General features: G+C 33.2%; 4 protein-coding genes across 9 annotated transcripts; 3 read left to right on the top strand and 1 right to left on the bottom strand.

Annotated features, from left to right (window-relative positions):
* Positions 1-7,989: 7,989 nt before the first annotated feature.
* Positions 7,990-25,500, bottom strand: LOC130803947 (uncharacterized). Of its 5 annotated transcripts, none has more exons than XM_057668184.1 (4): positions 23,165-25,500; positions 17,308-17,843; positions 11,057-11,148; positions 7,990-8,127 (listed from the first exon to the last, which is right to left on the bottom strand). In XM_057668184.1, the coding sequence occupies exon 1, from the start codon at positions 24,994-24,996 to the stop codon at positions 23,317-23,319; it is 1,680 nt and encodes a 559-aa protein (XP_057524167.1). In that variant the 5' UTR covers positions 24,997-25,500; the 3' UTR covers positions 7,990-8,127; positions 11,057-11,148; positions 17,308-17,843; positions 23,165-23,316. The 5 variants fall into 5 exon arrangements, with proteins under 5 accessions (XP_057524167.1, XP_057524169.1, XP_057524168.1 ...); XM_057668186.1 differs by lacking the exon at positions 7,990-8,127 and adding an exon at positions 9,231-9,398; XM_057668185.1 differs by lacking the exon at positions 7,990-8,127 and adding an exon at positions 9,912-10,037.
* LOC130803948 (LOB domain-containing protein 12-like) lies at positions 7,992-9,283 on the top strand. The gene is made up of 2 exons (XM_057668189.1): positions 7,992-8,153; positions 8,918-9,283. Exons 1-2 carry the CDS (start codon positions 7,992-7,994, stop codon positions 9,281-9,283), a joined length of 528 nt encoding a protein of 175 aa, XP_057524172.1.
* A 3,941-nt stretch (positions 25,501-29,441) lies between the features above and the next one.
* LOC130803668 (uncharacterized) lies at positions 29,442-46,568 on the top strand. 2 transcript variants are annotated; one of them, XM_057667870.1, is made up of 11 exons: positions 29,442-29,825; positions 31,975-32,017; positions 32,331-32,384; positions 33,527-33,590; positions 40,299-40,355; positions 41,637-41,743; positions 41,832-41,870; positions 42,044-42,142; positions 42,233-42,311; positions 42,512-42,559; positions 43,366-46,568. In XM_057667870.1, exons 1-11 carry the CDS (start codon positions 29,632-29,634, stop codon positions 43,395-43,397), a joined length of 816 nt encoding a protein of 271 aa, XP_057523853.1. In that variant the 5' UTR covers positions 29,442-29,631; the 3' UTR covers positions 43,398-46,568. The 2 variants fall into 2 exon arrangements, with proteins under 2 accessions (XP_057523853.1, XP_057523852.1); XM_057667869.1 differs by having other exon boundaries at positions 29,446-29,825; positions 42,044-42,129; positions 43,366-46,561.
* Positions 46,569-49,908: 3,340 nt separating this feature from the next.
* On the top strand, positions 49,909-55,769 carry LOC130804655 (protein trichome birefringence-like 33). Its single transcript, XM_057669177.1, has 6 exons — positions 49,909-50,235; positions 51,744-51,996; positions 53,258-53,432; positions 53,767-53,966; positions 54,187-54,345; positions 54,979-55,769. Exons 1-6 carry the CDS (start codon positions 50,016-50,018, stop codon positions 55,316-55,318), a joined length of 1,347 nt encoding a protein of 448 aa, XP_057525160.1. The 5' UTR covers positions 49,909-50,015; the 3' UTR covers positions 55,319-55,769.
* Positions 55,770-60,948: the final 5,179 nt, after the last annotated feature.

The raw sequence follows: 60,948 nt of genomic DNA, 5'->3' as shown, positions 1-60,948 counted from the left end.
TTTAATTCAATTTCGTTTTATTGGGTTTAACTTATGGCTTTTAATCTTGTTCAATCTTATATAATTAGTAATATAAATTTCACACAAAATAAATTAAAAAGAGTCGAAAAGTCACCATATAATTAAAGTATTATTTTATTTTAATTTTATTTCTTGCATTAGTAAAACCAAATTATTGCTATATTACACAATTTGATTGATAATTGATTATCCAACTATTTCATCTTATCCTTTTCATACTTGTAATGAGTATATGAGATCATTATTTGTCAAATTGAGTTGGGTTTTTGATCTAAATCATCATATTTTAATTAAGTCAAGTATATAAATGATCATGTAATGTTTTTAGAGTATGTAATGATTAATTTAGGTACATGGAACTTCTCTTCATAACTTCCATATATGGGTTGTTTCCATTTCCCTATCACCACAAATTCTTTTCAATGATTAATTTGTATTCAAGTAGTATCCCACCCTCCAACAATGTCACCATCATCATGCTCATTATCCTTTAACCTATCATTTCAATTAGAAATTAGAAAATTATTAAAAAAATTTGAACACATAATAAATATCTTTAATCTTGTGATTTATAATGATAATAATAAGTTTAAATCTATCGCTACATCAAATTAAATACTTCATAATCATATATATATATATATATAGTTAATTTCAAATTATTATTTTAATTATTTACTAATAGTCATAAGCGATAACACGTGATATTGTAAATCACAACATAAGTCTACATATGACCATAGAACACATAGTAAACCATTAACGTCTTACTTGTGCATCGAATGAATCTTTTGGGACATCACTCTTAGACGGTAATTATTCATGTTGCACATCACATGAGATCTAATTCACTCTTATTTGAACAATTCCACTTCAAATATCATCAATGAGCCAATTTTACATGATACTATCTCATTGTAAGATATGCTTATATAAGAAGCTCAAAAAAAAATTATTAAAAATTCAAAATAAATATTTTAATTAATTTAAATGAATTATTTAATCAAATTATAAATTATCATGAGCCCGTTTAAATGAAAATTTGCGACTTAAGTTTGTATCCTTATGTGGGACCAATTAAAACGGACATTTCCACTTGAGATTTACGTGGTGAAGTCGTGGGTCCCTAGTGATTAGCAATGAAAGTAATTTGATATTAGTATATTATTATATTATATTAATATTTATTTAGTATTGTTTGGGAAGGGGAGTAGAAACGAGGTAGTGCTAGTTTTACGCATTCACTTGAATGTTTGTCATAATAATTGAGTTAATTGACTAAAAAAATTCACCTTATTAGGCTTTAATCAAATTGATGGTCAATTAATTAAGGCAATTGAAAATAGAAAATTCACAATTTATCTTATCTGACAATAAAAATCTCACTTTCGATCAATATATAAATATTTCACATTTAAACCATTTATTCATTTAAAATACTTTTTGATCACCTTTTAATGCATCTTTAAACTTATATAGCGGCATTCAAATTCCTTCTTATTATTACAGAACGCATATGCACCAATATTAACAAGAATCACAATATACTTTTAATTAATAAATATTACAAAAAGCTTTAATTATATATTAGTCAAAATATGAGATTTTTAAATTTTAATTTTCCTTATTTAATTTCAGTATGGGAGAAGTTTTCACGATTGAACAAACTAGCAAAAAGAACAGTAAAGAACGATAAGTAGAGGCAAAGAACAATAACAAACGATGGGTGTAAGTTGTAAGCTTTTGGATAGTTGTAGGTTTCTTTCTCTTTGAAGATCCTTTTTGAGCTGAGGGACTCTTTGACCACACTCTCCTATAAAAATATGAGCCGTCATCTCTTTTCTCGCCCCAAACCCTGACTATAATTATCTATAAATAAAATACAAACCTTGACTATAATTATCTATAAATAAAATACACATGAATATGATGATGATAATGAATAAACCGTCAAAAAGAGAACTCATTCTAAGTATTTAATACACAATGAACCAATCACAAGTTTTTGCGGCGGTCAATGTAAAATTCCTGGTCTAGATATATTCAACCTCTTCTTCCTTTTTCCCCTTTCTCGCTATAGTATTAATTAAAAAACTTCTTATATTTATGTTTTTTTTGATTTAGAATATATAATCATAATCATAAATACTATTAATTTTAAAGAAAATGACAAATGGTAAAACTATAAAAATCTTATCTTTTGGAATTATTTAATTAGATGAGAAGCCATATTGACAAAAATTGTTTCTCTATTAAAAATTATATATTTAATGGTAGATTTAAATAAAAAAATCTTTTAAAAATATAATATATGCATGCCTAATTTGGAATATAACATTTGATTTCAAATGTTAGTATATGACTTTAAAAAATTTCAAATATAATATATATTATGTATGCCTCTTTTAAGTGTGAGCCTAATTAATAAGAATTGACTCTACATCAATAGATGTTGTACTTATATAAAAATTTATAGATATTTTTTGATATGTATATAAGAATATATAATTGAACCAAACAAAAGAAAAATAAATTAAATTAATAATAATATGTTATTAATTAACTTGGGAGTGTATAAATAATTTTAAAAATAAAGTCTTTTTAAATCAAAATAAATAGAAAATTTGATTTACATACAAAAATATTTACAGTATACTCAATTAATAGAAAATTATTATTTTATCATTAAAAAATTGTTACTTAATAAGATCTATTAAAATATTGAAAACTCAATATTTTAAAAATGACTTTAAACACATGATCATCAAACTTCATAACTCAAATTACATTTTTTTTTAAATAAAATACTAAAGACTAGATATGGACTTATTATAATACTTGTAGAAATTAGGAATGTAGATGTAAAAATTAATTATGACAATATTTCCATGATCAAATGATATTATGACAAAATTTCTAACTAAAATGGGATTCACTATTTTAAATTACATGAATTGTACAAAAAAATATAACCTTGTAGAAAATTTTCTTATTTTCGGAATTTTCTTTTTAAAATTATCCATTGTTTAAAAATCCAATAAAAATCTAACACAACTTCTATGAAAACTAAATAAAATAAGGTAAATCAGTAGATTTAATAGTGATGATAATTTTGATCTAATATAAATTTCTATTTTTTTGTAGATTTCGACAACTCTTTTCATGTCTACGTTTTATTTATTTGGTTCAAAATGTTTTGATAATAAAAATATTTAGCATTCAAACTAATCCAATATAGCATATAGTATATTATCTATTTGATCTATTTGATGTGTCCATATAAATTCTCAATAGTGTTGATATCTTCTCATTTCGTATGTTTTTTTTTATTTGGAAGTAGGAGGATAGAGAATCTGTACTAGTAAGAGGAAAGAAAATCAATCATTTGTATTAGGCCGTGACAATTCGTCACATAATTTTCACCGTGGCCCACTCGTGTGGACACAGGAGACCCGTGGGCTTGAGCCTACAAATCCACGAGTCAAGAGCGTTGACTTGCACATACACTTGGTGAGGTTCATTATTTCCCAAAACCATATGGTAGTAGGAAGATTAGCTCACCCACTATATGTGCAAGTCAACAACCCACTATTTTATCGATGTGGGATCTTGTCTCACATGTGAAGTATTTCCAACAATCTGTACTAGTAAGAGGAAATAAAATCAATCATCTGTACTAGTAAGAGGAAATAAAATCAATCAATCATATAAATAATGAGAATTAAACGTTTGTCACAAAATTAAAAACAACAATTCTTAACGAGTAGGCTAATTCATAATTATGACTCATTTGGTATATGAAGCTTAATTTTGTTATATACAATTATTAGAAGGATAATTATATAAGTAATTAGTAGAATAAAAAGGATAGTTTGATGGACCATAGGTGAAGGGTAGTTATGTTGCCAACTTAATCAGAAACAATCAAACAAATTTTGAGCAAATTTAGAAATTAAATGAGAAAACCAAAGTGGGGAGGAAAGCAAAAAAAAAAAAAAAAAAAAAAAAAAAGGCTATAAATATATTGACTTAGCCAGACCTACTTGTCTATTTCACTGATGAAACTATTCTTGTATGAGACCGTCTTAATATGAGATAAATTTATAATTAATTAATTTATCACTTTAAAATTGTAAGTGATCGCTTTAACACATTAAATGTATCTAGACCAGCACAGTAGAGATAATCTCACTATCAAATCGTTTTATTTAATAATCTGTGTTTACTAATTGAAAATACGAATGCTTAGATGGATAAATATATATATATATATATATATATATATATATATATATATATATATATATATATATATATATATATATATATATATATATATATATATATATTAATTGTTAGAGTTTGAAACAAAGGTATGAGAAAGGGTTTAATTAAGAGTTACAAATACCAACGAGAAGATGATTAACGAGAAAATGAAGAAAATCATTTAAAATGGTCCGAGTATATGCAACGATGGAGAATTAGTAAACAAATAAAGAAACGAAGATAAAAGATGAAACTCCAGAGACTTATAAATAATATATTATATCATGGAGTTATAACTATCAATTAAAACTTTTGGTTTCTCTTTCTTTGAAGATATAATGATGATATAATGATGATGATGAATTTAAACTTTTGGTTGACTTATAACATCTCCTAGGTTAGGGCTACGACCTAAAACTTTATTAAGCTGATAGTTGTAGGCCTGTAGCTACGAAATTCGTCTTATACTCTAAATAATAGCTAACTAATAATAATTAATGCACAAAATCTCAGAAATGACCGAAATTACAATCTTATAATCTTACCAAAATACTAGCTTATCTTCCCAAGCAAATATTGCGGAAATGCACAAAATATCTTAATTCAATTTGTACAATTAGTTTCTTATAGATAAATCAATTTATAATATATATATATATATATATATATATATATATATATATATATATATATATATATATATATATATATATATATATATATATATATATATATATATATATATATATATATATATATATATATATATATTACGGTCTTAATTAAATGAGCACTTTACTTTTTATATTATTCATTGGCTAACTTATCTCAAGTAGTTATAGGGATCTCGTTAGATTCGTTTAAATATCAAATTTTAATAATAGTACGAAATCAAATATATTAATAATTCAAATACTGCATTTAGTTGTGTGCCCTAATATTGCATTCAAGTAGAATCGGAGGAAATATTTATCATTTATAACATATATTACTTAATATTGATAAAAAAAATATTTGTTAATTTGTAAATATTTGCCTTTAGAATTTTTTGGGGGAAAAATAAATATTATTGCAACCCTTATCATTGAAATTAACATATATATATATATATATATATATATATATATATATATATATATATATATATATATATATATATATATATATATATTTATTTATTTATTTATTTATTTATTTTTTTATTTTCGCGTCACAGTTACAAGTTCAGAATATATCAACGTCAATTTCTGTCATTGCCCTTTGAAAGCTTAGAGAGTTACATACTTTCTAACTCTCCTGTTTGCTAAATAATTGTAATCCATATTTTATTTCAAAATCCATACACAAATACTCTATTTTGTTCAATATTAGAAAATTATAAATTAAAGAAGATGATAATAAATATCCCATCCCTCCTACAAAAAGTATTCCACTTGAATTTTACAATTCCTCCAATGCACTAATATAATATAATTATTAATAATTTTAATTATAAATAATCAAAAGTTATAAAAAATGAATATTAATATAATTTATATTGAGACAAATTAAGTAGAAATTCTATTTGATTATATCTTTGTTAAGAATAAATGTAGATATATTGAAGGATAGTGTCAAAAAACAAAGAAGACATTTTTACTATTTTCATATTTTTAAAGCAACTTTATATTGATATTAAAATGCCCTTCTTTCTTGTTATAAGTTTATAAATATCATTTATAATACAAGAAAAGATTCAAATTTGATTAAAACCAACAAAAATTAATTTAAATGGTACAAAGTAGAGGGGTTTAAAATAGATTTGGCGACCCGACATTCATCCGATCTTGTAATTAAACTTGAATTTGACCCAACTACAAAATGATTTTAAAGCTACTTAAAATTTAATGTAGTCACAATACCTGACTCTGATTCGACTAGAAACATATAACTTCAAATCAACCCGATAATCCAAATGCATGTCTGCAGGGCAAAGTATCAAAATATAAAAGTACCTAAATAATTGAGTAATATAAACAATATTAGCCACAAAATATAAGTTAGAAGGCTTTGTGATCTTATTATTGCTAGTGACTTGGTGAGTAGTGAATATGATAGATGATAGATTATCAGCATTCAGCAGGATGCAAAAAGCATCAGTAGAATATATGGTTGTTAAGTTGTTTAATCAAACAATAATTACTAAATAAATCTTAAGCTAACGATGATATCAGTTTCCAATTACTAGAGCAACCACTTGCTTGTAATTAATTTGCAAAACACAATCCAAATTAGGATTACTTGCTAACTTAAATCGTTAACATGTTTGATTTGTCAAAAATTAAAACAGAAAATAAAATTAAAAAAGTAAATTCGTTAAATTGATTGTTTGTTTTCTAACATTAATAATTAATCAGCTGGTTTTCTGAAACCTACTACTATAATTCATTAAACTTTAATGTTCACTTACTGTATTCTTAACGTCTATTACTATAATCCTTAATGTCTACTTACAATATACTTAATGCCAACCAAAAAAAGTACTTAAAATGCTACTTATAATTTTCTTAATGCCTACCGAGAAACTTAGCCTACTAACCTACTTACCATATTCTTAATGCCTACTTACAATACTTTTAATGTCTACTTACATGTCTTACAATATACTTAATGCCCACCGAGTAAATATCTAAGTACTTACAATATTCTAAATGCCTACTTATAGTATTCTTAATGTCTACTGAGAAACTTATTGTATATATTCCTTTTTGAGCCAGTGCAATTATAGATGGTCTCTCACAAGAATTTGTGTTAATTTTATCAAAAAAAGGTTATTAATAATTTTCTTTTGATACATCTCCTCCACCACCGGTAATAATTATTGTAAATTGAAATGTAACTGAACATGACATATTTACTGTTTCTTCTATTTGTTAAAATTAAATATTGGGTCAGCCCGTATTAAGCTGTCTCACGGTGAGACAACCTTAATGAAGCATTTGACATTTTGATTAGGTTTAAATGCGATGCATTTGTAAGCTAGGAGTAGTACCTAAAAGAGAGCGAGGAACATAAAAATAACATAAAGGGCAGAAATAAAAAAGAATACAAAGAATTTTAGATTTACATATTGAGATGGTAAAATATGAAAAATAATGAAAAAGAAGAATTTATGGGATGACCCTACAACTGTTCTATTAGTTTCTATCACCAATTCAAATTTTTTGAAATTAAAGTTTTAACATTATTGTTGTTATTCGTGATAAATAGAGCAAAATCTTAATAAATCCCTAAATCTCACCCACACCCAAAGAAGGGGGGATATGCCCAGGTTCAAAAGTAATCTCATAGGAAAAAGGTCTCAAAAAATGAGTTCCAAAGACCAAAACCAATACCAGATTATTACCCATTGTTTAATCACCCAACAAAAGGCTAGAAAATTTAGACTATTTCTAAATCCTCCATGACATAGTCACTCCTTTCTTTTCAGACATTTAATATCATAAACAATCCTTAATGATTTTTTAATCATTAAACTTTCTGTAATATTTTTTTTAACAAGTGCACAAAAGCTAACATAAGTTTTACAATTATAAATAGCCACACTCCTTTTCTCATACTTTCCAAGCGGCCATAGGCTTTTGTGTTCTTAGCTTATATATTCCCTTTTTTTCTCCAAAATTGTTTCTCTATTTTGTCCCATATACTACCAATTCCATAACAAAATGGGAGGCAATGGAACTTCACCTTGTGCTTCTTGCAAGTTGCTTCGTCGTAGATGTGCCAAAGACTGCATTTTCGCCCCTTACTTCCCTTCCGATGATCCCCACAAGTTTGCCATCGTCCATAAAGTATTTGGTGCTAGCAATGTCAGCAAAATGTTGCAGGTGAGTAAGAGCAAACATAAGTAGAAAACATCATAATCATAAGTACTAGCTAGCAAGCTGAGCCAAGCTCAAGCTTATATAAGCTTGTACTGGCTCGAGAATCTCCACAAGTGTTAGCTAGCGAGCTGAGCCAAGCTCAAGCTTATATAGGCTCGTACAGGCTCGAGAATCTCCTCAAGTGTTGGCTAGCGAACTGAGCCAAGCTCGAGCTTATTATATAAGCTCGTTCTGAGATAAGTTCAGTTTAAGCTTGAGCTCAGCTCATGTGAATTTGAGCTCAAATCTCACTAAATGAAGTGTTTTATTATGCAAGCCAACCTATTTTAACACATTCACACATCCAAAAAAATATGCCTTAATCACCCTTATATTTATGTTATTTACAAAACCATCTTTTTTAAAAAAACCAATGTATATACTTCCTCCTTTTCAAATTACTTGCGACAGTGGACTATATTACACTATTCACTCATATCCTTTAATTTGTGATTAAATTTTAATGTATAAGTTAAAACATAGTCAAGTAGGATTTTGTTTAATTCGTCTTAATGCAAAAATTATTAATATCAAATTTTTATATTTTTTTATTATACATAATTAGAGATGTTAAAGAATTGAATTAGTGCATTAAACTGCGTAGAAAAGTAAACGTTGCAAGTATATTGGAACAGAGAAAATAATAAATTTCATTTCAAAGTATTCCGATTTTAACGATATTTGTAAAGTTAGTTTGACAGTTATACTTGCATTGCTATGGAAAACAGGAGCTCCCAGTGCAGCAAAGAGCAGATGCAGTAAGTAGTCTAGTGTACGAAGCGAATGCAAGGATGAGGGATCCGGTGTATGGATGTGTAGGGGCCATATCTTTCCTACAAAACCAGGTTTCACAGCTGCAAATGCAACTAGCAGTAGCTCAGGCAGAGATATTATGCATCCAGATGCAGCAAGAGCCAAGTAACATGGCAAACCCAGTACAAAACAACTTTGAGGCAGTAGATGACAAATCTTTCCTCTTCCAGAACAATATCTCCCAACAACAATACTTGAATTTCCCATCTTCTAGTGAACATCATGTAATTCAAGACTCCCTCAAAAGGGAGTCTTTCTTTGGACATGACATGGTTTCATAATTATGACATTGGTATAACAATATGGCATCCATGGTTTGCCCTTTTCTTTTCATACTTTGTACTTGCTCCATTCCAAAATACTTGCAATATTTGCTTTTTTATGCAGTCCAATGCACTAATTCAATCATAAATATAAAAAAATTATAAAAATTTAATATTAATAATCTTTGCAATGAGACGAATCAAACAAGATCTCACTTGACTATGTTTGAACTTATAAATTAAAAATTAATCACAAATTAAGGATGATAAATAAATAGTGTTATTTTCCTAATGTTGCAAGTAATTTGGAATGGAGGAAGTATAACTAAATTGGTTCATGTCATAATTACTTTCTAATCTTGTGCTTAATTATTATTATTATTATTATTATTATTATTAATTCTTCAAGAAAAGAAAGCACTCAAGACATTGAAACAAAGATTGGGCCCTAGAGAGACTACCCTAGAGAAACTACATCAAAATATAAAAGATTTTTCAAGAAAACAATTACTTTTGCAAATAACTTTTTTTCCTCTTCTTCCTTTTTAGTGTCTTTTCTCTTCAAGAAGAGAAAGCACTACACAAGAATTACAACATAGAGAGTCCCACCTATGGAATACCCCAGTAAACTCCATTAAAGGAGAGACATAAGTCAAACTAGAAAGTCTTTTTGTCCAACAGCGTTTTGTTTCTTCTTTTTCTTTTGGGTATTTATTGCCTTACTCTTCTTGTTCTTGTTCTTCGAAATGCAAAGAATAACCTAACAAAATGCCTAAAGACAAGAGCAGATGAAACTTGAATTTTTAAATACAAATCAAAGAGAATAGTGGAAAGATTACATGTACTCCCATCAAGTGTGAAATTTTTTTCACAAGAGTCAACTCAAACATAAGTATATGTAGTTGTAGAATATAATTTATATTTTATATGAATAACTGCTAATACCTTACCAAACCAACGGAAATGGGAAGGTAGACATTCCTAACCTTGAAAATACTGTGCAATAAGTTGCAAATAATATTTGATTACAAACAACCTCTTAATTGTCTATAATAAGAGTATAATTGCGTACGTCAGATGCTTTTAGTGGCATTGGGTAATTAAATGTGTTATCATTGAGCACAACTTCATAAAAAAAACGTCATATCTATAATTTAAAAGATAATATTAGGAGTCTAATATTTTTCACAAAAATATTTTGAGCACAATTTATGAGAACTATAGATGCAAACAGCATACAAAGAAATGATCACCAAAGCTAAAAGCACAAACAAGGCTGCCATGTGACATGGAAATAAAAAAAAAAATGATGGCTGTATTGCGGATAGAGTAAGACTGACAACAGTCATCCTCAAACTGTCTAAATGGAGTTAATTACTTATTGTATAATCAAATAGAGTCATCCTAAATCCTCAAACAATATGCTAAATTGTTTTTATTGATCAATGTTGGAATGTCATTAATGCAAATATCAACAGCAATCTTATATTTCATTAATCTTTTGACTACCCTATTTTCCTTTTACAAAAACTAAGTCAGAGCTTTTACCATACCAATTACTCCTTTGTCTATAGACTTTGTAACAAGTATAGTCTCACTTTATTAAGAGTTGGAGAAAATGCTCTTACTCCATTAAAAGTGTGAAATATGTAAATTAGATGAAAAAATAAGTTAAATGGTGAATAGAAATTGAATAAAGAGTGAGGAGTCACAGCCAAAAATAAAATTGGAGCAAATTTCGTTTGATAGACTAAAAAAAATGTTGCAAATTCAATAGGATGGAAGAAGTACCTATCAACCCTCCAACCACAGTCCATATCTGAGCTCAAGTGCCCTGTGCAGTAGTCCATATACCATTTGAACTATTCCATGATTCCATCTTGCTGTCAAACATATATACCGTTATCTTAACTATCAAAATACATGAATGCATGAGTATGTATGTTATGTTTAACTCAAAATATTTTAAGATAAATGAAAAAAATAAGAAAACCCCATTTCAGGACAAAACAGTATACTAGCCCAAAAAAAACAAAAATAATAAAAAAAAAGATAATCCAAAGTTTTTATTTAAACAACTTTACAAGCAGTTTTAATAAGAAATATTCATGGAGCTTTTTGGCAAAATAAGATAAAACTACTTATATTTCGGGAATTAATTATACCTTGTGTATAAATTGAGAGGAAAATATGCGTGAATTCCTAAAAATTTCAATTCAATCCAAATATATATTTCCTTAAAAAGTTCACTATCACACAAAGAGGTCTTGATGAGCCATAGCAGATTGAATGAAGAAAAACACATTTTGTTTTAAGGGAAGAAAAACAAGTGTTGACAAGGTGAATTACTGTCACATTGATAGTCAAGAAGGCATTCGGCATCAAATTACAAACAAATCAATGACCAAATTTCAAACAAATACTTCCTCCGTTCAAAACTACCGTCATATTGTAGATCATACCAAAATGAGCAACAACACGATTAGAAGGAAGTCGGCCACATATTCAAATGAAAAAAAAAACTCTAGGTGGTGCATTCATGACCCTAGTCCTTTTACAGCACAGTTCTGAAATTTAAGTACATAATAGAAGAAGAAACTAATGTAGCAAAAATTTCAAATATACTTATATCATAAGATGTCTTGATCTAGCAAGTATCAAAGGAAAGAAAATACTAATTATGGATGTTTGGCAATTATCTGTTGGTTGTTGGCTTTTTTTAGTTGGTTTGTTTGACCAGCTGAAAATGTTAGTTGTTTTATTGGCTTTTAAGTTAGCTAAAAAGTCATCTGTTTATGGAGATGTTTGGTAAATTTAAGTAATGGTTGTTGGCTGTTTATTAGAAAAAAAGTGGGTCACAAGCCAAAAGTCAACAAAAAAAAAACTAACTGGAGTAACTTTTTTATTTTGGCTTAAAAGCCAGTTTTTTAGCTAGTCTAAAAGCCATTTACCAAATACCAACCAACAAGTTAAAAGCCAAAATCCAACCAAAAAACCAATGTAAAAACCAAATACCAAACACCCCTAAAATTTTGATACAATAGAGTTCTTGGATTGTTTCACGTGGGAGGCAAGTGTTAGTGCTGAGTTCATGGTATGCAAAATAAAAGAGTTCAGTATATTATCTTATCTCACCAAATATTTAATACATACCATGTTTCTCCAAATCCATCTCTCCTTACTATTATATGTCTTATCAAAAAAGTAATAGTTTTCTAAAAGAGCCAGAAAAGAAAATTAAATAAATGCAGAAGGCAACAAGGACAACAGCTGACTCCAAGATTCTTCCTAGCTGTTTGTTTATTGAAGGAAGCATTTTCCCAAGTCAAACTTCCAAAGTTTTCTACACTCCATTTTAATCAAATCCCCTTTTTGTTTCTGTAGCCCCTCTGATCATAATAAATAGTCATAACTAATACGACCTTTTTGCCTTTAAAAAGATATGTACTTTCATATGTAATCATAAGGTTATATATTCGGGGTAGCAATTTCAGTAACTGTTAGTAGTTTGATGAGGCTAAAATATTATTTTGTAAAGTAACAATTTAAATAGCATTTAGTTGTGTAGGTAAGTGGTTGTTTTTCAGAACATTACAACTTATAGCTTTCAAAATAAAAGATAGTTATTTAAGATGTTTTCAACATTTTCTTTTAACAAATGGTATTCAATATCATAAGTACTACTTTTACCAAACAATATTATTTTTTTACACAGCTAATCTAATCAGACAGTATACCGAAAACTATAACTACATACAACAGTTAAACTACTTTGCGTCGAACAGGCCCACAAGCATTCGATAGTTTAAATAATTTTTATTTTGAAAATTTTGTGACAAAATCACATTACCATAAATAATTTCAAAAAAAATAATGTGATCCACTAATCCTAGTGCAGAAACTATACTAATCTTCTTTGTAATATATAAGCCTCAATTCGAATCCCAGACTACAAAACCAGCTTGATGGTCAGTAAATAATGTGTTTTGTGCATATAGACGCACTGAATTAGCATTTAGACTATAGTCTACGCATAGAAAAGTTAGTTGAGACCAAAACATAAAAAATTATGTCATGACTCTGTGCAGTCCTCAATGTCCTATTAAATATACAACTAAAAGTTTAAAAACATTATGTATCCTTTAAAATGTCAAATTAAAATATACAACTAAAAGTCAAAAACATTTAGCATAAAAATGTCTAATATTTGGATGAATATGATTATCTCAAGGAAATTAAAGAGGGAATTGAAGGAAAGGGATTATATTTATTCTATGTCAACTAAATGTATGTAAAATAGTATGGAGATAGATGCAATTATGAAATCCATAAGAGCATGTCTTTACATTCCTTAGAATGTTTAACACTTAAGAATAAATAGAAATGATTGAGAAAAAAAATAAAAAGAGATAATAATTAAAAATAAGCTTGAGCTAAGTGTTTATAAAATAATGCTAAATCAAATAGTTCACCCTTTCCTTGGAAAAAATACTAAGCAATATAGTATATAAGGATTTAAATATAAGCTATATTTTATATCTTCTTAAAGATTTTTTATACCCAATCTTATAATTATATTAATCTTTTTCATATTTTTATTTTACAAAGTTTATAAAATGTTTAAATTACAACGTTTTTGAAACATTTAATGAACGCATTTTCAAAAACCATATTCAAATCAATCTCTACTCATTTAAAGTTCAATTAATTTTTGTGGTGTTAAGCGCTAACTTCCGGTGGCTATATTCGTTAAAAACACTCTTGAAACATTACAACATGTGACGGCTAATCACAAGCACACTAATTCAAAAATAAAGTCACAAGCACACATTCTACTAACTATCTTGAAATTAAATGATAGAAGATACGACATCCACTTCCCTTGGAATGTGACACATTTGGATGCAATAAAGTATATTGACATAACTAGGAACGGTAGCAAAGGAGTCAAGATTGAGGGGTAACAACAACCATAACAAAATAATTGCAGACTAGTTTGCAAAACAAGACAATTGCTTTGTGCCTTTATTCTTAATTATAAGCATGAACGTGCACAAGGCTCCATTTCAAAAGGACCCCAAAATTTTTGATTCTTTATCTATATTTTTCTAGTTCTAAGTAATTAAATGCAGATATACTATTTTACATTATATTGTGGTAACCGAGTAAATAAGAAACAAGTAATAGAATTGTAATTTAGAAAAGATTTTTTTTTTTTTGGTTGTAAATTTAGAGAGTCTAATTAATATATGTGAAATTGGCATATGAACCTCAAAATTTACAAGATGGCCCCATTTACTGGGTAAATGTTGCGTGCAAATGATCTCTCAAATTCTACTTATATGATAACCACTTGACATTAGGATAAAGACATGCTGCAGTCTACATAACAAGACAAAGAAGGGCATTCCCTTGGCTAAAATCCATCAACCTCAATTTTGCTGCTTTCTGGAAACAAGGATGGGAAGGATACTTGTTTCTCTTTTGAGGGCTCGAGGAAAACAACTGATTCCCAGGAAAAACGGTAGTTTGGTTACTAAAATCGTTTTTCTCCCATGTTTTGGTTTAACTCTTTTCTTTTCTCAACACATCTCCACTTTTCATAACCTATACTCCAATCACTAGCATACTAGACAAACAGCCCTTTTTCCTTTGCTATGAAACGACATTCTTAAGTTATGACTGAATTAAAACTACAGTAAACTATTTAGCACTCAATTCCAGAGAACCAATTTTTTTATTTGACAATGTATGCTACGCAGTAGGACTTGGAAAAATTATATCCGCCGAACACCCAGTTTTAAACCAATCCAAAAATTTGGGTTTTGACTATAATGTTTAAAATAAATAAAATAACCTAAATTTACCGGACCAAAAACTGAGATTGGGCAAACAGACACTTTAGCGAAAAGGAAGCATGACTTTTGACAGACTACTTACTCTATTCAAAATAACTAGTCCCAAACAGGGTATGCTTAATTATCAATTGTAAAATGCTACATCAATCAAGAAACATTGGTAGGGTAGCCTAAGAGAAAGATGAAGATAGTAACTAGTAACTAGTAACTACTACTAACAGTGATTAGAGGGGCTGTTCCTCCACTTGCAAGTTGTAACTGGGTTTTATTGCTATTCAAGCTCTAAAGGAAAAAAACTTCATATTGAATATCTAGTTCAATAGGAAACTTCCTACTCAATTCCATAATTGGTACACCTATATGGCTATATCTAAGCTCAGTTAAGGCTATGTTGAAGGTTATGTATTCCTAAGGGAGCACAACACCAAGTTACCTTTACAGCACATTTGGTTAACAACACTAATTTGGTGGTAATGAAAATGATTTATAGTATAAATTTTCTTGATATATATCAAGTCATTACCATGGTAATGAAAGTTTTATCATAAAAAAGTATTTTTTGGTCACAATTTTTCATTACCACCTAATACCATTTATTCAATTGGTAATGCAATGAAATGAAATTTTGTGAAGAAAATAAGATTGTTGAAGGAGAATAGCATGATCATTAAATTTGTCAAGAGATATTTTTATCAAAACTACGTTAATTTTCTATTATCATTCCCACCATTTAATATCTATTATCAAACGAGCCGTAAATATTATCCTAGCTTCGTATCACAGCATCAAAGCCAGCATAAGAACATTTCACATTCTTTGTCATTCAAAATAAAACACATGTCGTAAGCAAAGTAAATCGGACTCTTCATCCTACATCTAATCCTTGAAACTTTGACATAATGCTTCAAACTTCACTTTAGACTAAAATCATGGACAATTTTTACAAAATTAGCGGACACTAAACACATGCATGACACAAGTGCTCTGAATCTAAGTTACTTATCTATAAGTATGTTGGAGAATCAAGTGATTGAGTCTTAAACAAGGGTGCCACATTTAAAATATGATTACCATAAACCAACTATTTACACTATTCTTAAGATCGTTAGACTTCTAGAGATATAGATTCAATCGCTCACATGAGAAAAAACTGTTTTTGTTTTTCACCTTCTAAATTAATGAAGATGTCTTGCAACCTTGCTCAACAAATCTTGGCTTCCATTAAGTTCTGATTTTCCTATTTAAATGAATTCAAATATTATGTTATATAACAAAAAGTAGGAAAAGAGTTCACGAGGGAAATATGAAACTCCCTCAGTCTTACGTAACTATCACTCATATCACTGTTAACGAATGATCGTTTACAATTAAGCATTCTTAAGTGATTCATCATTGATTTAATCTATATGCTAATTTGATAAAAGACAAAAGCGGATTAGTTGGAAATAGGAAAAATCACACAAAAAATCCACAGAACCCCATCTGGCCATCTCAAATCTTTTTTTGCATTGCATGATAGTGCATTATCAATAAAACGGACCCATCAAAGAATTTCTTATGGTTTCACACTGATGGGATCTCGTACTATTTTGTTAACAGAAAATTCTAAACACCCTTAGGTTGTGTTTGGGAATAGGTATTTCATTTCAAATTGTAAATTTTAATTATGAAATCATAAATAAAGAATTTGAGAATAACAAAATTTTAGAAGTCATTCTCAAATTTTCAACTTTAACTACTTGTGAAACAATGGTAGAATTAGCTTAAATCCAAATTTTAAATTCTTTTTTGATTTGCCAAAAACTAAATTTGAGTCAACTCTAGATTTTCAAATGAATTCATTGTTCTCAAACATAGCATTATATATTTTAAAAAACCATAAATTACCCTTCATATGTCTCATGGAAAATTAGTTCTATAAAACCTTGAAAGTTTGATCCTTTGAGGCATGGCATCGGATAATATTCCATTCGGAAAAAGACAAGGTAGAACACTTTAATTACAGAAAAATAGACATTGTATCAAGAAGACATCATCTCAAATATGTTTTCTTGTCATATACAGAAGCAAAACCAGACTATCTAGTTATGTGTCGCCATAAAGTAGTAAAGCAAATTTGTAACACCTTAACATCCACTTGAGCAATTAAAGGGAAGGAAAGAAAGACAATTACTAGGAGCTAACCTTCAGAATCCAATTAGAAGGATGGAGAATCAACCAGTTGTTGACAAGACCCATCAAAACCAGAAACTTGTACGATAAATTTGAGAGAAGAAACACCATGAGGAATTAGCATACCAGAAACATAAAATGCTTCCACTGGTGCAATTCCACGGAATCCCTGCATTGCTTGAAGCTTTACATCCAGACTTGCATCTGCTTCTGATGTTTTCAACATAAATATTAAAATCTTTCCATTATTTGATCTCCATAGGATGGTAAGGCTAACAGACTTGAATATTTTGAATGTTATATTTTGACTCTCAACTATCCAAGAGGAAGAGACTGGAAATACACATAGGCATGGTAAAGATGTTCTCCTGTAGAATCCACGCATCAGAACACTCTGGTTTGATAACTTGATGTAGTATAACTTTCCTGAACATGCTAAAAAGTAATTCATGGTAAGTAACGTGTCTTCATAAGATGCTAGGAGTAATCTGATACACTCTCGCCTTCAATGGAGGAATTTCAACGATAGAGCCCCCATCTGACTTCACCTGCATATTAATTGATATTTAAATAAAGTTCATATGAAGATATATCTTTATCATACACCAGAACAGACATTTCGTATTATGTACTAGGATTAATGGGCGAGGGGAGAACGCTGAGGAAGTAATTTATTGTGCGCAAAAAACCTCATCAATACATCTCCTGAGTCCTGATACGTAATTATGAAGCAATATTCTGTTCTATTTTGGTAGGACATATAATTTATAGATCCAGATACGAAGATCAGTTGATAAGATTGCAATAGTAATGGGATTTTTACGATATACAAATAAGTTTGAAAACCCAAACAACCACAAAGATTACATTCTGAAAACATAGTCTGATCACAATTCTAAGGTGACCAAAGGCTATAACATGCATTTTATGGTTCTGTTAACATAATAAACTGGTTAACAGAGAATACACCTCTCACTAGCCACTACAATGAATTATTTTCTTGTGCAAGTGCTCCCTGGCAAAAATTAGCTAGTTCTTTTCCAAAATGAACATCCATCAACAACATTCCATTACCCGCGCATCGTCCTTTAACTTCAACAGTGAGGAGCAAGGTCTTATTGCACAAAATACAAAGACAATCAATCCTAATACAGCCTGTGATGGATGCACCAATTTACAAGTATACAGCAGGAAGCAAAGAAGGGAAGCATAGTATTTTAATGAATCTGTTATTAATTCAGTTTTGGTACAAAAAATAGAAAAAATATATCCATTCTTTTTAGTTATAAAAACGCTGAGGTGGAAGGAAGTTTGTTAGGAATGATCATTCTAGAATGGGTGAATACACTTTATATATTGTAAAGGGAAGGGGAGAATCTATCATACTGGAATTGCATCACTGGGTATCTACACATTTGGAGCTACTAAGCAGCTTGAATAGCTCAGGGGAGTACCTTACTCTCCTACTATCATAATACTACAAGCATTCTTCCTTCTTCGTTTCCTTCTTCCATTCTTAATCTCTTCTTCACAGCCTTTCTTTTATTAAATAGTAATACTAAAGTATTACAGTGGTATCAGAGCAATCGATCATGGCTCCATCTCAAGCCAGTTGACTGGAACAGATAGAAGAAAATGTCTAGGAATTGCAACATTCCATATCGACCCTCAAACAATCCCTTGAAGATAGGTTCACTGATATGATAGGCTACAAATAACATGGGTAGTTATAAGAGACATGCTAGTGGAAGCTACTATGCAGTAACTACTCAAACTACGCCTATGGTAGTTACTTAAGGAGTTAGTTAGACTCCTTAATAACTTACTAAGGCTAACCAGGAGGTATGGAAATTGAGATGCAATGGAGATCATGGCAAGGAAGTCACACCAACTTCCAAGGAGGAGTTATGCGAAACTGCAAACCAAAGGTTGGTTGTTGTGTTAGTGTAGTGTTTCCCCTTCCAAGTAATCATGTAGGATCATATTCCAACTCCTTCCTTTGTTTAAATTAGTCAAAAACGAGTTTTGTAACTTCCCACTTGGTGGGCGAATGGGAAGTTAAAAAAGTTGTATTTTTCTTCATTTGTACTAGGATAGTAACAACAAACTAATTTCTTGCTCTAGATTTGTTTTCTATTGATAGCTTAGATGTAATACATTAAGAAGAAAGTGAAGTATGAAATATGAAATCGAACTTTTGTCCAAAAACCTTTGTCTTGTTTATTTTCTTAGATCAGAAAATCAAGCAAGAAAGTTCTTACGCTTAGTGATATAGCAGATCACTTGTGATCTAAGGAGTCTTTGCATTCACTTTGTGGTGTACATGTATCATTGAGAATTCAAAGTTTGCTAACTATCCTTCTTGACACCAATGCCATTTTCTACTTGTGCATACTTGTGGTGAATCTGTCAAATATTCATACTTACATCCATATGTATTAGCATTTTATTTCTATCCCTCTCTACACCATTTCAAAGTGCAAGTTCTCAAAATATCAAAAAGACTACAAAAATCAATTTACAAACGCAACATACACCTATGCATTTTATCGTCATCTACCTTGGTTTATCAAACTTGTATGTGACCTTGGGTCGTCAAACTCACATACAAGAAAAGCTTATACAACAATTCTAAAGCATATTTGATACTTATAACATAATGATAATCATATAATAAATGCATAAAAGATCTAATAGATTTGTTATCATTATGCTAAGCCACAAATATAACGCACATGGCACAATAAGGTATTTGATTTCTGGTTTATCACCAAGTTTTGGTGTGTGTTTTGTATATTATATTTCTGTGTGTTAAAAAAATGTGTGATGGCCACAACATATATACATGAGTTCCTAAAGTAACTGTAAATAACTGCTTTCTATTAATAGCCACATTCTTCCACTACCTGCTACACTCCTAAACTGCCATATGTAAACAAGTAACCGACTAAAGACCATGGTTTAACACTCCCCCTCAAGTTGGGTAGTTGGGTCACCGACACCCAACTTGCGTAAGACTTCTTCAAAGAACTAAGTTCCAACCGCTTTCGTAAGAATGTCTGCTAGCTGATCCTCTGATTTTACATGTGGTAGCCTGATTATTTGGGCTTCTAATTTCTCCTTTATGAAATGTCTGTCCACTTCTACATGTTTCGTGCGATCATGCTGAACTGGATTTTCTGAGATGTTGATAGCCGCTTGATTGTCGCAATATAACTCACAACTCTGTGTAGGGGTGAATCCCAGTTCACTTAATAATTTCCTGAGCCATAGGACCTCGGTGATTCCCTTTGCCACACCTCTGAATTCAGCTTTCGCACTAGACATGGCAACTACCTTTTGCTTCTTACTCCTCCACGTGACTAGATTTCCTCCGACTAAAGTGAAGTAGCCTGATGTTGACTTCCTATCGTCTCTATCTCCTGCCCAATCTGCATCTGTATATGCCACTAGATCAAGGTGACCATTTTTCTGATAAAGTACTCCCTTACCGGGACACCCTTTGAGGTATCTGAGAATCCTATATACTGCGTCCATATGCTGAACCTGAGGCTTGTGCATGAACCGGCTGACTACTCCTACTGCATATGCGATATCTGGCCTTGTGTGAGCTAAGTAGATTAACTTCCCTACCATGCGTTGATACTGCATGCGATCAGCTAACTTTCCCCCTTCAATCATCTGTAGTCCATGGTTCAGCATCATTGGTGTCTCGATAGGCTTGCAATCCAGCATCCCTATTTCAGTTAACAGGTCTAAAACATACTTCCTTTGGGATATGAAAATTCCTTTGTTCGATCTAAGAACTTCAATCCCTAGAAAGTACTTCAGCCTACCTAAGTCTTTCATCTCAAATTCTTGAAACAGTTTCCTTCTCAGAATTTCAATTTCGTCTCTATCATCCCCGGTAATGATCATGTCATCGACATAAATTATCAGGCATGTTGTTCTGCCTCCTCTTCGTTTAAGGAACAAGGTGTGGTCTGAATTACTTTGCTTGTAGCCAAATTTCTTCATTGCAGAGGTAAATCTTCCAAACCACACTCTAGGGGACTGTTTTAACCCATACAATGCCTTCTTCAATCTGCAACCCTCATTCTTTGAGAACCCTGATGTAAACCCTGGTGGGGCTTCCATGTACACTTCCTCCTGTAGCTCTCCATGTAAAAAGGCATTTTTCACATCAAATTGATGGAGAGGCCAGTCTAGGTTTGCTGCAATGCTGAATAGAACTCGGATTGTATCAAGTTTAGCAACCGGAGAGAAAGTTTCTGAGTAATCAACCCCATACGTCTGAGTGTATCCTTTAGCCACCAATCGAGCTTTATACCTTTCAATCGTACCATCTGACTTGTATTTGATCGTGAATACCCATCTACACCCGACGGCTTTCTTTTTATCTGGTAGGATGCATTTTTCCCATGTGCCATTCTTGTTAAGAGCGTTGATTTCTTCCTCCATCGCCTTTCTTCAGTGTGCAGACATTAGAGCTTCTTCGACTGTGGTTGGGCTCGTAGTTGTATCTAAAGCTACCTTGAAGGCTAAGGCACTTTGTGACAAATTTCCTGATCCTGATAGCTTCTCAATCGGATATCTCGAGCGTTGTGCTTCATACTCAGGATCATATCTTCTTGGAGGAACCCCTCTAGTGGACCGAGGAGGTAACATATACGATGTATCATGACCCCTTGCTTCACCTGTGTCTGTGGAAATTTCCTCACTTGTCTCAACTATGTCTGTATCAATATCTTCACTCATTGTATCAACTATCACATTATCCCTGTTAGTGCTTGCTGAAATATCGTTATCAGGAGATGTATGATTATCAAGAGCTATATGACTTACCTGATGGTCAGACAGGACTGGTGGTGGTGGAGGAGTGAACAGAATATCTTGGTGAGGTGACTCTGTAGCATTGTCAGGTGACTCTGTAGTATTGTCAACTTGTTCTTTTGGACCAAGGTTGGGCAACCACGGACTAACTAGCCAACTGAGACTGTCGTCGTCATGATACTTCTCCCCCTGACGGCGAAGATGATGATAGTAAAACTCGTGCTCAATGAACTCGCAATCCATGGTGGTATAAACTCTTCTGGTCGAGGGATCATAGCACCGGTAACCCTTTTGATTGCGACCATATCTAATAAAAACACATTTCAACGCTCTAGGGTCAAATTTATTGAGTACCTTCGCTGGACAATGAACAAATACGGTGCACCCAAAAATACGAGGAGGTAGAATATGCGTGGAGGGTATAGGGAAATGGGTTTGGAGGGTGACAAGAGGTGTATGGTATTGGAGACTCTTAGTGGGAAGTCTATTGGTAAGGTAATTGGCAGTAGCGATGGCTTCCGGCCAAAGATAAGTAGGAACACGAGAGTCAAGCATAGTAGCACGGGTCATCTCAAGGAGTGTACGGTTTTTCCGTTCCGCCACGCCATTTTGCTGGGGTGTGTTAGGACAAGATGTTTGATGTATGAGGCCTTTTTGCTTAAAGAAAAGATCCATGTTAGAGTTGATATATTCTCTACCATTATCAGTTCGGAGCATGCGAGGTTGGGCTTGAAATTGGGTACAGATCATATTATAGAACTCAACGAACACATGAAAAACTTCAGATTTTTGTTTAAGAAAATAAACCCAACTCATGCGTGTACAATCATCAATAAAGATAACAAAGTACGAAAAACCATGTAGTCCTACAACTGGGGCAGGCCCCCACACATCAGAATGAACAAGCATAAAGGGCACATCAACTTTATTCAAGCTATTAGAATACGAATGTTTATGACTCTTTGCAAGGATGCACGTTTCACACTTAAACACAGGTTTCAACCCTACAAAATTAGGAAAAAGTTTTTCTAAATACCCTATAGAAGGATGCCCCAGTCGTCGATGCCACAGTTGCCTTTCCTCTAGTCCGCGAACAAGTGCCGCTTTGCCCTTTTGAATCTCCTCTTCCAAGTAATACAGTCCATCTCTCTCAACACCACGCCCAATGATGTTTCCTGTCTGAGCATCCTACACAATACAACACCCGGGTTTCATAAGAACCGTACAGTTAAGATCTCTCGTAAGTTGACTTACAGACAATAGTTTATGTGACAGGTCAGGTACAAATAAACAATTTTTTAAAGTGAGGTTTTTTGTAAATGAAATAGTTCCGGCTCCTCTCACTTTAATCCCTTCCCCATTTGCGGTTTTAATGATGTCTTTCCTAGGTATGTCATGAGTCAAAAAATCAATCGGGTCAAATGACATTGTATCAGTGGCACCACAATCGAAGATCCAACCCACCTTAAAATAAGATGAAACATTAAAGGAGGATGAAAAATTTTGAGTTGGGAGTATGGCCACACGTGACAGTACACGTGACCCCCTCCCTTCTCTCAACCCTCCTACTGCTCCCTTATTTAAGGGGCTTTGAGGAAGCCCTTCCTCCTCACTCTCCCCTTCTAACCCTAAATGTGCGTCGTTGTCTTCTACTGCTCCCTTATTTTGGCGAGATTGGGAGAGCCATTCTTCCTCTTTTTCCTTTTCTAACCCTAAAATGGCGACGTTGTCTCTTCCTCTGGTACCTTCTTCATCTGCTACGCCGGATCTGAAGGAGAGAGAAACTCTTTCTTTGTTGCTTCTGGTACCTTCTTCATCTGGTTTACTGATGGCTTCTCTGGTACGTTCTCCCTTTTTTTTTCCAGCTTCATCTATGGGTGTATGGCCCTCAGTACTCCACCCCATGGCCACCTGTCCGGTCCGATTTTGCTCCGGAAAACGTGTTGGCTTTCTTTCCCCCCTCCTCTTTGCATCTGGCCACCATTCCGGGTAGCCTACAAGCTTGAAACACTCGTTCTTGGTATGTCTTGTGCCTCCACAGTGGGTGCATTTGAGGTGTGTTCTGTCATCCTCACGTCTGTAGTTCCTTTCCTTCGCCGAGAAAACTCCACCGGAGCCCGATGATTCCATATTTGATGAGGGCTCTGTTTTCATGATGCCACGCCTCAATATTTCTCTTCTTATACTTGCATAAGCCTCCTCCACTGTAGGAAGTGGATCTAAAAGTAGGAGGTCGCGCCTATCCTTGTCGAATGTCTGATGGATTCCTGCCAAGAACTGGTATAATCGATTTTTCTGGATTAGTTGGTTGTAAACAATGATGTCATCTGGGTCTTTCATTGGATTTGGTTGCCTTCTGTCGATTTCTTTCCACAACATGATTAGCTTGCTGTAATAAGTTTCAATTGTGTCGGTTCCCTGTTGCATTTTGTTGGCTTTGACTGTCAGGTCGAATATTTGCAGGCCGTCTCTCCCACTATTGTAGAGAGTTTCAATCCCTTGCCACAAAGCTTTGGCTGTTGGGAAATCGAGATACTGATTCACCAAATCAGAATCTATATTCTCTAAGATCCACGAAATAACAATCGAGTCACGTTTGGTCCACTGGCTGTACGCTGGGTCATTTGTGGAAGGAGGATCGTCTATGATGTGATTGAGACGATCTCGTCCACTGATGGCTAAGTGCATCAGCCTGGACCATTTTGTGTAATTTTGATTCGTTAGTTTCTCTGAGATGTAGAGGGTATGGGTGTTGGTCACGGTTTCAGGGGTTGGTTGATTGGAGTTTAACTGTTTGAACAGTTGCAATAATTGCCCCATTGTGACCGGTTGATCTGGTGCTATGACAGTTCTTGATTCATCTGCCATTTTTGGGTTTAAGGTATGTTAATGGTAAATGATGAAGCTGCAAAAATGACTTAGAATCGTTGCTGCTCTGATACCATGATTTCTGGTTTATCACCAAGTTTTGGTGTGTGTTTTGTATATTATATTTCTGTGTGTTAAAAAAATGTGTGATGGCCACAACATATATACATGAGTTCCTAAAGTAACTGTAAATAACTGCTTTCTATTAATAGCCACATTCTTCCACTACCTGCTACACTCCTAAACTGCCATATGTAAACAAGTAACCGACTAAAGACCATGGTTTAACAGTATTGTTACCCATATTCTAAAGCATTTTCTGTAGATGTTCTTGTGTAATTGGACTCATAAAGAAAAGAAAAAACGGAGATGAGGGAGAAGACACAAATCCAAAATGTAGGAAATTAGACATGATACGCGGAATTTTAAGAAACGTTTTCTTGACATTTAATCCAAGATAACTAGCATATCATAATATGAATTATCAAATAAAAGAATAGAATATCATACCCTCGACGCGTGAGTTCCACAATGTAAACCGAGTATGAACTACACCGAACGAAGATATTAGAATGTCAATCGTCGTCCCTCTAGTGTTCGTCTACAGGTAAAGATGGAAACACCACGTATACTAGTACGGAACAAGAAACTAATTTCTTATTACTTTTTGGGTGTTGATTGTACTATTGTAGAATGTTGCATATAGAATTATTATAGAAAATACAATGCGTAAGTGATTAAAAAAAACTAATGCATTATCTATACATCAAGTTCATTCTTCATATGTCTTTATTCCAAATGACATAATGAAGATGAATGTCTCTTCTTATGTCTTATTTTGTTCCAAATGACATAATGAATATTAATGTGTGTTTTGATTCTCTAAATAAAACATATAATCAAACAATGCAATAAACTAACGTCGTAATACCAAGAAGCATCTTATGTTATTTAGTATAAATTAATCTGATCAATACACATATATGTGACCTTATAGGACCCGATTATAATTGATAGTAAACTAATACTCCTACAATCTAGTAAACATATCAAAGTTGGTTTCTAGTAAAACGCTATGATTACCTAAAAGGATCTAATATATTTTATCTCCATAGTTTGTCCTATATTTAGTATTTACACTTGATCAAAGCACATCCAATTCCTTTACAAAACACACACAACAAACAATGCAAAGCAAGACACGAAACAAGTGTTTTTATGGATACCTTAAAGTACCCTCCTCCTAAATCAAATGATTTATATTTCTTAATGATATTCAACAGTTATACTGGGCACTCACTAACAACACTCTCTCAAAATATTTGGATACAACTTGAATTCACTCTAATGCTTTGTTCTCGCATATAAGTTCATTCTCTCTCTATGCTCATCGGCCAAAATAAGGTTGCTTGCACTAGTCCTCTTGCATTGTCTTCAGACCTTGGGAGCCTCCTTCATAGGCTCAAAGAGTGAAAAACATCAAACCTCGGAGTCCCCAAAGTTGTAGGCATGCAAATAGCCAAAAACGAGGTTCTAATAACAAATGCTCGCCCAAGCAATTGAGTTGCTAGCCGCGCGGGCCCAACTTGTTTGCCGAAGCAAGCTTCCATGCTTCTAGTTACTCCCCTGGTCAACTGAGACGCAATAGAGATGCAATTACATTTTCATCCAATAGTAAATGTTTCACCTATTGATTCGTTTGGTAGAAATTCTGAATCAAAAAACTCAACCCAATGTCAATGATTAAGCTCTAATATGTTTCCCGAGTCCCCACTTATTCAAAGTTCTAATAAGTTAACTTATATTCAGTAACAATAAGTTGCCTATCATTTTCACTACTGAATAATTTCACTTCAATTCAGCACTACTAAGTCCAGATAACATGTTCTTAACGCATAAATGCATTACATTACTGACTACACGGAATCTGTCCATCATCTAACTAAGTTTTACACACACTACACGAATCGACTCGTTCATAAGCATGACATTAAATCAACACTCATCAACCCTAATCAAATGTCAATAATGTCAATGATAAAGTAGCCCAACTGTAAACATAAACAATTAAAGAATCCAAATTACTCCAGTTTGCAAATTGAAATAGAAAAAGATAATGTTTACCTGAACCAGTGACAGTAATGACGGCTACACCTACATTATCATAAATAGAAGTAAAGAGTAAAGGACTTATGGCGGCATGAATCGGTGTACATTGATGAAAACCGCTATGTTTAGAGCTTCAATTACCGGTAGGTTAGGCCAGAGAAATTGGCATCGAAAGTTGCTTTGTTTAGTAAGAATTGCTTTCATCTTCGATCGTCGTCTTCTCCATTGATACCAGTTTTCTGCGTTTGCTGCTCAATGAAATTTGGCAATAAGTATTTTATGGATTTCAATTATGATCGAAGGTTTTTCTATTCATTCTCAAATTTTTTACTTTTAATTAGTTTAAAAATATTGGAGGAATTTAATTTAAATTCAAATTTAAAAATTTTTAATTTGCCAAATAATGAATTTAAGTCAATTTTAAATTTTTAAATGAAATCATCATTCTTAAACATGATAATACTCATATATGGGTGTCCGTGTATATTTTCATTTTTAAAACAAGATTTGGTAGAGTGTCCGTGTATATTCATTTTTTAAAACAAGATTCGCTAAAAGTCTCTTTATTTTGCATTATTGGATTTATCATCTCAACGGTGTAAAATAAATTAGATAAAATGTTTTTTTTTCTTCTGAAATACTTAATGCATCATGATTATTGATTGTATTCATTGTTGAATAGTTTTGATCTTTGTCGCAAATGACACAATTTGATAACTAACAAGTTAAGTACCATATATTTATAATTAACGTGAATTGAAAAATATGCTTTGCAAAAATTACATAAATTGTTCTTGAACGTATTATGGGCACATTTTCCGTCTTTTTATTATAAAACATGCACGGCCTAATATATTGTTGGTGGTTCTTACTTCTTAATAGCTTTAAACATGGGTTAGGCTACAAATGCTCCGGATTTAGATCAAATTCAATCAAATCTTAATTATTGATTTAAATTCATTTATTTTTATAAATAAATTTTATACCTGAATTTAGATCTATTGGGTTTGATGTGTATATGGTCTTAAATAGTTTATAAATAAATCTTAATTTAATTCTTCAAACTTTAACCATCGTAAATTTAGAGATTTATTTATGTCTAAAATATTTCTATGTATCATATATAAGTACAAAATGGGTTCAAATGCTATAAACTGAGTTTAAAATTTAAATGAATTTATAAATAATGAGTTAGATCATGGGTCATGTCTATAGTAGATCTAGGGAGAGTTTAGGTCTTAAAATTTAAATGAGTTTAAATGAGTTAGATCATGGGTCATGTCTATAATGGATCTAGAGAGAGTTTAGGTCTTAAGTGGGGTCTAGAGACTGATTATAAAAAGCGGAGACGTAAATCTTTTTCTAAACTGGGGCCCATATCCAGGTCTATCAGGTCACAAAAATTGAATTAGGACCCTAAATTTAGGGTCAGATTTGAGAATGGTTAAAAAATGTCGAACACATGACCATCCTTAACCATGGCATATCACAAATGTGCTGAACAGGTTATGTCATGTCAAGCTATGTCAAGCCGTGTCCGTGCAATATGCTTATTTTGTGAAACCCACAATTCCACAAAACGACAATGGGGTATAGGCGGACATCCTCCGTTTATCTCATTGAAAAACCTGGTTATCTGCAACAAGTCAAATTAGCTAATGTTAGAGTATATAACATATTTTGGGGCCTCAACCATTAGCTTAAGCTTTTGGTTGAGTTGATTCCTTGACACAAATTAGCTTAATGTTAGACTACCCCGTAAAACTTATTTAGCTCAATAGTTTAATGACACAAAGATTAAAAAATTGATTATAGTGGGTAAGGAGGGTCATGGGCCAAACCCAACTAAACCCGACAGCATATCCATTAATTTTAAACCTAAATTCAGACCCACTGAGTCTGATGGGTTCACGGTTCTAAATTGATTCTAAATGAGTTTTTAATTTAATTATTTATACTTATGCTTTTTTTATATTTAGTAGTTTAATTATTACTAAAATGGCTCAATAGTACATAATTTAAATTGAGTCCAAATAAATATAAAACAATTTTCGTACAAATTTTAAATTGATTTTGAATTACAAAGACTTTATATCCAGACCTAAACTATGTTTTTATTTGACTGAGGCTCAAATCAAAATCTATACTATCTAAAAAAATACTAATCCTAAAATTAAGAACGAATCTTGTGTGAACATACTATAATTTTAGATTCTTGACCATCCCTATTAATAGATTAAGGTGGAGGATAATTAAAAATAAAAGGGAAAACAGTGAAATTATCTCAAAAAATAGAAATAGAAACAAATTATAGACTAAAATAAAAAAAGAGTAAAATGGGGTGGGACGGGTTCCTTTCAAAAAAATAAAAAAAAAACTGAGGTGGAACGGGGTAAGTATATCGGAGAGAAAACCCCCGATTATTCTCAGATTTCGATCACCATAGTTATGGAAACGATTTCAAGAAAATGAAGCACCATTAAAAATTTGTTCATCTTGATTCTAAAAGCTCAACCAAGATTCAAGATGAATATCACTTTGGGTCACAATTTGACAGCAAAGTTCATTCTCTTTCTACTCACGATTTTGATACGAGTCAGCATTAACTCAGTGTCAGCTGCTACTTGCGATTATGATACTCTTGAAGGCAACAAAATATACAGTTACAGTTTGACTTCTCCTATTAAGAATCTTCCTCATGGAATTCTCAGCGAAGATGGGTACGTTTTGATTAATTTTATGATGATTTTTGGTTATAGGTATTGTTAATGACGAACTTAAATCGCGTATTTTGAATTTTCTAAATGTATTAGCTACATTTGCTATCTGGGAAAAGTTTTGATTAATTTGTGATGATTAATTGGGTGTATTAGTTTTTCAATGCGAGAGATTTTGAGCGGAAACATAGCAAAATGAATGGGACGGAGGTCGGAGGGGTATATCTGCATGACTGCTTTTGAAGCTAGTTTTCCCGAGTATGTTGCTCATTGTACATTTCAACAATTCAATATTTCAATCCCGTGACTCCCGGACAACCTGACAACCTTAATGTTGCTAGTAATAAGGTGTGATTGACTATCAGTAGCAAACATGTTTGCAACTTCACATAGATAAGAAGTACCGGTGATTTGATGAATCATTTATAGTCCATTATAATTTGCGATAAGAACTATAGATCTTTGGTCGCATCGAGTATGAAGTGTGAACATGTGTTTCCCATAGTAGAATTATGTAATTGCAATTAACCTAGTTTGTTTCGTTTTCTGATGGGATTTGTGGCTTTTTTTCTGTTCTTGATTTCATTATTGATTCTACTTAATATTTGAAGTTATGTAGAGGTTAGGGTTATTTGTTGGAACTTCGTTTTTCTTGTTAATGATTTATTTGTTGTATTGTCTGTGTCAAAGAGAGTTATTTTATTTTTATTTTTTTTAATTTAGAGTGAAACATTAGAGGCATTGTTTTTGCAATTAGGGCTTGAAGTAGCAGTTGGAATAATAGGGTGATTAGCTTGGTTTGAAGTTTAATTTGTTGAACCTTCCAAGTGCAATGAATGCACTGAACTTAAGAGCCTAACTTTGTTCTCAAAATGATTAGTTGATTACCCAAGCATATTAGTGTAACCTAATTCACTTATTGCCATGTGAATTCACATAAAAGATGTAAATTTTGGATGATTTTTAAAAACTAGGTAGATTGTGAATTCATACATATTCCTCTGTGTGAGGGGGTAGTATGTGTTGTATGGGCCTATTTAATGACTCCTTGGATCCAAAGAGAATGTTCCACAAACTTCTAGTAATTCTCATTCTTGCTAAACAAGCATAACTCCTTTAATGCTTAAGTCACTACCCCTGTAGCAGAAAGAGAAAGAGATATTGTCACTCTAGATTATAGTAATTTCTTGTGACGTGTGTTCAATAATGTATAAAAACGGTTCTGTTATGGATGTGAGGTCATTTATGCAATTCTTAAAGATTATTCATTGCTAGAATCTCCGAAATTTTATAGAGGGAGAGATTAAAGTTAATACGCTTTCCGCTTAGTGTCTTTGTGTATTTCAAAATGATGAAGATTGAATCCTTTTCTGGTGGGTAAAGTGTTGTATTTATAAGTAGACTCCTAAGCCTAGACACCCTAAATGGTTATTAGATTCACTTGGCGTGTGACTTGGAGAACGTGGAGGTGTTGACCTCTTCTTTGGACATGTCATCCTCACATGTGGGTAGTATTTTATGTGCTTTCTTATTAGGTAAAGCCCTTTACCGAGTGGGCTCCCTCTTAGAACTTAGAAGTATAGCTCAAGTTTTGCATTCAATACATATGATTTTGCGGTTGTCTTGCAGTAAGCTTAAAAGCCTTCAGAATATGGTGATATGAGCAGTATTTTGCACTATAGTTCATAAAGTGAATCCGTATACTGAAGCACAACCGAAAGAAGCAATGGAAAGATCATAATATATTTGTGATTCTTTGGGGTGACAAGCCTTCGCAAGATCACAATTTAACAAAATGAAAAATGTTGTACATGCGGTTATACAAAAATCGAAACACCGCAGCAAGGAACATTGTACTTCATGTTTCTTCTTGGAAGAATAGTTTTCTCCTTTTTTTATGTGGCCGCTTGATTGTTGTTATTGGTTTAGACTTTAGTAGCCATTATTTTGCCTCTTTAAGGATCTGTCAAAGATCTGACAATCATATGTCTTTTAGGTTTGTTTAAGTGATATTGTGAGGGTATTTGAGAGGGTGTGGGAAAGAGCGTATTACCCTTGATGGGCTTGATCAATGTCATTCTCTACTGTTCCGCATTTGATTCCCTGGATCAACAGAATCTTTGATGAATTTTATGTCTATTATGATTTTCAGGTTTTACAAAATAGCTGCAAATGATACTATCATCTGGTTTCAGGTTGGCTTTACCAGGTTACACTCTTTGTATACGGTTTTACTACATCTTGATTTCACAAAGTGGCTGAATTTTTTAATACTTTTGATTATTTTATTGTCATTATCAACTGGCTAAACATAAATGTGATTTCCTAAACATAATTGTAACTTTCCAAGGCCTAGAAATGATTTTCAAGCAGGAACTTGACTAGAAATGACTCCTTACTAGCTATGTTAGATCTATGTATCAGAATTATGCTTATTTCAGTTTCTTATCAGATACTGCTTTAGTCTCTTCCTTGCTAAAGTTCATTTTTCCACGTTTTCTTTTGTAGCTTTGTGATGGACTGATCTTCAATCATGACCCTCCAAGATGTGTTGATTGTTGGGTAGGTTATTACTTTCATTTCAGTATTTTGTTTATGTTCTTTGATCCTTATTATGGGAATCTTTACTTTCAAACTGGGATACAACATTATCAATCAATTAATTTGGGAACTTGATGTTCAACACTTCAACTTGAACACTCCTTTATAGTCTCTAGTTAACTGGAGTTGTGTGAAGCTTAGCAACCTTTTCTTCAAAAAAAGGGGTCATTTTACTTGCTAAGATAACTCTTTTAAGGGTCTTGTAAATTCTCTTTCATTTTTTATCAACCTGAAAATGATGATTAATAGGGTTATAATGTTCTTCATTAGCACAAGTTTTGTACTTGATAGTAGTATTACATAAGACATGTTTGATACATAATCACTTTTGTAATTTTTTTGACGGTGATATTTGAGTTTTGAATTTCAATCACTACGATTCATGATTGGGTTCAAACTTGATGAGACATAGTGAAGACGAAAGGAGGCTGAAAATGAGTAGAGGAGTTAGGAGCTGTGGGTCACACGAACGAGAGAGAGAGGGGAGTGGAGTCAAAAGCCTAGAAGTTAATAAAGTTGGTTTTAAACAACACTCTTTAAAAAACACGTGTCATTGACAAAATGAAATAAAGAATAGGTGCCTCCTAATGAAATTCTTTGTACAAACAATAGATTTTTACAAGTGCACGTGGAGGGTTATTTTTGACGAAGATATAGGCACCAGTTGCGTCCATAGGGAAATAAAATTTCCTTTCCAATGCTAACATCATAATTGTGAATTACCTTAAACCCGTGTAATTCTCACATTTAGTATCTTTTTTTCATACACCCGTTTCAAAACAATCTTGTGCAATTCATCACGAATCTTTTTGTTTATTAGATTTGACCTTATAGAACATGGCATGTAGTATGATAAATAAACAGTTGTACTATATGTGGGTGAAACTTTACAGATTACTGACATGGAACACCCACAGTTTATTCACAATTAATATGTGAAGAACACAATGTATTTGAAACCTTTAATCTGTTAGCTAGTGATACTGTTGTCCAGTTGTCTGACTATCTAAATGATGGGAAAAGGCATGTGCTAAAGTCATCATCCACATTTATATACTTTTCTTTTTGTTAGTCTTATATCAGGCATTTCTTTCATTTTTCAGGATTGTGGGGGGCCATCACGTTGCGGAATGGATTGCAGTGCCCTTGTGGCTAAATACACTAGAGGTGAGATCTTTTGTTTAGACTATTAAGAGTACCTCTATCTTCTGCCTACTACAAGTACTTCGTTTCCCCATTGGTGTGGTCCTGCCGTCCTGGCATAATCGGTAGCTAAGGGATTATGACCCCTTGAAGAAACAACAATGATAATGCTATGGTCTTATATTGTTGTTGAAGACTTGGGTGTGAATATTCGAAAGAATTGCAATAATGACTGTTCCCGATGTCTCTGAATTTGTTTTTAGTTCACTGCACAGTGCATAAATTTTGGATGACACAAAAGCTTGTGGCTTAATTTTCCAAGATGATTTTATCATGCTGTAGTGTGCTATTTTACGATTGATCATTTGAGGAGGGAGTCCTGATTGTGTTCTCTTAAGCCAAATTCTATATTTAGAGTGTATCGGAATTCGGAAGTCCTTCTCTGCTGCTCGAACTTCTGGTTCATAATTTGTGCTACTATGTTTGATTGCTAATCAATGTTGTTTTTTATTACTTCAAGTCTTCAACTGTGTGCTGAACTTTTCTCTTGCAGATAAGATATTGCATATCACCAATGAGACTTCTTTTTCATTTTAGAGTTTTAGCAAAAAGCTGGATGTAATTTTATTTAGATTCTTATTAGATCCTATATACCTTTCATGGCTTTGGTTTACCATTTCCTTTTGCTTGTTGCTAGAATGCAAGTATGCAATCATCTGTCTATAAAATGAACCTCTTGAAGGGTAGAAGTAAAAAACTATATTTTGTGGGAATTTTTTTTTTTTGCATGTTTGGCCGCTTTCCCGCTCTTTGGTATTTTGTGTCATTCAATTACAGCCACTGATAACTGTTATGAATGGTAGTATACTAATGTGATTATAAATGATACTATACTAATGTGTGACTTGAGTGCACATTAAAGGGTTGAATTCATGTGTGTGACTCTTGAGTTGTGGAATCCAAAAGGGTGTAATAAGGTGAAGAGTATTCATGGGAATTATTGGTGTTAATGAAGATTAAGGTGAAGAGTCTCATGTGTGTGACTCTTGAGATAATGTCTTTTCAAGTTCTTAGAGTTATTTCATAGTATTCATTACCCTAAATTAACTATGTATTTATGTGAGCCATTCATCTTCAAGTACCTAGCACTATAAATAGGGCTCTCATACCCACACTTCAAGTATGCAAAACACATCAAACACAACCCTTAAGCCAAACACATAGCCTATTGTTGTTATCTCTATCTCAATTGTAATTCTTCATATTGAAGTGTTGTTTGTATTCATTTGATATAATATAAACATAAACTACACACCACGGAGGACGTAGCCATCATTGGGTGAACCTCCTTAAATCTTTGTGTCCTTGTTTGTTACTTTGTCAAACTTAATTTTGCTCATTGTTGTTTGTTCTTAACATCGTAAGTATTTGGCGATCGTTTTCAATTGGTATCAGAGCCAAGGTTATTTTGCGGTGTTTTAAGAAATTATTACTTGAAAATCATGACTACAATGAAGCTCGATATTGAGAAGTTTGATAGGAATGTAAACTTTGGCTTATGGCAAGTCAAAATGAGAGCCATTTTGATTCAAAATGGTGTGCACAAGGCGATTGATGGTGTAGAGAAGATGCCGGAAGGAATGTCCGCATCGAGACGGGAAGAGATAGACACAAAGGCGTTATCGGCAATCCAATTATGCTTATCCAATGAAGTTCTAAGAGAGGTTGTTAAAGAAACAACAACCAAGAGTATATGGGAGAAATTGGAATCACTCTACATGGCCAAGAGTGTTACCAATAGGCTACTTTTGAAGAGTAGACTCTACGACTTACGCTTGGAGGAAGGTAAACCTTTAAAACCTCACTTGGATGAGTTTTGTTCCATTGTTATGGATTTACAAAACATTGATGTTAAGCTTGATGATGAAGACTTGGCAATTTATCTTTTATGTTCTTTACCCCCTTCTTATAAAAATTTTAGAGAAACTCTATTTTATGGTAGAGATAATTTGAGTAGTGATGATGTGAAGAATGCCTTGACTCAAAGGGATCTCATTGATACACAATTGTCACAAAAGTCACCAAGCAATGCTAGTGACGGTTTGTTTGTAAGAGGGAGGTCACAAGAGAAAGGTTCCACTAGTGGGAGTGGAAACAAGGGTAAAGGAAGGTCCAAGTCCGTAAGGCCAAACAAAAATAAGACTTGTAACTATTGCAAGCTTAAGGGCCACATCAAGAAGGATTGTTGGAAGCTTAAGAGAAAGCTAGAAGAAGAGGCAAGGGAAGGAACTAGCAATGCCAATGCTAGTTACGTGAATGATAGTGATGATGGCGATGTTCTTGTTGCCACTCATGAGTACAAAGGTAATAATGAATGGATTCTTGATTCGGGGTGCACATTCCACATGACTCCCAACAAAACTTTCTTCCATACATTTGAAAGTGTTGATGGGGGAAATGTTACCATGGGAAACAACACCACATGTAAGGTTGTTGGGATTGGGAGCATTAAAATTAAAATGTTTGATGGGATTGTGAGGACCTTAACCGATGTAAGGTATGTCCCGGGCTTGAAAAAGAATCTTTTATCTTTGGGTACTCTTGATAAGATCGGGTGTAGAATCACTTGTGAAGGTGGAGTTATGAAGGTAGCCAAGGGTTCACTAGTGGTGATGAAGGGGAGGTTGAATGGGAGTTTGTATGCTCTTCAAGGTTCAACCATTCTTGGCTCGGCGAATGTATCCACAAGCACAATGTCCGATCGTGACACCAAACTTTGGCACTTGAGGCTTGGTCACATGAGCGAAAGAGGTATGTTTGAACTCTCTAAACAAGGTTTATTTGATGGAAAAAATTTTGGGAACCTTGGTTTTTGTGAACATTGTGTTTATGGGAAACACAAGAGAGTTAGTTTTAAACCCGCCATCCACAACACTAAGGGGATATTAGATTATGTCCATTCCGACTTGTGGGGGCCTTCACGAACGCCCTCCCTTAGTGGTTGTAGCTACATGTTGACCTTTATTGATGATTACTCTAGAAAAGTTTGGTGTTACTTTATAAAACATAAATATGAAGTTTTTGATGTCTTCTTGGAATGGAAGAAGATGATTGAAAAGAAAGCCGGTAGGAGCATCAAGACCTTGAGAACCGACAATGGTCTTGAATTTGTTGATAGCAAGTTTCTCAATTATTGTTCTAATGAAGGTATTGTTAGACATAGAACTTGTGCAGGTCGTCCTCAACAAAATGGTGTTGCGGAGAGGATGAATAAAACGTTATTGGAAAGGGCAAGATGCATGCTAAATCAAGCAAATTTGGGGAAACAATTTTGGGCCGAAGCGGTGGCTACGGCATGTTATTTGATCAACCGTTCACCTCATACCGCCTTGAAGTTCAAGTCGCCACAAGAGGTATGGTACAACACTCCGGTAAACTATTCTAGTCTTAGAATCTTTGGTTGTCCAGCTTATATTCATGTAAATGATGGTAAGTTAGAACCTAGGGCTAGAAAAGGTATCTTTGTGGGGTATGGAGTGGGTGTAAAGGGGTATAGGGTATGGTGTAATGATTCAAAGAAAATTATTGTTTCTAGAGATGTTGTTTTTGATGAAGATAGCATGCTTATATCTAATGTTGAAAAACCTTTTAATAATGATGATAATGAAGCACAAGTAGAGGTTGAATCCTCCAATATTGATAATGAGAAAAATGATGATGTTCAACAAAGGTCTCCTCCTTTGTCCACAACTAGGCAAAGAAGGAAGATCGTGGCTCCAAGGAGGTACATTGAAGAGTGTGATTATGTTGTTTATGCTCTCAACATTGCTAGCGAAGTTGAAGGGTTAAATGAACCAAGTACGTACAAGGAGGCTATGGCCTCAAATGACTCAAGCAAGTGGTTGATTGCTATGAAACAAGAGATGGAATCTCTTGCGAAGAATGGAACTTGGGATATCGTTGTTGCACCAAAGAAAAAGAAGATTGTGGGGTGCAAGTGGATATTCAAAAGGAAGGAGGGTCCTTCTAGTGATATTCCTCCCATCTACAAAGCAAGGGTTGTTGCAAAGGGATACTCTCAAATTGAGGGTATTGATTTTCACGAAGTTTTCTCTCCGGTCGTGAAACACTCTTCTATTAGGGCATTGCTTGCTTTGGTGGCGATGGAGGATTTGGAGTTACATCAATTGGATGTAAAGACGGCTTTTCTTCACGGTGAGCTTGAAGAAGAAATCTTTATGAAGCAACCAGAAGGTTTTGAGGTAGCCGGTAAGGAGAATCATGTGTGTAGATTGAAGAGGTCATTGTATGGGTTGAAGCAATCTCCAAGGCAATGGTACAAAAGTAGCATGTAGCTCTTTGCTTAAGGTGGAGGACTTGAAAGAGTTGCTTTCAAGTGAATTTGATATGAAAGATCTTGGTGAAGCCAAGAAGATTCTTGGGATGGAGATTTTGAGAGATCGGGCTAAGGGTGTCTTATACCTTAGTCAAAGGAAGTACATTGAGAAAGTTGTTCAACGTTTCTCCATGGATGATGCTAAAGGTGTGTCTACTCCTCTTGCTTCTCATTTCAAATTGTCCAAGAATTTGTGTCCACAAACAAAAGAGGAAGAAGAGCAAATGGTAAGAATTCCATACACTAGTGCCGTTGGTAGCGTTATGTATGCTATGGTATGCTCTAGGCCCGACATTGCTCATGCGGTGAGTTTGGTGAGTAGATATATGTCTAATCCGGGTAAGGGACATTGGGAGGCACTAAAATGGCTATTGAGGTATCTGAAAGATACTTCAAATGTTTGTCTCATGTATGGGAAAAATTCAAGTGAGCTAACCGGGTTTTGTGACTCGGATTATGGTGGTGATCTAGATAATAGAAAGTCCACAAGTGGGTTCGTGTTTACTTTGGGTGGTTCGGCGATTAGTTGGCAATCATCTTTGCAAGATGTGGTTGCTCTTTCTACAACCGAAGCGGAGTACATAGCCGTGGCCGAGTCCTTCAAGGAAGCAAAATGGCTTAAAGGTCTTGTTGGTGAAATGTGCAATAAGGTGTGTGAGGTAAGTGTGCATTGTGATAGTCAAAGTGCAATACATTTGGCTAGAAATCAAAATACATTTCATAGAAGGTCCAAGCACATTGACATTAAGTATAACTTTATCCGGGATGAAGTTGAGCACAAAAGGGTGTTATTGAAGAAAATTGACACTACGGAAAATCCGGCCGACATGATGACAAAGTCATTACCTACTACCAAGTTTGAGTTATGTGTTGACTTGGTAGGTTTAGCTCCTTGCTTGAGATAATGCCCTCTTAGGCATTTTGAGGTGTGTATGTTTTTTGAATATGAAGTGGATTGATGAATGTTGTGACTTGGGTGAACTCAAGTCAAGGTGGAGATTGTTATGAATGGTAGTATACTAATGTGATTATAAATGATACTATACTAATGTGTGACTTGAGTGCACATTAAAGGGTTGAATTCATGTGTGTGACTCTTGAGTTGTGGAATCCAAAAGGGTGTAATAAGGTGAAGAGTATTCATGGGAATTATTGGTGTTAATGAAGATTAAGGTGAAGAGTCTCATGTGTGTGACTCTTGAGATAATGTCTTTTCAAGTTCTTAGAGTTATTTCATAGTATTCATTACCCTAAATTAACTATGTATTTATGTGAGCCATTCATCTTCAAGTACCTAGCACTATAAATAGGGCTCTCATACCCACACTTCAAGTATGCAAAACACATCAAACACAACCCTTAAGCCAAACACATAGCCTATTGTTGTTATCTCTATCTCAATTGTAATTCTTCATATTGAAGTGTTGTTTGTATTCATTTGATATAATATAAACATAAACTACACACCACGGAGGACGTAGCCATCATTGGGTGAACCTCCTTAAATCTTTGTGTCCTTGTTTGTTACTTTGTCAAACTTAATTTTGCTCATTGTTGTTTGTTCTTAACATCGTAAGTATTTGGCGATCGTTTTCAATAACTTTGTCTGCTTTCTCCTTACACAACATTTTGCCCTTAATTGTATTTTTTTTGATAATGGTGCTTGTGCATCTTCGCCTCTCCAGTTATATGTTTGCCATCTTACATTTGTGATTGTCTGATTGAATAGATGTACCCATTCTTTCCCTCTCATAATACATTGGCACTTCTGGCACTTTCACATAGTCTAGTTGCCCCATCCCCTGAGCTCTCCTGATCTTGAATTTTTTTCCATATCTTCCATGCTGACTCTGCAAATAATTATATTTGCCAAAATCATTGATCAGAAATTTTCCTACAAGTGCAATTTGATAACATATCAGTATAAGTAACCTCAACTACTTTTATAGAGGTCGGGTTGCAATGATTAGCACCATAGTGTAGTTGTCTGTGCCAGATTTGGGGATATCTTATTGTGAGACTGATCATATGGTTTGTATTTGTTAGTTTATTGGTCTATTTTGCTTGAGCTGTTCAGAATTTCCTGTGGTAAAATCGAATCTTTTCAAACTCTTGTTTTGGGTATTTGTAGCGTGTCTTAGATTTAAACTTTCTTTGGGGTTGAAAGTCGTGTCTTAGATCTTCTGGTGCTTTCTGGTTTACACATGTGGTTTGCTAATAATATGAATGCCCTGATAGACGTTTTAGCCTTTTGGAAAATGCTTGCCCTCCTTCCTATGCTGCAATTGTTTTGTCCTAAACTCCTAATGTTAGTGATCCAAGCCATGTTTGTGCAGGATACTATGCATGCACAACAATAGGACGTGGGAGGAATTTCGACATCAATCTAACAGGTAAAAATGTATATCTTCTTGTTTATCTGCCTTTTCAGTTCAGGAAATTTAGTTTGTCACACTATATTTTCTTCATCTGAACGCTTTTATTGGCAAGGAATGAAGATACCTTCTTAACAGAGGTGCCATTGCCCTTCCAGTTCCAGGCTTTTTAGGCTCTTCATGTGATACTTTGCTTGTATAGTGCACGGCTTGGAAGTAGTTTATCAATTGATGAAAATTTAACCATGTGCATGATAAATCATATATAAAAACTCAATAGAAGTTATTATGTATGAAGTATAATTGAATTTGTTGTGAAATGAACACTAATGGCCGAGAAACGACGGAGATGAGGAAGAAGAAACAAATCAACAGACACAACAAACGAATAATGCAAATGACCACTCACACAAGTGTTATATGGATACCTTAGTAAGTATCCTCCCCTTAAAGCAAATAATTTGTATTTGTTGATAAAATTTTGACAAATTACATCAAGATTACAATCTCACAAACACACTCTACTCTCTAGTGTTGGTTGCGCACCAATGGTTTTTCCTCACAATACAAGCTCTCTTCTCTCCCTATGGCAACCAAAAACGAAGGTGGTTGTACCCCCCCCCCCCCCCCCCCCCAATGCCCTTCTTTTGATCCTTGGAGCTTTTGATCCTTGGAGCTTTCTTTATAGGCTCAAGGAGTACTCCAGAATGTCTTCACACATGAGAAACGTCAAAAGTGAGGCCCTGACAGAGGTTGCTCTCCCAGGCAGCGCCCCCGCCAGCTTCTGTCTGCTGTCCGTGCTCCTGCTCGCCCGAGCAAGCCTCTTGAGGCCACTTTCTTCGCTGGTCTATGCTGCTCTCCCAGGCAGCCTTTCAGAGTCTCCTCTTCTTCGCTCCCTCAAGCATGTCCCATACACTTGTCCATCCAAGCATCCCACGATTTTCATGGCTAGTATAAGTCCTTGCTTGCCCATCATATGCTCCATCAACACAAGCCATTGCTTTCCCAACCAAGTGTCAACACACTTCAACACACAACATAGCATGGCCATTGTCTCTTCATATTAGAGATCGTTCTTGATCAAACATAATTTTACCATGTTTTTCTTTTTTTCTCATTTTTTTGTCTCCACTGTGGGGAACAAACCTATAGTATTGTTTCGCCTGACCGTGGGATGGACATTGATCTGTTCACTATTATGGCTTGCCCACGTGTGCAATTTTATTATGTGAGAAGAGTTTGAGGTACTTGAAAGTCCTGCTAACGTCTTTTTAATATACTGTTTTGGTTTTAAACCAGATAGGAAGACTCCAGATAAGGGTGTCACAATTACAATGTCAAACAATGCTGATGGAGCTAACTGTTCGCTTACTGTGTCTGTTGTTTGTGATCCAAATGGTGTTAGGGTAAGAATATTTACCGATTTTAAAATCCTCTGATGATCATTAATTATGGTTGCTAGACTGCCGATTTGTATGTCTTTTACCTATGCAGGATCCGGAGTCACTCCAAACACTAGGCAAATGTCACTATGTAAGTGCTCTTGAATATTAGCTTCATGTCTTCATAATTCAAAGCTTTGTATTTCAGATTATAATCTTATCGAAGCTCTGTAAAAGAACTTTAGATGATTTTGCATTTTTAAGAGAGTAGATGTATTCATAGTCAGATTTTGAATGATATGCTGTATTTTGACTTTTTGACAGGCCACTGAGATAAGACATCCCTCAGGCTGTCCCAAGATTGCAGGTCGTAGAACAGGAATGGGATGGTTTGGAGTCCTTTTGACAATGTTAGTACCAACCGTGCGTGTCTGCTTTAGAGTCATGCGTTTGCATGTGTCTGTTTTTCTTTGGATTTCTTATTTTTCTCATCTTTGTTTTTTTTTTTCTCAGATTGTTGTGCAGTGTTGGAGCCTATTTGCTTATAGGTGGAATCTACAGATATTTTTCTCTTGGAATTCGTGGTTTAGATGTATGTCTGTTATGCAACCTTGTCAATTAGTTTGGTCATGACTCATGATGTACTACAATTTTAGGGATAATGCTGTGAACCTGTGCATGTGGTCTATCATTCCAGATTTTTTTGTGTATTGAAGTACTAATTGCTGCTCCTTGGTTTAGTTCTCTCATCTGCATGTTTTAAAATTGTTTTCTTGCCTTTTTGCTCTCCAGGTTATCCCGAACTTAGATTTTTGGATCAGCGTACCAGATCGAGTAAAGGTAAGCACCCAATGGTCCTTTCATTAATATTCATGGGATGTGACTAGTTTTTACTTTTCTGGTTGTCACAAACTTTAACGTACACCCTTCTCCTTTATCCGATCGTGAGACCGGCAATGAACGACAAACACTCACAAGCAGAGTTAGACCTTTCATTAATTTCCCGACTAAAATATTAATTAGCTGAAGCTGTGTAAATTCTCATGTTGGGCTAGTTTTGGTTTCGTTAGTATGATTTTGTAAATCCTGCTGGTTGTTTATCGTGAGATCCCAGCCCCTTATAAGTGAGGATTCACTATGGTTATAACCTTTTCTGTTTGTTATCTCCTTGTCGTCTTCGTCTCTTCAAACCTTGTCTAAGTGAGATATGGTTAAATTTGAAACAACCTTGATCTAGTTTTACTTTAGAAAGTGTAATATTTTTCTTGACTTCCAAAACTATAGTATATTGACCTAATAATTCTGGACGGTAGTAGTAGTTCTTTACTGTTGTAAGGATTAAGCTGAATGCATCTCGACTAGAGGTGTTCAAAAAGCCCCGATGACCCGAAATTTACCCAACCTTGTGACCGAACCTAATTTAACCCAACTTCAAAAATGATTTACAATTATGTAAAAAACATGGACACAAAACCGATTTCAAAGCGACCCGAAACATCTAACCCGAAATCAACCCGATGATAAGAATGAACAGCTCTAATCTGGACTTCCTCAAATCATGTCTGCATTAAATTTATAATGAACAGCTACTTGGCATGAACTGTCATTATCTCACATCCTGCTGCCGTCTTCACCTACATATGCAGAGTGCTTTTATGTCCTTGGTGCAAAGGTTTAGAGGACCTACTTACCGTCACAGAAATTCATATTCTTCAGTTAACTTCTGAGTTCACATATCTTTTCAAGTGCGGTGTCGTGAACAAGGCTATTGCCTTCGAGATGATTGCAAACTGCTTCAGAAGCCGAGCATTATATTTTTGTCGAAGATGTGTTAATACTGTTGATGATCGCTTTTTCATCATAGAACAGGTACCATTTGTCTTCCCTTGTATCCGATTCGATTGTACGATATTACATATTTTGATCAAATGCAAATAATATGTATTTCGTGGAATTTTCATTGAAATTTATCCTAATTTAACGCATGTGTGCTCTCAACAATAAACATACCATGCTTCAAACTGAGTCGTTACGAGACTGTAGATGTTTTTGAGAAACTTCCCCGTCAAACTCGAATCTCTTGATTTTTGTGACTAATAGAGTTTTAGATGAGTTGATTTTTGCTGTAGGGTTAGCTTTGAACTTGGTTGATTTGAGTTTGTAATTGGTCGTTGTGGTCTGTTGTTGTTGCAATACACTTACGCATTGAGTAATGTACTCTCCGGCCTGGAAATAACATTACAATTATTTCAAAATAATATTGGTATTGGGTTGAATTATATTCACTTTATTTTTATCGCTAGTAGGTGATTTACCTATTAAGTCCATTCAGAATACTTTTTTTGATTGGATGTCAATTAATCATCCCGGGGGGATATTGTGTCTAAAATTAAGAGGGACAACATTGAAGAGCAAGTATCTCATAGGTTTCAATTGCCTCTTATAATGGGGATTGGTCACTTTACAATCAACTGGAAATCGCTTATATTTGAAGCTTTTGACCCAACAAATGTTTACACCTCTGTCCACCTGACCACCTCAACCTGCATCTGTCCCCACCTCCACACTCCATACCTAGAGCTGTTCAAATGTAACCCACCTTGAAAAGCCGAATCGAAGTTGTATCCAAATCTGTTGGTAACCAAAAAACTAGAAAACTGAATTCGAGTAGCAAATGATTTTTATAACTGACATATAACCATTAATTGAGAAGGGCAAATTTTGACAAGAGTGGGTACTACTTGGTAAATGACAACTTACTATTAGTGATGATTTTTTTGATTTGGCAAATCTTAGTTGTCCCATTGTGAGAATTTAATTATAAGTAGGAAGTCCATTTCTAACTCTCCTGTGCTTTTCCTAGGATTTTTAATTTCAACAATATTATTATTAGTTGCTTCACAATTTCTCAAATGACACTGACTTACAGTGAGGTTATTTCTATCGGGCTAATCAATATACACTTTCAGTCTTAAATTGATCACTTATAAATAAGGTTGTTAGGATCGAAATTCTATCTAGGATCGTTGAGGGGTAGGATCGAAATCGGCGAAATCGGATCGTAGGATCGTGTGATCCTACAAATATGATTAATGTACTTTGGATTACTAATTATCAATTATATTTGTTCTCTTTTCCGGTTTTAAGTGTATGTAAGAACATATTTTACTTCATCTATTATGTTTTGAAAAAAAAAAAGAAATTTAGTAATCATTTTTAAATTGCAAATCAAGAAAAACTTGAATTTTTATAAAGGTATTGATATAATTATTTTAAATATATATTTATACGTAAGTGAAATCTATATTATATGAAAATATTTTATGATTGAAATACCCATTTAGGATCGGATCGTAGAATCGTGTTAGGATCCTACCACCTAAATTCTTGAGCTAAGTAGGATCGCACGATTCTACCACATTAAGATCCTACCTACGATTCGAATCGGTCGCCTGTTTTTAGATTGTAAGATTGTAGAATCGTAGATTAGAGTCGGGATCCTGATAACTGTGCTTACAAACGTTGGCCAATTATAAAGTGATCACTTTAATAGTTTTAAAGTGATCATTTATAACCCTAAAGTGATCACTTACAATCTTAAAATGATCAATTAGAAAAAAATAAGTTGATTGTACAGACTTGTGTCATGGTGAAACAGTTTCATACAAGATGAGCTGTAATATAATTAAATTATGTTTTCTGGCTTGTTTGATACTTTTGTCCCTTGGACCCTATTATGTTAGTTAATCATTCTGTTAATCTCTCTGTTAATTAACAAATTATCAACTAATCTTAGCACTACGGAATTTGATTCCTCCCCTATGGTCTTAATTTATGTTTGAATGGTACCAAGTTCTTTTCAGGCTCCTTTCTTCCATCTATAGTAAGGTCTAAGTTGCAAGTCAATTAGAGTTGAATATTTTATGGTTGTAAGTTAAGATTGTCTTCCTTACAACTTCTTCTAAAGATTTGAGATGATGATATTAACTTTTATACTTATTTGTGTACGTCTTCGTATCATCATACCCAATAAATTATACTCTAAACCTATAATAAAAAATCTGGGAGGGAAGAAAACACCATAGTATATTCTGAATTAAGGGTTAAAAAGGTTGCGGTTTGTGAGACCCAATCTTAGTTTTAGGACATGTATAACAAGACAAATAACTTAAAGAGTGTAAGTATAAAGATTAATAAGAGCCTAAAGAAATATAAAATATATATAAATTCAATAAAGATAATTGTCAATAGTCTAGGACACAAATTCTTTAGGGCTAGTTTTAGGAAAAATAAGTTAAGATAATTTTATTATCAATTAACTTAAACTAAGTTCATATTAAAGAGGGTTAAATTGGTGAATTTTTAAATTGTTTCCATTTATTTTCAAGTCTACTAAGTATAGAAAACACTCATAAGTTGAGATAAATTGATGATTATTACCGTTTTGTAAGATTGACATAGCATGTCATGTGACCTATGCTTACTTTGCATTTGCGGCACGACACATAACATATGGGATCGTGTCATCCCACATGTTATTGTTTCAGGTGGCCGAGGCGACACAACACAACTAGTTACTATACATGGCTTGTCACTTCAAATACATGACTTACTCCTACATGACCCACAACAATCCTGACACTGACACAATTTTTATGTGTATTTACAACTATTCTAAAACTCTAGACTCTCTTGATTCTTTTACCTAAAATAATTTGTTTCATTTGATATCAGTAATTACAATTATTTTTATGTCGATTTTTTTTTGTAAATTTCTCTTTTATTTGCAAAAACATTTTTATACTCTACTGGTAGTAACCAATTACGTACTAACCAATCTTTATTTTTGTAAATAACACAAGTTGATGCTTTACAATCACTCATGATCAACCTTCACTATATACTTTAAGGACATCATTATGTAGCTAACTCAAATTTCAAACTTAAGGTATGAAGATAAAGAAGTAGAAACTGTAACACAAAAAATATAATTCAGCAAATGATGTTGAAGTTTCAACCAAAAGAGACTTACACTCTACCTAAATACTTAAAATTGTAAGGGAATAAATATAATAAATAAACATTACTATTTTATTTTTATATTACGTGTGTGGAATAATTAATTTTGCTTTTATGTTCTTTCTTCTCAATTATGTCTTCCCTTAAAAGACAATCAAAAGATGCATAATATAGGGTACTCATTTTATCACCTTTTTCTATTCCATCTTTTTTATTTTTTTTTTTTAATTATTTTATGTGAGAGTTTTTTAGTTAAATAGTACAAACTCAATGGATTTTAATTTATTAGGATAAGGTGCAAATGTACTAATCTTACTCTTCAAGTCACCAATCATCCTTTCGCTATTATTATAAGTTACATAGTAATTATATCCAATTAATTTGTTTCAAAGTGAATTTATTATACACTATAATATAATTTATTTTTAGTTAGATATATTTAATGGCATTTAATTTAAATATCACTACTTTAAACTTCTCATGGTATATATAACGGATTTAGTGACATTTATTAGACCTTTTAGTGGTATAATAAAAAATCATACTAAAGCTTTTCGCGACATAGTCACTAGCGACCTTTCTCATAAATGCTACCATAGATTATAGTAACAATTACATATGTCACTATAGGCCAAATAAAGTGACATTAAATCACTTTATTGTGAAATTTAAAATAAAAACCAAAAATTATTATACTAAAAATATAAATCAGTGATATTTTTTTAATGCCACTAAATCTTATGTCGCGAAAAGTTTATTTATTTTGTTGCAGTGATTACTTAATAGAACTGAATTGATCAGGTTTAAATTGATATAAGTACATGAATTGTGATAATATGAGTAAATTTAAAATGAATTGAATTTAATTGAGGTTAATCAAATGAAATAGAAAATATATTAAAAGGAACAAAAAAAAAAAGTTAGGAGAGAGTCTATGAGAATCCAACCCAAGTCTTACATGGAGAATATAATATTTGTCGTTATTGAAACTAGACTCGATTCTCAAGTTAAAAATCAAACATCTATAATAATCAATTTGTGAGTGTCTTTGCCGCCAAGTGCTAATACATTATTTAAATGGGTTTGTTTATTGCTAATATATATTCATATGGTTTAATAATGAAGAGATTAATCACCCTTAGTTCATCATTAATCATGATGTACATTATACATCACATGGGAGATAGTTGGTGATCGTGTATTATATTTTTCTCGACAACAATGCATGACGTTGTGTAATTTTGTATCCAACTGTACTAATGGAGAGGCTCAACTACTAATTATTTTAGACTCATTGCTTGTAGCACTTCTAAACAAGGACAAATGAAAATGATAATTATATATATATATATACCTTCTCTTTAAGAGACGTCTCTCATGTTCAACCCAAAATTTAATTAAACTAAGAGACATAACGGACTGATCAAATCAGAGACGATCTCTCAAAAGAATTTATGTATATGTATGGACCTGAAATAAAAAAATCTGACTCGATCTAAAATTCAAATTGAATTTAAATCAAAATTATAAGGTAAATTAACTCAATAGTATTTGGTTTTGAATTAATTTTTTGTGTGTATAACTTTAGATTCTATTAAAAATATAAGGTTTGGGTCTGCATCAGTATGAGTTTTGGGTATATATAACGTCTACCCAGACCAAATTAGATGAAGAACAAACATAGGCCCGTCTTGTTCATCTTACAATAACATTCTTGAATAATAAGTTTAATTTGTTAAATATATTTAATTTAATAAAAATTCTTTTTAGAGTCGGGGACTCTTTGGCTGCGCTCTCTTTCATGGGTATAAGTTGCCGCCGTCCTCTCCTTTCCAGACCCTGTCCATAATTTTTTATGGAAGGCGAGATACACCGGGTATGATGATGATAATGATGATGATTTAATTTAATAAAAAAAAGCAAATAAAAGTAAAATTTAATTTGAGTCATTTATAATCATGCTCATAGAAGTATAAATTAATATTTTAATTATCGATTAGTTTTAATTTTTAAAAATATATTGATATTGATTATTCATATATACATGTGCTCTTATATCAAAAATATTATCCCTTTAATCCCACACGACTCTACATATTACTAGTTCTTGTCAGTTGTCACCCATATTTTTCTAAAAAAAAAATTCCATAACATAAATAAGCAAGCTTCTCTAAAAATAGAAAAATCAATTTGAAATGGAATTGCAATAAATTGTTTCAAATTCACTCTCATACATGAACTTGTTTAACAAAGCTAACCCTTTTATTTTTCAAACATTATTTATATTTTTGTTACCGACTAAGGTAAGGAGAGATTAAGAGTTACATAAGAATCACACCTAAATTTTTTCATTTCACTTATTCTCTAGCTCAATTTTCTATTATATTATCATCACAACAACGGCTATATAATTGAACTTTTAGTCAACTCAATCCTCATTCATAAAATACATATAGGATGCCATTATTTATCCCAACAAACAATAGTGGTTAAGTTAGTGTAATAAAACATGCATTAATAGATTAATTTAGTGAATTTGACTTTTAAATTGATTTTTTGGTAGGATTTTAAGTTTTAGCTTGTTGGTTGGTCAAACAACTAAAAAAATTATTTTGTAAATGACTTTTAAGCCAATTAAAAATTAAAGCTGGTTTTTAAGCTATAATAAAAAGCTATTTTAGTTAGCTTTTGTCTTGTTGGTTCAATTTTTCTCAAATAAACAGCCAACAACTAATACCTAAATTTACTAAATATCTCTATAAATAGGCATAGCTGACTTTTTCAACTAGCTTAAAAGCCAATAAAATCAAACAATATTTTCAGCTGGTCAAATAAGTCAATTAAAAAGTCAACAGCTAACGACCAACAACTAACAGTTAATTACCAAACACCTCAATACAAACGTGAGTTAATGTATTTTAATCGATTAATTTATCAAAATTTAGGTGATATAATCAAGGATGGAAGTCTAGGATACAAGGGTCCACAACTCAACGTGCTCACTATTAGAGAACCTTCTTCCTCATCATGAAGAAGTAAAAACTAAAAAGGAAGCCATCTTTTTATAAAAATCTTAAAACTCCAAAAAGTGATTATAAAAATAAAAAGCTTGCTAACTTTGTTATGATCCACCTATAAAATACAAATTCATTCTCACTTTTTTTTTTTTTTAATCAATTTCTATATATTCTTACCAACTTCCCTAATTCTTCCTACATAAAAACCCAACTTTTTTTCTTCAACCACCCCAAAAAAACAATTTTACACAAAAATAAAAATGAAAGCATCTCTATCATCTTCTACATCTCCGGTGAATCAAATGGTCAGAAAAGCTCGAATATCTACACCGTTTATTTTCACTCTTCTTGCTTTCATCATCTTTGTTGCCATTTTATACGGTCAAGATTTATCCTGCACTTTCTCACATTTTAATTATGATAAAAATCTCCAAACACTCGATAATTCCTCTCCAAACCCCAAAATTCACTCCAATTTTGGTAAAGATTCGATCTTTTTTTCTTGTTATTTTGTGGGTATTTTATTAATTTGTTTACGTTCTTTGTTTTTGGCTTAATTCTTTGTATACACTATACAATGGTGAAGTATATAATAGAGTATTTACACTAATTTTAATCAATTGGGTCTAATTAGTATTTCAAGATTTAATCTTTTTGATCGATAATCATCGACCAATTAAATTTGTTTTACCAAATTTTTTGTGGTATTTTATAAAATTTTTAAACCTCTGTTTTCTTTTTGTTCTTGCATGCATTTTTTTCATGGAGTAGCTATCTAATCCGTCCATTTCTATTTGATATTTACATAGAAAATGTTCACATAATTCTGAAAAGTTTAATCTTTTAGATAATAAAATATATTATTTTATTAAAAAGTAAAATTAATGAAGAAAACGTGAAATCATAAGTATCATGAAAATATATAAAATAAATTTAGTAGTAAATATATGAGACTTAAAGTTTGTGGAAAATTTATAAAGATCCTAAACATTATAAAAATATTAAAATTAGAGTTATTAAGACTAGTCAATAAAAATTATAATATAAATTCAATTACTCTTTTGGGGAACAATTAATAAAACCACTTATACATCAATGTCAATGGAAGGACAATGACCTAGGCGAAAGATCTAAGTTTTTTTTATTAAATAACTTGGTTTAGGCAACTAAGATTTTTAATTAAATGACTCAAGATAGGCGGATTAAGGTTTTTAATTAAATGACTCGGTTTTGGTAAACGAAGCCTAGCTTGACTCCTCGGGAATAAGTTTGTAGAGTAAGTGAGATAAATCAATGAACATGTATGATATAAGGAATTAAGGATATTGAACTAACTTAGCAACAATTATCACGCATTTAAATTATTTAGAATATAATATATTATTTTAAAATAACTCTCTAACTCATTAAATTATATATATTTTTTATTTATGTAAAACTGCATCTAATACTTGCTAATGTTTGATATATATATATATATATATATATATATATATATATATATATAAATAAAGAGTTAATGGAAAATAAAGTTCTTTCTTAGTCATATCAATAAGATCATGTACATCAACTTTTGAACTCTATCTTAGGTGGGAGAAGTTGGAAAACTACCAATATGCGATTTTATTAAATTTATCAGGAGCCACTTTCAATGATGTAATATATTAGGCCGTGACAATTCGTCACATAATCTCACCGTGACCCACTCATGTGGACACGGGACACCCGTGGACTCGGGCCCACAAACTCACGAGTCAAGAGCGTTGACTTGCACATACACTTTGTGAGGTTCATTGTTTCCCAAAACCATATGGTAATAGGAAGATTAGCTCGTACAATATATATGCAAGTTCACAATCCACTATTTTAGCAATGTAGGATTTTGTCTTACTTGTGAAGTATTTTCAACAGTAATATAGTGTAAATTTATTTGTTGTATCAAAGAATTTTATTAATAGTGGGCTGATTTTTGTGGGTGTTTATTGTAGGTGAAATTGTGATGAAGGAGAAGAAAAAGCAAAAAGGAAGGAAAGAGAAAAAGCTACCATTTGCGATCGGAAAGACGCCGGAAAATTGCGATATATTCGACGGAAAATGGGTGAGAGATACGGAGAATAAACCATTATATGAAGAATGGGAATGTCCTTATATTCAACCTCAATTGACTTGCCAAGAACATGGTCGCCCTGATAGGGATTATCAATTTTGGCGTTGGCAACCTAATGCTTGTGATCTTCCTAAGTATGTCATTTTTTACATCATTTATTTTACGGTTATTGAGAGACTGTCTCTATAATCTCAAAACAAAAAATTTATATTTTTATTTCTTTTTAATTTGTATTAATTAGACTATTTAGCCTATATATCTAATATGTCTCTCACAACAATGTGTGTTTATTTTATGTACGTGGTTAATAAAATTCGTTTAAATTTTACAAGATGAATTGTGAATTGGTGACTAAGTGCATTAGTGAAGTCATATGGGTCAGGCCAGTTGGGCCAACCCATTCCACTTTTGTTACCTACTTTTTTGTTCGGCCCTATTTGCTGAGTTTGGATTCAATCAACCATCCTTTAGGACCAAAGCATGCAAATCTTGTCAAATTTGGTCCCCAACATTTTGCAACAAAGGCTTCTTTGCATTATTTATCAATTGGTCTTAATTTGTATTTTTTTTTATTTATAAGTTAAAATATAGTTAAGTGAGACCTTATTTGATCAGACATAATTTAAAAATTATTAATATTAAATTTTTAAATTTTTGATTTTATCTATGGGTACCTTTCTTAGGAAAACTGATATTTACCTCAATTGAGACAAGACTCGATTCTCACCAATTCTAGACTTACACCATTAGTTTGTGGGTACATGTACACGTACATGTATGATGTATCCATTTCATGGGATGAGCAAAAGTCTAGGGTTGTTCATTACTATAGTCTACAAATACTACTCTTTGGGGAGCTTTAAAGTTTTTTATTTTCATATGCATATAATTATTTAAATTGGCACTTAATTATCTCCATACTAGTCAACTTTAGTGCAATCATTAACATTTAACACAAATTTTGAGATGGTTTCTTTAAGAGACCATCTCTAATTGGACCAGTCTATTATATATTTTTTAAAGTATTGTTTGTAGGCATTAAGAATAATGTAAGTAGACATTTAAAATATTGAAAGTAGGCATTAAGGATAAGGTAAGTAAACATTATGGATAATATAAGTAGGCATTAAGAATACGATAAATAGTCATTAACCTTTAATGAGTTGGGTTAACATATGTCTCTCAAAAGACTAGTTGAATATTTAAAATATTGAAAGTAGGCATTGAGAATAAGGTAAGTAAGCACTAAGGATAATGTAATTAGGCATTAAAAATAAGTTATATGGTCATTAATCTTATTACCTCTAAGCCACGCGATTGAATGGGGATCGGTTTATTGCAATGGTTAATATTATATAAAGTCGATAACTAAAGAATAGCATAATCATCATGCAGATTCAATGCAACCTTGATGCTCGAGGCTCTTCGAGGCAAGAGGATGTTGTTCGTTGGTGATTCCTTAAACCGGGGTCAGTATGTTTCCATGATCTGTCTTCTTCATAGATTAGTACCCGAAGAAGGGAAAGTGATGGAAAGCTCTTACTCTTCATTAACAGTCTTCAGATTGAAGGTTACATTAAACTCTAATGATCTGAATATATATTTACTCCCTTCGTCCCATTAAATTTACAAAATTTGCCATTTTGGTCCATTCCACCTAATTTGCATCATTTCTATTTTTAGACAATAGCCCACCACTTTCTTTTAATCTCATCCATGTATTTTAACTCTCTTTTAATTTCATCCATACAATTCATTTTTTCTCTTCATTTATTATTATTAACTTTTTCAAAAAAAACTCTATTTTTCTCTTTGATGCAATCTATACAGGATGGAGGGAGTATATGCCCAACATATATATGTGCACAAGCTGATCTGATCTAGTCCTGGTGTTAAAATTGCAGGATTACAATGCAACCATAGAGTTCTATTGGGCGCCTTTCCTGCTCGAGTCAAACTCCGATGATGCTGTCATACACCGAATATCAGATAGAATCGTTCGCAAAGGATCCATAGATACGCATGGAAAGTTCTGGAAAGGTGCTGATATTGTGGTGTTTAACACCTACCTCTGGTGGATGACTGGTCTCGAGTTCAAAATCTTGTAATGTACTCGAACCCTTTTCTACCTTTGATTTTATTTTTCTTTTGTAGGCTTTTCCTCCGCAGGAACCTTATATGTCAGGCAACCTCCTTGTGATGAGGGTATTGGTCTGCCTTCTTTCTTACCTTTTAAAACCCTACCTTGGGCGGGATTCGTTGGGATGATAATGATGATGATGGTTGTTTTATTTTTTGCTGACCGATTGCGAATTTGCTTATAGGAAGGGATCGTTCAAAGATGGGGAGCAAGAGATAGAAATGCTCTCGACTGAAGATGCTTATCGGATGGCAATGAAGAGCGTAGTGAAATGGGTCGAGAGAAACATGGATCCAAACAAGACTAGAGCATTCTTCACTAGCATGTCACCAACTCATGCAAAGTAAGTTGACGGTAAATCATGTCCTTATCTATTTCATTTTTAAACGTTAAAAATTCTCAACTAGAACAACGACAATAATAATGTCAAAGTCTTAGTCACAACTCACAACAGATCTATATGAAGTAATAGATAAGTTTCACCGGTCGTTTTTATGTATTTACCTTCTCCATCATCTCAACTTGTAAATCTAAATCCTTCACATCACATTTTCCTCCTACCCATAGTGCAAAGATATGTATTCGTTCACGGTCATTGTACCGGCCACGAAAAGGATATTGCGGATGATTTCACGGTAAATACTACCTAGATTTCGGTTGTGATAAACTCAAAAACCTTTAACGCTCACGATACGATGATGTGGCCTTGTTTTAGCACTATGCTCCTGCCCTTTAGGTTATCCTCGGTCTTCAATCACTATCTCTCTTAAATCCTTCGATTTCCAACTTTCTATCTTTCATACAAGTTAAATTCTCAACAAGGGAATCGATTATTATAACTCGGCCAATTGCAAAAAATATAGTCCTAATTGATTGATTGAAACTAAGATGCTTATCATCAAGGAGATAACACAACATCATTTTCATAGCGCAAGATGCTAAAACACAATATTTTCTTGTATGTTTTCGGGTACAGAAGCATAGATTGGGGAGGTGAAGAAGGCGGCAACTGCTATAATCAAACAACTATGATCAAAGATCCTAACTACTGGGGTTCAGATTCTCGTAAAACCATAATGCAAGTCATCGGTGAAGAGTTTAGCAAGTCGAAGGCGCACATATCGTTTCTCAATATCACTCAACTATCAAGCTACCGAAAAGATGCACACACACAAATCTACAAGAAGCAATGGAGTCCTCTGACTCCCGAGCAGAAAGCTAACCCGAAAAGCTATGCTGATTGCGTACATTGGTGCTTGCCGGGATTGCAAGATACTTGGAATGAACTTCTATTTACAAAACTTTTCTATCCTTAGAAACAGGAGCAGGTTTTTCTTGTACTTGTATAATTTTTACTATGTTTTTGAGGCTGGTTCATGGATGAAAGCATCCTGATCGATGCCTGATCGAGTTGTGAGCAAGAATGTTGGGTAGGCGGTGAAACCGGAGAATGAAGAATGATGGAAGTTTTGTGTATATGACGAAAAAATGGCTGTAAAGAACAAAAATATAGAAGTATGTGATGATTTATATTAGATTGATTCTTTGTACATGAACTGTGTCATGTAAAAGCAGAGAACTCTAGAAAATCATTATAGCATATTACCTTGTTTTAAATTTAAGTGAATTAGATCTTGTCTGAGTTGGAGCATATATCGTTTTTCTTCTTGATGAATCTGGGTTTGATTCTCGCTGCCGCCTCTCACTCCTCTCTCAGCTTACACTGTAATCCAAAAAAACTACCGTATAATACATTACATAATTTACATCATCTAATTCATGTTTTTGTATTTGAATTGAGGTGAAAGTGGCTAGTGACTCTATTGCATATAGGTTGAATTATAATACATTATATAGAAATCACTTGTTAAATTAGTTACCGTTTATTTTCGTGAAGTTGTGGCTACTAAAAGTTTATTGAAACGATCTCTTTGTTATCATTATAAGGTATGTGCATACATTTGATCCCAAACAGCCAAACTCCATCTTAGTGGGTTTAATCGTATTGGGGTAACGAGATATTATTGTATTTAAATTTTTTTTAGGTGTAAGTTGATTGGGTTTATATTGTAATTAAAATTCGAGAAAAGATATTTCAGAAAACTAACAATGAATAACTTTAATACCATGATCATGATTGATTCAAATTGAATTAATTCCTTTATGATTCTTTGATAGTGAAGAGTAATGTAAATGTAATATAATGCGGAGAACTACAGAAATTGACAACAATAATGCAAGTTTTATTTGGACTTTGCATCTAGTGCATATTCTATGACTCATAAACATCAAGGTTATAGCAGTATTAATACAGAAAATAATGATTTGCTAAATTGACATTAATATCACCTCAAGGTTCAAACCTTTAATCCTATTAGAGTATAAGAAAAGATTTTGAGTATGGGTACTAAGAGTCTAAGAGAGATATTACTCCGAGCTAAGAGACTCTTTAACCGCATCTTTTTTATGGGTATGATTCGCCATTTTTCATCTCATCCTAGATCTTGATCATAATTTCTATTATCGAAATACACTTGGTATGAAAATGATGATGATTAAGATGGAAATTAGTAAGTCTTTGGTAAGAGAAATCAACTTCACGAGTACATGGAGAATCTAGGTCCCGACTTACCTAAGCTATGACTCAAGACTAGTGAAACAATTATCATGGGTAACACATTTACATGTGCATTTATATTAACTTAACATTTATAAGAATATTGAAACAAGCACGGGAAATCTAGTTTAGGTCATAGTGCAGATCATTTGATTAAAAATCCTAATAAATATTAATATAAAATTATATATAACATTATTATATAGAAGAATAACAATATAGTTGTTTGAGTATATGCGTAGAAATGATTGTTAGATCCATCGTCTTACCACTATCTTGGATTTACCTTTCAAGTAAGTGTTAGAAAGGGAAGATTGTGGGTTTATGACTAGACAATCCCTCTTATGAAAGTAGCAAACTGAAGCAAAAGGAAGTTGAAGAGAAGACAAGGAGCAATTTACGCTACCATTTGCCGGGTAAACACTCAAGGAGTGTGACATATTCAGTGGCAAATTACTCTTTGGTTTCTTCTATATTGCAACAAAGAAACTTTATAAGGAGACTATTTAAATTGTGTAAATATTATTATTAATCTTATTTGATTCAATTTTTATATTTTAAAAATCAGTTCTATGTGTCAAAATTATTTTCACTTTCATTTTCAATTGTTAATACGTTACATTTACTCACATATTTTCACTATTTAATTAATCTACAATATAATCACTACAATTCAACCAATCTTGTGATAAAAAGAAAATTTTAAAACATTAAGATAAAAAATCAAAAAAATGAACGAAATAATACAACTTTCAAATTTGTTCCAAAAGTAAGCGTGAAAATTCCAAACCTGAGGTATGGAGCTGTTCACAGTTAGTAACTGCGAACAGATCAAAAAAGTCAAAATAGTTGTTCGCAGTTAGTAACTGCGAACAAACCTTTGACTTTGTTTGACACTAACTACGAACATATAGCTACACAAATACGCAGCAACTTTCTTTCCTTCTCATTTTTCTATTTCTCAAAACCCTAGCATAATACTACTCGACACTCTCCACAAATACACTAGCTTGAATCTATCAATTGTTGCGTTCCTCTTTCAATTTGGCACTTCAAAATTAGTTTGGGATACTCTAGATCGAACAAAGGTAAATTTTTATGCGTTTTTTTTAGTATATATATCTATTTTTAGGGTTTTGATGAAGTTTGGTTGTTTTGACAAATGTAGGTTACTAGTTCTTTAAATCAACACTCTTCTTAATCATCCATAACTATTCAAGGTAATGTGTAATTGTTTTCATAGGTTTATGTTGTTTTTTGAAGTATTGTTGTTAATGAACATATTGAATTAGTTAAATTTGATGTACATTATGTGTTATTAGAAATGTTGATGTTTGTATTAGCAATTTCATTTATGAACTTATTAATTGATTTATTATTTGGATTTTATGTGCATTATATATGTATGAACTTAGTTACATTATGGACTTTATTAATTTGTAGAACAAAAAAGATTATAATCAAATGACTATAATGTACTTGTATGGGCATGAAGTTGTTGATGATGTTGATTTTGTTTGTATTAATGTAGAGAATGGCATCATTTCGCGTCACTATAGTATGGTTTTAAAATGGTTGTATTCGAGAAAGTAGTGGCAAAGTTCATTATGTTGGGGGAAGACGTAGGTTGTTTGATGCAACTCGAACATGGATTTGAACCAGTTTAAACGTTTCATATGTTTTAAGATTGGATGGGACCTCACTAGAAGTACCGTAAATATAAGCTTTAAATATGACATGAGTGGAGAATTGCTTGCCTTTCCTGTTGAGGATGATGAGGCTATAGATGCTATGTGGGAGCATTCAAAGTCCACCTGAATTCCCTCTTTGGAGTTATACGTAGAAGAAGTACCCTTAGGGAATGTAGTTGCTTCTTATCCTACTCCTACCCCTATGCCTATATCAACTCAGGAAACTCTTATTCCTTTCGTTCCTTACACATCTTGTACTTTTTCTCAACCCCCTACGAATCAATTTCAAATTCATTCAATGGTTAACTTAGAAGAAAGTGATGAGATGGGACCTTGGGATGATGAAAATGAGAGTAATGAGTTCATTAACGACCGTTCTAAGGATGATGTAGATGTCGATGAAAAATGCGCTAGCAAATGACATGACCCTAGGCAACATTCCTACAATCATTCCTCCTACACCTTATGCCCTATGTCCACCTCTAGACGAGTATGAGGAGGACAACTTATGGAGGACAACTCATGGAGGACTTGGGCTTGTGATACTACTTACACTTAGGAAGGAGAGTTGGACAAGGGTATGATGTTTGATAGTAAGGAAGCGTTGTTGGAAGCTATCAAAGTGTATCATATTCGCAGAAATGTGGAGTACAGAACGGAGACCTGGAACCAAACTGTCCTTACCTTGAAGTGTAAGAGGGGCTGTTCGTGGAGACTTAGGGCTACGTTTGATTCTTATTTATCTTCATGGTGTATTGTTACGTATAAGGATAAGTACGGTTCTTATGTTTTGGGTAGTGACACTATTTCGGCTGGACGCATTCACTTGACATCTTCTGTCATTAACAATGTCATTATCGGCCTATCTTACAGCACCGCTGGTTGTGGTGATGCTGCTCCTCCGCAACAACCCCCACCAGATGCTACGTATGGTTCAAGGTGGAATTTTGCACGCCGAACGCGCAAGCACACCGTGACCGATCTCGAATTCTACCGAGATCAGTTAGACTTGCTACGACCCAACCAGGTAAATATTTCATTACTCATTAACATTACTGCAATTTAATTAACACATCACTTACATTTTCATAACATGTATTTTAGTTTTGTTAGGACCCGTACCCTGCGGAAGCGTAAGCAGTTGTTCCCGAGCACTCGAGGATTCAATCAGGCGCGTGGAGGGCTTCTGTGCCACTCATATGCTTCGAAATTGTCGAAGTACATCTACCTGAGCGCGTACTGCGCCAATATAGGTTGGTACAAAGCATTCCACCGCCTTGTGACACTTAACCCGAGCTGCACCTGATTTTGCACAAGAGTCAGGGTACGGAGAACTGGATGGAGATCAATTGGCACCACATCGCTCGTTGGGATCGTAGACTTGAGCTGCTGGCCCAAGGTGTGCCGATCGATGCTCATGGCGCACCTACTACACCAGACTACATGCCGTGGTTCCTCTCCATCACTCGCCGATGGATGACACCACGTGGCATCATCGCAGCAGCACATTACGCACCTGCTGCGCCTACGATGACCCAATTTATAAGTCTTAATTTGCATTTAAATGATTAAGTATACATAATATAATATTACATTAACTATATATTAATTGCAGGCACAAGGTGCAGCAACAGTGATGCGGTACAGCCACGAGGAGCCGGTGAGGGAGATTGCAAAAGGCATGCTCATCGGCACGCAGTTCCAGCACTTCGTACCGGAAGACGCTGCAGAGTCCTCACCGGCTACCACCCATACGCACTTCTCATCTCCTGCTTATGTCTATCATTTGAAGGAGATGGACCTTTCATACCCCGTTGACGTTGCGGGGACCTCGCAGGCTGGGCCATCGCAGCCATCACAGTACCAGTCCCCTCCACTGCCAGAGCGACACCCGAACCCCTCTTACTACCATAGGAGGCGTAGGAGACCAACTCAGTTGGATAGGGTAGATGAGGGTCGCGAGCGTTAGCGTTTCGCTTTTGTGTATTTAGATCGACTATGTATATACATATATATATATATATATATATATATATATATATATATATATATATATATATATATATATATATATATATATATATATATGTTTATTTAGTTGTATATTTCAAACATTTGCATATATTTAGTTGTATATATATGTTTATTTACTTTATCATAGCCTCCAAGCTTTGACTTACGAATGTTTAGAGTTTTGGTGATGAATCATCCCGCCTGGAACATACATTGACTTGTAATTACTTATTCTAATGTCTCTAATGCAAATACAACAAATAACAACTCAAAAATTAGGAAAAAAAATTATGTAACATAGCTGTTCGCAGTTACTAACTGCGAACAGATCAAACAAAGTCAAAGAGCTGCTCGCAGTTAGTAACTGCGAACAACTATTTTGTCTTTTTGGATCTATTCGCAGTTACTCTCCATATCTCAAGTTTGGGATTTTCTCGCTTAATTTTGGATTAAGTTTGAAAGTTATATTATTTTGTTCATTTTTTTGATTTTTTATCTTAATGTTTTGAAATTTTCTGATAAAAAGCCCTAAATGTACTTTTCAATAGTTAAAGCATTGACAAAAGGTGGTTATCAATAACTCTTCATATCTTAGTCATTTAGTCTCATTTATTTTAAAACGAAA

Source organism: Amaranthus tricolor, chromosome 17, assembly GCF_026212465.1.
Source record: "Amaranthus tricolor cultivar Red isolate AtriRed21 chromosome 17, ASM2621246v1, whole genome shotgun sequence".
Lineage (NCBI taxonomy): Eukaryota > Viridiplantae > Streptophyta > Magnoliopsida > Caryophyllales > Amaranthaceae > Amaranthus > Amaranthus tricolor.
This window is presented reverse-complemented; position numbering and strand designations above follow the sequence as displayed.

Excerpts from the sequence above, each read along its gene's own strand:
- LOC130803948 (XM_057668189.1), top strand. The coding sequence starts at position 7,992 with ATGGGAGGCAATGGAACTTCACCTTGTGCTTCTTGCAAGTTGCTTCGT. Across the intron at positions 8,154-8,917 it reads ATGTCAGCAAAATGTTGCAG|GAGCTCCCAGTGCAGCAAAG; the intron begins GTGAGTAAGAGC and ends TATGGAAAACAG.
- LOC130803947 (XM_057668184.1), bottom strand. The coding sequence starts at position 24,996 with ATGGCAGATGAATCAAGAACTGTCATAGCACCAGATCAACCGGTCACA.
- LOC130803668 (XM_057667869.1), top strand. The coding sequence starts at position 29,632 with ATGAATATCACTTTGGGTCACAATTTGACAGCAAAGTTCATTCTCTTT. Across the intron at positions 29,826-31,974 it reads GGAATTCTCAGCGAAGATGG|GTTTTACAAAATAGCTGCAA; the intron begins GTACGTTTTGAT and ends TATGATTTTCAG. Across the intron at positions 42,560-43,365 it reads GCGTACCAGATCGAGTAAAG|AGTGCTTTTATGTCCTTGGT; the intron begins GTAAGCACCCAA and ends CTACATATGCAG.
- LOC130804655 (XM_057669177.1), top strand. The coding sequence starts at position 50,016 with ATGAAAGCATCTCTATCATCTTCTACATCTCCGGTGAATCAAATGGTC. Across the intron at positions 51,997-53,257 it reads AATGCTTGTGATCTTCCTAA|ATTCAATGCAACCTTGATGC; the intron begins GTATGTCATTTT and ends ATCATCATGCAG. Across the intron at positions 54,346-54,978 it reads ATGTCACCAACTCATGCAAA|AAGCATAGATTGGGGAGGTG; the intron begins GTAAGTTGACGG and ends TTTCGGGTACAG.